Consider the following 72089-nt stretch of genomic DNA (forward strand, 5'->3'; position numbering starts at 1 on the left):
AGATCCTGGGTTTTTTTCGTGATTGAATCACGTAGTAATGTGGTAACACACTGAAGCAGTCAATCAAACCTGGTTTCGATCAATATTTTAGAGGATAACACCGGTTAGGTCTGGGTTAGGTCTGGGATATGCGCGCATCTGGCATGTACTTTCGCCTTTTTCGCAGTCTTGTTGGCTAGATCCTGGGTTTTTTCCGTGTTTGAATCACGTAGTAATGTGGTACCACACTGAGGTAGTCAATTAAACCTGGTATCGATCAATATTTCAGAGGATAACGCCGGTTAGGTCTGGGTTAGGTCCGGGATATGCCCGCATCTGGCTCACGATTTTGCATTCTTCGCATACTTGTTGGCCAGATCCTGGGTTTTTTCCGTGTTTGTATCACGTAGTAATGTGGTAACACACTGAAGCAGTCAATTAAACCTGGTTTTGATCAATATTTTAGAGGATAACACCGGTTAGGTTTGGGTTAGGTCTGGGTTATGCCCGCATCTGGCTCATGATTTTGCCTTCTTCGCATACTTGTTGGCCAGATCCTGGGTTTTTTTCGTGTTTGAATCACGTAGTAATGTGGTAACACTCTGAAGCAGTCACTTAAACCTGGTTTCGATCAATATTTTAGAGGATAACACCGGTTAGGTCTGGGTTAGGTCTGGGTTATGCCCGCATCTGGCTTATACTTTCGCCTTTTTCGCAAACTTGTTGGCTAGATCCTGGGTTTTTTACGGGTTTGAATCACGTGGTAATGTGGTACGACACAGAAACAATCCATTAAACCTGGATTCGGACAGTATTTTAGAGGATAACACCGGTCAGGTCTGGGTTAGGTCTGGGATATGCGCGCATCTGGCTTATACTTTCTCCTTTTTCGCAAACTTGTTGGCTAGATCCTGGGTTTTTTCGGGTTCGAATCACGTAGTAATGTGGTAACACACTGAAGCAGTCAATTAAACCTGGTTTCGATCAATATTTTAGAGGATAACACCGGTTAGGTCTGGGTTAGGTCTGGGATATGCGCGCATCTGGCATATACTTACGCCTTTTTCGCAAACTTGTTGGCTAGATCCTGGGTTTTTTTCGTGATTGAATCACGTAGTAATGTGGTAACACACTGAAGCAGTCAATAAAACCTGGTTTCGATCAATATTTTAGAGGATAACACCGGTTAGGTCTGGGTAAGGTCTGGGATATCCGCGCATCTGGCTTATACTTTCACCTTTTTCGCCAACTTGTTGGCTAGATCCTGGGTTTTTTCCGTGTTTGAATCACGTAGTAATGTGGTAACACACTGAAGCAGTCAATTAAACCTGGTTTCGATCAATATTTTAGAGGATAACACCGGTTAGGTCTGGGTTAGGTCTGGGATATGCGCGCATCTGGCTTATACTTTCGCCTTTTTCGCAAACTTGTTGGCCAGATCCTGGGTTTTTTCCGTGTTTGAATCACGTAGTAATGTGGTAACACACTGAAGCAGTCAATTAAACCTGGTTTCGATCAATATTGTAGAGGATAACGCCGGTTAGGTCTGGGTTAGGTCTGGGAAATGCGCGCATCTGGCTTATACTTCCGCCTTTTTCGCAAACTTGTTGGCTAGATCCTGGGTTTTTTTCGTGTTTGAATCACGTGGTAATGTGGTACGACACAGAAACAATCCATTAAACCTGGATTCGGACAGTATTTTAGAGGATAACGCCGGTTAGGTCTGGGTTAGGTCTGGGAAATGCGCGCATCTGGCTTATACTTTCGCCTTTTTCGCAAACTTGTTGGCCCGATCCTGGGTTTTTTTTCAGGTTTGAATAACGCAGTAATGTGGTACCACACTGAAGCAGTCAATTAAACCTGGTTTCGATCAATATTTTAGAGGATAGCACCGGTTAGGTCTGGGTTTTGTCTGGGTTATGCCCGCATCTGGCTCATGATTTTGCCTTCTTCGCATACTTGTTGGCCAGATCCTGGGTGTTTTTCGTGTTTGAATCACGTAGTAATGTGGTAACACACTGAGACAGTCAATTAAACCTGGTTTCGATCAATATTTCAGAGGATAACACCGGTTAGGTCTGGGTTAGGTCTGGGTTATGCCCGCATCTGGCTCATGATTTTGCCTTCTTCGCATACTTGTTGGCCAGATCCTGGGTTTTTTCGTGTTTGAATCACGTAGTAATGTGGTAACACACTGAAGCAGTCAATTAAACCTGGTTTCGATCAATATTTTAGAGGATAACACCGGTTAGGTCTGCGTTAGGTCTGGGTTATGCCCGCATCTGGCTCATGATTTTGCCTTCTTCGCATACTTGTTGGCCAGATCCTGGGTTTTTTTCGTGTTTGAATCACGTAGTAATGTGGTACGACACAGAAACAAGCCATTAAACTTGGATTCGGACAGTATTTTAGAGGATAACACCGGTTAGGTCTGGGTTAGGTCTAGGATATGCGCGCATCTGGCTCATGATTTTGCCTTCTTCGCATACTTGTTGGCCAGATCCTGGGTTTTTTTCGTGTTTGAATCACGTAGTAATGTGGTAACACACTGAAGCAGTCAATTAAACCTGGTTTCGATCAATATTTTAGAGGATAACACCGGTTAGGTCTGGGTTAGGTCTGGGATATCCGCGCATCTGGCTTATACTATCGCCTTTTTCGCAAACATGTTGGCCAGATCCTGGGTTTTTTCCGTGTTTGAATCACGTAGTAATGTGGTACCACACTGATGCAGTCAATTAATCCTGTTTTCGATCAATATTTCAGAGGATAACACCGGTTAGGTCTGGGTTAGGTCTGGGTTATGCCCGCATCTGGCTCATGATTTTGCCCTCTTCGCATACTTGTTGACCAGATCCTGGGTTTTTTTCGTGTTTGATTCACGTAATAATGCTGTACTACACTGAGGCAGTCAATTAAATCTGGATTCGGACAGTATTTTAGAGGATAACACCGGTTAGGTCTGGGTTAGGTCTGGGTATGCCCGCATCTGGCTCCTGATTTTGCCTTTTTCGCAAACTTGTTGGCCAGATCCTGGGTTTTTTCCGTGGTTGAATCACGTAGTAATGTGGTACCACACTGAGGCAGTCAATTGAACCTGGTTTCGATCAATATTTCACAGGATAACACCGGTTAGGTCTGGGTTAGGTCTGGGTTATGCCCGCATCTGGCTCATGATTTTGCCTTCTTCGCATACTTGTTGGCCAGATCCTGGGTGTTTTTCGTGTTTGAATCACGTAGTAATGTGGTAACACACTGAAGCAGTCAATTAAACCTGGTTTCGATCTATATTTTAGAGGATAACACCGGTTAGGTCTGGGTTACGTCTGAGATATGCGCGCATCTGGCATATACTTTCGCCTTTTTCGCAAACTTGTTGGCTAGATCCTGGATTTTTTTCGTGATTGAATCACGTAGTAATGTGGTAACACACTGAAGCTGTCAATTAAACCTCGTTTCGATCAATATTTTAGAGGATAACGCCGGTTAGGTCTGGGTTAGGTCTAGGATATGCGCGCATCTGGCTTATACTTTCTCCTTTTTCGCTAACTTGTTGGCTAGATCCTGGGTTTTGTCGGGTTCGAATCACGTAGTAATGTGGTAACACACTGAAGCAGTCAATTAAACCTCGTTTCGATCAATATTTTAGAGGATAACGCCGGTTAGGTCTGGGTTAGGTCTAGGATATGCGCGCATCTGGCTTATACTTTCTCCTTTTTCGCTAACTTGTTGGCTAGATCCTGGGTTTTGTCGGGTTCGAACCACGTAGTAATGTGGTAACACACTGAAGCAGTCAATTAAACCTGGTTTCGATCTATATTTTAGAGGATAACACCGGTTAGGTCTGGGTTAGGTCTGAGATATGCGCGCATCTGGCATATACTTTCGCCTATTTCGCTAACTTGTTGGCTAGATCCTGGGTTTTGTCGGGTTCGATTCACGTAGTAATGTGGTAACACACTGAAGCAGTCAATTAAACCTGGTTTCGATCTATATTTTAGAGGATAACACCGGTTAGGTCTGGGTTAGGTCTGAGATATGCGCGCATCTGGCATATACTTTCGCCTTTTTCGCAAACTTGTTGGCTAGATCCTGGATTTTTTTCGTGATTGAATCACGTAGTAATGTGGTAACACACTGAAGCAGTCAATCAAACCTGGTTTCGATCAATATTTTAGAGGATAACACCGGTTAGGTATGGGTTAGGTCTGGGATATGCGCACATCTGGGTTATACTTTCGCCTTTTTCGCAAACTTGTTGGCCAGATCCTGGGTTTTTTCGTGTTTGAATCACGTAGTTACATGGTAACACACTCAAGGAGTCAATTAAACCTCGTTTCGCTCAGTATTTTAGAGGATAACACCGGCTAAGTCTGGGTTAGGTCTGGGTTATGCCCGCATCTGGCTCATGATTTTGCCTTCTTCTCATACTTGTTGGCCAGATCCTGGGTTTTTTTCGTGTTTGAATCACGTAGTAATGTGGCAACACAATGAAGCAGTCAATTAACCCTGGTTTCGATCCATATTTTGGAGGATAACACCGGTTAGGTCTGGGTTATGCCCGCATCTGGCTCTTGATTTTGCCTTTTTCGCATACTTGTTGGCCAGATCCTGGGTTTTTTTCGTGTTTGAATCACGTAGGAATGTGGTAACACACTGAAGCAGTCAATTAAACCTGGTTTCGATCAATATTTTAGAGGATAACACCGGTTAGGTCTCGGTTAGGTCTGGGATATGCGCGCATCTGGCTTATACTATCGCCTTTTACGCAAACATGTTGGCCAGATCCTGGGTTTTTTCCGCGTTTGAATCACGTAGTAATGTGGTACCACCCTGATGCAGTCAATTAAACCTGTTTTCGATCAATATTTCAGAGGATAACACCGGTTAGGTCTGGGTTAGGTCTGGGTTATGCCCGCATCTGGCTCATGATTTTGCCCTCTTCGCATACTTGTTGACCAGATCCTGGGTTTTTTTCGTGTTTGATTCACGTAGTAATGTTGTACCACACTGCGGCAGTCAATTAAACCTGGATTCGGACAGTATTTTAGAGGATAACACCGGTTAGGTCTGGGTTAGGTCTGGGTTATGCCCGCATCTGGCTCATGATTTTGCCTTCTTCGCATACTTGTTGGCCAGATCCTGGGTTTTTTTCGTGTTTGAATCACGTAGTAATGTGGTAACACACTGAAGCAGTTAAATAAACCTGGTTTCGATCAATATTTTAGGGGATAGCACCGGTAGGTCTGGGTTAGGTCTGGGATATGCGCGCATCTGGCTTATACTTTCGCCTTTTTCGCAAACTTGTTGGCCAGATCCTGGGTTTTTTCCGTGTTTGAATCACGTAGTAATGTGGTACCACACTGAGGCAGTCAATTAAACCTGGTTTCGATCAATATTTCACAGGATAACACCGGTTAGGTCTGGGTTAGGTCTGGGTTATGCCCGCATCTGGCTCATGATTTTGCCTTCTTCGCATACTTGTTGGCCAGATCCTGGGTTTTTTTCGTGTTTGAATCACGTAGTAATGTGGTAACACACTGAAGCAGTCAATTAAACCTGGTTTCGATCAATATTTTAGAGGATAACACCGGTTAGGTCTGGGTTAGGTCTGGGTTATGCCCGCATCTGGCTCATGATTTTGCCTTCTTCGCATACTTGTTGGCCAGATCCTGGGTTTTTTTCGTGTTTGAATCACGTAGTAATGTGGTAACACACTGAAGCAGTCAATTAAACCTGGTTTCGATCAGTATTTTAGAGGATAACACCGGTTAGGTCTGGTATATGCGCGCATCTGGCTTATACTTTCGCCTTCTTCGCAAACTTGTTGGCCAGATCATGGGTTTTTTCCGTGTTTGAATCACGTAGTAATGTGGTACCACACTGATGCAGTCAATTAATCCTGTTTTCGATCAATATTTCAGAGGATAACACCGGTTAGGTCTGGGTTAGGTCTGGGTTATGCCCGCATCTGGCTCATGATTTTGCCCTCTTCGCATACTTGTTGACCAGATCCTGGGTTTTTTTCGTGTTTGATTCACGTAATAATGCTGTACTACACTGAGGCAGTCAATTAAATCTGGATTCGGACAGTATTTTAGAGGATAACACCGGTTAGGTCTGGGTTAGGTCTGGGTATGCCCGCATCTGGCTCCTGATTTTGCCTTTTTCGCAAACTTGTTGGCCAGATCCTGGGTTTTTTCCGTGGTTGAATCACGTAGTAATGTGGTACCACACTGAGGCAGTCAATTGAACCTGGTTTCGATCAATATTTCACAGGATAACACCGGTTAGGTCTGGGTTAGGTCTGGGTTATGCCCGCATCTGGCTCATGATTTTGCCTTCTTCGCATACTTGTTGGCCAGATCCTGGATTTTTTTCGTGATTGAATCACGTAGTAATGTGGTAACACACTGAAGCAGTCAATTAAACCTCGTTTCGATCAATATTTTAGAGGATAACGCCGGTTAGGTCTGGGTTAGGTCTAGGATATGCGCGCATCTGGCTTATACTTTCTCCTTTTTCGCTAACTTGTTGGCTAGATCCTGGGTTTTGTCGGGTTCGAATCACGTAGTAATGTGGTAACACACTGAAGCAGTCAATTAAACCTCGTTTCGATCAATATTTTAGAGGATAACGCCGGTTAGGTCTGGGTTAGGTCTAGGATATGCGCGCATCTGGCTTATACTTTCTCCTTTTTCGCTAACTTGTTGGCTAGATCCTGGGTTTTGTCGGGTTCGAACCACGTAGTAATGTGGTAACACACTGAAGCAGTCAATTAAACCTGGTTTCGATCTATATTTTAGAGGATAACACCGGTTAGGTCTGGGTTAGGTCTGAGATATGCGCGCATCTGGCATATACTTTCGCCTTTTTCGCTAACTTGTTGGCTAGATCCTGGGTTTTGTCGGGTTCGATTCACGTAGTAATGTGGTAACACACTGAAGCAGTCAATTAAACCTGGTTTCGATCTATATTTTAGAGGATAACACCGGTTAGGTCTGGGTTAGGTCTGAGATATGCGCGCATCTGGCATATACTTTCTCCTTTTTCGCAAACTTGTTGGCTAGATCCTGGATTTTTTTCGTGATTGAATCACGTAGTAATGTGGTAACACACTGAAGCAGTCAATCAAACCTGGTTTCGATCAATATTTTAGAGGATAACACCGGTTAGGTATGGGATAGGTCTGGGATATGCGCACATCTGGGTTATACTTTCGCCTTTTTCGCAAACTTGTTGGCCAGATCCTGGGTTTTTTCGTGTTTGAATCACGTAGTTACATGGTAACACACTCAAGGAGTCAATTAAACCCCGTTTCGCTCAGTATTTTAGAGGATAACACCGGTTAAGTCTGGGTTAGGTCTGGGTTATGCCCGCATCTGGCTCATGATTTTGCCTTCAACTCATACTTGTTGGCCAGATCCTGGGTTTTTTTCGTGTTTGAATCACGTAGTAATGTGGCAACACAATGAAGCAGTCAATTAACCCTGGTTTCGATCCATATTTTGGAGGATAACACCGGTTAGGTCTGGGTTATGCCCGCATCTGGCTCTTGATTTTGCCTTTTTCGCATACTTGTTGGCCAGATCCTGGGTTTTTTTCGTGTTTGAATCACGTAGGAATGTGGTAACACACTGAAGCAGTCAATTAAACCTGGTTTCGATCAATATTTTAGAGGATAACACCGGTTAGGTCTGGGTTAGGTCTGGGATATGCGCGCATCTGGCTTGTACTATCGCCTTTTACGCAAACATGTTGGCCAGATCCTGGCTTTTTCCGCGTTTGAATCACGTAGTAATGTGGTACCACCCTGATGCAGTCAATTAAACCTGTTTTCGATCAATATTTCAGAGGATAACACCGGTTAGGTCTGGGTTAGGTCTGGGTTATGCCCGCATCTGGCTCATGATTTTGCCCTCTTCGCATACTTGTTGACCAGATCCTGGGTTTTTTTCGTGTTTGATTCACGTAGTAATGTTGTACCACACTGAGGCAGTCAATTAAACCTGGATTCGGACAGTATTTTAGAGGATAACACCGGTTAGGTCTGGGTTAGGTCTGGGTTATGCCCGCATCTGGCTCATGATTTTGCCTTCTTCGCATACTTGTTGGCCAGATCCTGGGTTTTTTTCGTGTTTGAATCACGTAGTAATGTGGTAACACACTGAAGCAGTTAAATAAACCTGGTTTCGATCAATATTTTAGGGGATAGCACCGGTAGGTCTGGGTTAGGTCTGGGATATGCGCGCATCTGGCTTATACTTTCGCCTTTTTCGCAAACTTGTTGGCCAGATCCTGGGTTTTTTCCGTGTTTGAATCACGTAGTAATGTGGTACCACACTGAGGCAGTCAATTAAACCTGGTTTCGATCAATATTTCACAGGATAACACCGGTTAGGTCTGGGTTAGGTCTGGGTTATGCCCGCATCTGGCTCATGATTTTGCCTTCTTCGCATACTTGTTGGCCAGATCCTGGGTTTTTTTCGTGTTTGAATCACGTAATAATGTGGTAACACACTGAAGCAGTCAATTAAACCTGGTTTCGATCAATATTTTAGAGGATAACACCGGTTAGGTCTGGGTTAGGTCTGGGTTATGCCCGCATCTGGCTCATGATTTTGCCTTCTTCGCATACTTGTTGGCCAGATCCTGGGTTTTTTTCGTGTTTGAATCACGTAGTAATGTGGTAACACACTGAAGCAGTCAATTAAACCTGGTTTCGATCAGTATTTTAGAGGATAACACCGGTTAGGTCTGGGTTAGGTCTAGGATATGCGCGCATCTGGCTTATACTTTCTCCTTTTTCGCTAACTTGTTGGCTAGATCCTGGGTTTTGTCGGGTTCGAATCAGGTAGTAATGTGGTAACACACTGAAGCAGTCAATTAAACCTGGTTTCGATCTATATTTTAGAGGATAACACCGGTTAGGTCTGGGTTAGGTCTGAGATATGCGCGCATCTGGCATATACTTTCGCCTTTTTCGCAAACTTGTTGGCTAGATCCTGGATTTTTTTCGTGTTTGAATCACGAAGTAATGTGGTAACACAATGAAGCTGTCAATTAACCCTGGTTTCGATCAATATTTTAGAGGATAACACCGGTTAGGTATGGGTTAGGTCTGGGATATGCGCGCATCTGGCTTATACTTTCGCCTTTTTCGCAAACTTGTTGGCCAGATCCTGGGTGTTTTTCGTGTTTGAATCACGTAGTAATGTGGTAACACACTGAAACAGTCAATTAAACCTGGTTTCGATCAATATTTCAGAGGATAACATCGGTTAGGTCTGGGTTAGGTCTGGGTTATGCCTGCATCTGGCTCATGATTTTGCCTTCTTCGCATACTTGTTGGCCAGATCCTGGGTTTTTTTCGTGTTTGAATCACGTAGTAATATGGTAACACACTGAAGCAGTCAATTAAACCTGGTTTCGATCAATATTTTAGAGGATAGCACCGGTTAGGTCTGGGTTAGGTCTGGGTTATGCCCGCATCTGGCTCATGATTTTGCCATCTTCGCATACTTGTTGGCCAGATCCAGGGTTTTTTTCGTGTTTGAATCACGTAGTAATGTGGTAACACACTGAAGCAGTCAATTAAACCTGGTTTCGATCAATATTTCAGAGGATAACACCGGTTAGGTCTGGGTTAGGTCCGGGATATGCCTGCATCTGGCTCATGATTTTGCCATCTTCGCATACTTGTTGGACAGATCCTGGGTTTTTTTCGTGTTTGAATCACGTAGTAATGTGGTACCACAATGAGGCAGTCAATTAAACCTGGTTTCGATCAATATTTCAGAGGATAACACCGGTTAGGTCTGGGTTAGGTCAGGGTTATGCCCGCATCTGGCTCATGATTTTGCCTTCTTCGCATACTTGTTGGCCAGATCCTGGATTTTTTTCGTGTTTGAATCACGTAGTAATGTGGTAACACACTGAAGCAGTCAATTAAACCAGGTTTCGATCATTATTATAGGGGATAACACCGGTTAGGTCTGGGTTAGGTCTGGGATATGCGCGCATCTGGCTCATGATTTTGCCTTCTTCGCAAACTTTTGGCCAGATCCTGGGTTTTTTCCGTGTTTGAATCACGTAGTAATGTAGTACCACACTGTGGTAGTCAATTAAACCTGGTTTCGATCAATATTTCAGAGGATAACACCGGCTAGGTCTGGGTTAGGTCCGGGAAATGCACGCATCTGGCTCATGATTTCGCCATTTTCGCAAACTTGTTGGCCAGATCCTGGGTTTTTTCCGTGTTTGAATCACGTAGTAATGTTGTACCACACTGAGGCAGTCAGTTAAAACTGGATTCGGACAGTATTTTAGAGGATAACACCGGGTAGGTCTGGGTTATGCCCGCATCTGGCTCATGATTTTGCCTTCTTCGCATACTTGTTGGCCAGATCCTGGGTTTTTTCCGTGTTTGAATCACGTAGTAATGTGGTAACACACTGAAGCAGTCAATTAAGCCTGGTTTCGATCAATATTTTGGAGGATAACACCGGTAAGGTCTAGGTTAGGTCTGGGTTATGCCCGCATCTGGCTCATGATTTTGCCTTCATCGCATACTTGTTGGCCAGATCCTGGGTTTTTTTCGTGTTTGAATCACGTAGTAATGTGGTAACACACTGAAGCAGTCAATTAAACCTGGTTTCGATCAATATTTTAGAGGATAACACCGGTTAGGTATGGGTTAGGTCTGGGATATGCGCACATCTGGCTTATACTTTCGTCTTTTTCGCAAACTTGTTGGCCAGATCCTGGGTTTTTTCCGTGTTTGAATCACGTAGTAATGTGGTAACACAATGAAGCAGTCAATTAACCCTGGTTTCGATCCATATTTTGGAGGATAACACCGGTTAGGTCTGGGTTAGGTCTGGGTTATGCCCGCATCTGGCTCATGATTTTGCCTTTTTCGCATACTTGTTGGCCAGATCCTGGGTTTTTTTCGTGTTTGAAACACGTATGAATGTGGTAACACACTGAAGCAGTCAATTAAACCTGGTTTCGATCAATATTTTAGAGGATAACACCGGTTAGGTCTGGGTTAGGTCTGGGATATGCGCGCATCTGTCTTATACTATCGCCTTTTTCGCAAACATGTTGGCCAGATCCTGGGTTCTTTCCGTGTTTGAATCACGTAGTAATGTGGTACCACACTGATGCAGTCAATTAATCCTGTTTTCGATCAATATTTCAGAGGATAACACCGGTTAGGTCTGGGTTAGGTCTGGGTTATGCCCGCATCTGGCTCATGATTTTGCCCTCTTCGCATACTTGTTGACCAGATCCTGGGTTTTTTTCGTGTTTGATTCACGTAATAATGTTGTACCACACTGATGCAGTCAATTAAACCTGGATTCGGACAGTATTTTAGAGGATAACACCGGTTAGGTCTGGGTTAGGTCTGGGTTATGCCCGCTTCTGGCTCCTGATTTTACCTTCTTCGCATACTTGTTGGCCAGATCCTGGGGTTTTTTCGTGTTTGAATCACGTAGTAATGTGGCAACACAATGAAGCAGTCAATTAACCCTGGTTTCGATGCATATTTTGGAGGATAACACCGGTTAGGTCTGGGTTAGGTCTGGGTTATGCCCGCATCTGGCTCATGATTTTGCCTTTTTCGCATACTTGTTGGCCAGATCCTGGGTTTTTTTCGTGTTTGAATCACGTAGGAATGTGGTAACACACTGAAGCAGTCAATTAAACCTGGTTTCGATCAATATTTTAGAGGATAACACCGGTTAGGTCTGGGTTAGGTCTGGGATATGCGCGCATCTGGCTTATACTATCGCCTTTTTCGCAAACATGTTGGCCAGATCCTGGGTTTTTTCCGCGTTTGAATCACGTAGTAATGTGGTACCACCCTGATGCAGTCAATTAAACCTGTTTTCGATCAATATTTCAGAGGATAACACCGGTTAGGTCTGGGTTAGGTCTGGGTTATGCCCGCATCTGGCTCATGATTTTGCCCTCTTCGCATACTTGTTGACCAGATCCTGGGTTTTTTTCGTGTTTGATTCACGTAGTAATGTTGTACCACACTGAGGCAGTCAATTAAACCTGGATTCGGACAGTATTTTAGAGGATAACACCGGTTAGGTCTGGGTTAAGTCTGGGTTATGCCCGCATCTGGCTCATGATTTTGCCTTCTTCGCATACTTGTTGGCCAGATCCTGGGTTTTTTTCGTGTTTGAATCACGTAGTAATGTGGTAACACACTGAAGCAGTTAATTAAACCTGGTTTCGATCAATATTTTAGGGGATAGCACCGGTAGGTCTGGGTTAGGTCTGGGATATGCGCGCATCTGGCTTATTCTTTCGCCTTTTTCGCAAACTTGTTGGCCAGATCCTGGGTTTTTTCCGTGTTTGAATCACGTAGTAATGTGGTACCACACTGAGGCAGTCAATTAAACCTGGTTTCGATCAATATTTCACAGGATAACACCAGTTAGGTCTGGGTTAGGTCTGGGTTATGCCCGCATCTGGCTCATGATTTTGCCTTCTTCGCATACTTGTTGGCCAGATCCTGGGTGTTTTTCGTGTTTGAATCACGTAGTAATGTGGTAACACACTGAAACAGTCAATTAAACCTGGTTTCGATCAATATTTCAGAGGATAACACCGGTTAGGTCTGGGTTAGGTCTGGGTTATGCCCGCATCTGGCTCATGATTTTGCCTTCTTCGCATACTTGTTGGCCAGATCCTGGGTTTTTTTCGTGTTTGAATCACGTAGTAATGTGGTAACACACTGAAGCAGTCAATTAAACCTGGTTTCGATCAATATTTTAGAGGATAACACCGGTTAGGTCTAGGTTAGGTCTGGGTTATGCCCGCATCTTGCTCATGATTTTGCCATCTTCCCATACTTGTTGGCCAGATCCTGGGTTTTTTTCGTGTTTGAATCACGTAGTAATGTGGTAACACACTGAAGCAGTCAATTAAACCTGGTTTCGATCAATATTTTAGAGGATAACACCGGTTAGGTCTGGGTTAGGTCTGGGTTATGCCCGCATCTGGCTCATGATTTTGCCTTCTTCGCATACTTGTTGGCCAGATCCTGGGTTTTTTTCGTGTTTGAATCACGTAGTAATGTGGTAACACACTGAAGCAGTCAATTAAACCTGGTTTCGATCAATATTTTAGACGATAACACCGGTTAGGTCTGGGTTAGGTCTGGGTTATGCCCGCATCTGGCTTATACATTCGCCTTTTTCGCAAACTTGTTGGCTAGATCCTGGGTTTTTTTCGGGGTAGAATCACGTGGTAATGTGGTACGACACAGAAACAAGCCATTAAACTTGGATTCGGACAGTATTTTAGAGGATAACACCGGTTAGGTCTGGGTTAGGTCTAGGATATGCGCGCATCTGGCTTATACTTTCTCCTTTTTCGCTAACTTGTTGGCTAGATCCTGGGTTTTGTCGGGTTCGAATCGCGTAGTAATGTGGTAACACACTGAAGCAGTCAATTAAACCTGGTTTCGATCTATATTCTAGAGGATAACACCGGTTAGGTCTGGGTTACGTCTGAGATATGCGCGCATCTGGCATATACTTTCGCCTTTTTCGCAAACTTGTTGGCTAGATCCTGGATTTTTTTCGTGATTGAATCACGTAGTAATGCGGTAACACACTGAAGCAGTCAATTAAACCTGGTTTCGATAAATATTTTAGAGGATAACACCGGTTAGGTCTGGGTTAGGTCCAGGATATGCGCGCATCTGGCTTATACTTTCTCCTTTTTCGCTAACTTGTTGGCCAGATCCTGGGTTTTTTTCGTGTTTGAATCACGTCGTAATGTGGTAACACACAGAAGCAGTCAATTAAACCTGGTTTCGATCAATATTTTAGAGGATAACACCGGTTAGGTCTGGGTAAGGTCTGGGATATGCGCACATCTGGCTTATACTTTCGTCTTTTTCGCAAACTTGTTGGCCAGATCCTGGGTTTTTTCCGTGTTTGAATCACGTAGTAATGTGGTAACACAATGAAGCAGTCAATTAACCCTGGTTTCGATCCATATTTTGGAGGATAACACCGGTTAGGTCTGGGTTAGGTCTGGGTTATGCCCGCATCTGGCTCATGATTTTGCCTTTTTCGCATACTTGTTGGCCAGATCCTGGGTTTTTTTCGTGTTTGAAACACGTATGAATGTGGTAACACACTGAAGCAGTCAATTAAACCTGGTTTCGATCAATATTTTAGAGGATAACACCGGTTAGGTCTGGGTTAGGTCTGGGATATGCGCGCATCTGGCTTATACTATCGCCTTTTTCGCAAACATGTTGGCCAGATCCTGGGTTTTTTCCGTGTTTGAATCACGTAGTAATGTGGTACCACACTGATGCAGTCAATTAATCCTGTTTTCGATCAATATTTCAGAGGATAACACCGGTTAGGTCTGGGTTAGGTCTGGGTTATGCCCGCATCTGGCTCATGATTTTGCCCTCTTCGCATACTTGTTGACCAGATCCTGGGTTTTTTTCGTGTTTGATTCACGTAATAATGTTGTACCACACTGATGCAGTCAATTAAACCTGGATTCGGACAGTATTTTAGAGGATAACACCGGTTAGGTCTGGGTTAGGTCTGGGTTATGCCCGCTTCTGGCTCCTGATTTTGCCTTCTTCGCATACTTGTTGGCCAGATCCTGGGGTTTTTTCGTGTTTGAATCACGTAGTAATGTGGTAACACACTGAAGCAGTTAATTAAACCTGGTTTCGATCAATATTTTAGGGGATAACACCGTTAGGTCTGGGTTAGGTCTGGGATATGCGCGCATCTGGCTTATACTTTCGCCTTTTTCGCAAACTTGTTGGCCAGATCCTGGGTTTTTTCCGTGATTGAATCACGTAGTAATGTGGTACCACATTGAGGCAGTCAATTAAACCTGGTTTCGATCAATACTTCACAGGATAACACCGGTTAGGTCTGGGTTAGGTCTGGGTTATGCCCGCATCTGGCTCATGATTTTGCCTTCTTCGCATACTTGTTGGCCAGATCCTGGGTGTTTTTCGTGTTTGAATCACGTAGTAATGTGGTAACACACTGAAACAGTCAATCAAACCTGGTTTCGATCAATATTTCAGAGGATAACACCGGTTAGGTCTGGGTTAGGTCTGGGTTATGCCCGCATCTGGCTCATGATTTTGCCTTCTTCGCATACTTGTTGGCCAGATCCTGGGTTTTTTTCGTGTTTGAATCACGTAGTAATGTGGCAACACAATGAAGCAGTCAATTAACCCTGGTTTCGATCCATATTTTGGAGGATAACACCGGTTAGGTCTGGGTTATGCCCGCATCTGGCTCTTGATTTTGCCTTTTTCGCATACTTGTTGGCCAGATCCTGGGTTTTTTTCGTGTTTGAATCACGTAGGAATGTGGTAACACACTGAAGCAGTCAATTAAACCTGGTTTCGATCAATATTTTAGAGGATAACACCGGTTAGGTCTGGGTTAGGTCTGGGATATGCGCGCATCTGGCTTGTACTATCGCCTTTTACGCAAACATGTTGGCCAGATCCTGGGTTTTTTCCGCGTTTGAATCACGTAGTAATGTGGTACCACCCTGATGCAGTCAATTAAACCTGTTTTCGATCAATATTTCAGAGGATAACACCGGTTAGGTCTGGGTTAGGTCTGGGTTATGCCCGCATCTGGCTCATGATTTTGCCTTCTTCGCATACTTGTTGGCCAGATCCTGGGTTTTTTTCGTGTTTGAATCACGTAGTAATGTGGTAATACACTGAAGCAGTCAATTAAACCTGGTTTCGATCAATATTTTAGAGGATAACACCGGTTAGGTCTGGGTTAGGTCTGGGTGATGCCCGCATCTGGCTCATGATTTTGCCTTCTTCGCATACTTGTTGGCCAGATCCTGGGTTTTTTTCGTGTTTGAATCACGTAGTAATGTGGTAACACTCTGAAGCAGTCAATTAAACCAGGTTTCGATGAATATTTTAGTGGATAACACCGGTTAGGTCTGGGTTAGGTCTGGGATATGCGCGCATCTGGCTCATGATTTTGCCTTCTTCGCAAACTTGTTGGCCAGATCATGGGTTTTTTCCGTGTTTGAATCACGTAGTAATGTTGTACCACACTGAGGCAGTCAATTAAACCTGGATTCGGACAGTATTTTAGAGAATAACACCGGTTAGGACTGGGTTTGGTCTGGGTTATGCCCGCATCTGGCTCATGATTTTGCCTTCTTCGCATACTTGTTGGCCAGATCCTGGGTTTTTTTCGTGTTTGAATCACGTAGTAATGTGGTAACACACTGAAGCAGTCAATTAAACCTGGTTTCGATCAATATTTTAGAGGATAACACCGGTTAGGTCTGGGTTAGGTCCGGGGTATGCCCGCAGCTGGCTCATGATTTTGCCTTCTTCGCATACTTGTTGGCCAGAACCTGGGCTTTTTTCGTGTTTGAATCACGTAGTAATGTGGTAACACACTGAAGCAGTCAACTAAACCTGGTTTCGATCAATATTTTAGAGGATAACACCGGTTAGGTCTGGGTTAGGTCTGGTATATGCGCGCATCTGGCTTATACTTTCGCCTTTTTCGCAAACTTGTTGGCCAGATCATGGGTTTTTTCCGTGATTGAATCACGTAGTAATGTGGTACGACACAGAAACAAGCCAATAAACCTGGATTCGGACAGTATTTTAGAGGATAACACCGGTTAGGTCTGGGTTAGGTCTAGGATATGCGCGCATCTGGCTTATACTTTCTCCTTTTTCGCTAACTTGTTGGCTAGATCCTGGGTTTTGTCGCGTTCGAATCACGTAGTAATGTGGTAACACACTGAAGCAGTCAATTGAACCTGGTTTCGATCTATATTTTAGAGGATAACACCGGTTAGGTCTGGGTTAGGTCTGAGATATGCGCGTATCTGGCATTTACTATCGCCTTTTTCGCAAACTTGTTGGCTAGATCCTGGATTTTTTTCGTGATTGAATCACGTAGTAATGTGGTAACACACTGAAGCAGTCAATCAAACCTGGTTTCGATCAATATTTTAGAGGATAACACCGGTTAGGTATGGGTTAGGTCTGGGATATGCGCGCATCTGGCTTATACTTTCGCCTTCTTCGCATACTTGTTGGCCAGATCCTGGGTTTTTTTCGTGTTTGAATCACGTAGTAATGTGGTAACACAATGAAGCAGTCAATTAACCCTGGTTTCGATCCATATTTTGGAGGATAACACCGGTTAGGTCTGGGTTAGGTCTGGGTTATGCCCGCATCTGGCTCATGATTTTGCCTTTTTCGCATACTTGTTGGCCAGATCCTGGGTTTTTTTCGTGTTTGAAACACGTAGGAATGTGGTAACACACTGAAGCAGCCAATCAAACCTGGTTTCGATCAATATTTTAGAGGATAACACCGGTTAGGTCTGGCTTAGGTCTGGGTTATACCCGCATCTGGCTCATGATTTTGCCTTCTTCGCATACTTGTTGGCCAGATCCTGGGTTTTTTTCGTGTTTGAATCACGTAGTAATGTGGTAATACACTGAAGCAGTCAATTAAACCTGGTTTCGATCAATATTTTAGAGGATAACACCGGTTAGGACTGGGTTGTGTCTGGGTTATGCCCGCATCTGGCTCATGATTTTGCCTTCTTCGCATACTTGTTGGCCAGATCCTGGGGTTTTTTCGTGTTTGAATCACGTAGTAATGTGGTAACACACTGAATCAGTCAATTAAACCTGGTTTCGATCAATATTTTAGAGGATACACTGGTTAGGGCTGGGTTAGGTCCGGGATATGCCCGCATCTGGCTCATGATTTTGCCTTCTTCGCACACTTGTTGGCCAGATCCTGGGTTTTTTTCGTGTTTGAATCATGTAGTAATGTTGTACCACACTGAGGCAGTCAATTAAACCTGGATTCGGACAGTATTTTAGAGGATAACACCGGTTAGGTCTGGGTTAGGTCTGGGTTACGCCCGCATCTGGCTCATGATTTTGCCTTCTTCGCATACTTGTTGGCCAGATCCTGGATTTTTTTCGTGATTGAATCACGTAGTAATGTGGTAACACACTGAAGCAGTCAATCAAACCTGGTTTCGATCAATATTTTAGAGGATAACACCGGTTAGGTATGGGTTAGGTCTGGGATATGCGCGCATCTGGCTTATACTTTCGCCTTTTTCGCAAACTTGTTGGCCAGATCCTGGGTTTTTTCCGTGTTTGAATCACGTAGTAATGTGGTAATACACTGAAGCAGTCAATTAAACCTCGTTTCGATCAATATTTTAGAGGATAACACCGGTTAGGACTGGGTTGTGTCTGGGTTATGCCCGCATCTGGCTCATGATTTTGCCTTCTTCGCATACTTGTTGGCCAGATCCTGGGTTTTTTTCGTGTTTGAATCACGTAGTAATGTGGTAACACAATGAAGCAGTCAATTAACCCTGGTTTCGATCCATATTTTGGAGGATAACACCGGTTAGGTCTGGGTTAGGTCTGGGTTATGCCCGCATCTGGCTCATGATTTTGCCATTTTCGCATACTTGTTGGCCAGATCCTGGGTTTTTTTCGTGTCTGAAACACGTAGGAATGTGGTAACACACTGAAGCAGCCAATCAAACCTGGTTTCGATCAATATTTTAGAGGATAACACCGGTTAGGTCTGGCTTAGGTCTGGGTTATACCCGCATCTGGCTCATGATTTTGCCTTCTTCGCATACTTGTTGGCCAGATCCTGGGTTTTTTTCGTGTTTGAATCACGTAGTAATGTGGTAATACACTGAAGCAGTCAATTAAACCTGGTTTCGATCAATATTTTAGAGGATAACACCGGTTAGGACTGGGTTGTGTCTGGGTTATGCCCGCATCTGGCTCATGATTTTGCCTTCTTCGCATACTTGTTGGCCAGATCCAGGGGTTTTTTCGTGTTTGAATCACGTAGTAATGTGGTAACACACTGAATCAGTCAATTAAACCTGGTTTCGATCAATATTTTAGAGGATACACCGGTTAGGGCTGGGTTAGGTCCGGGATATGCCCGCATCTGGCTCATGATTTTGCCTTCTTCGCACACTTGTTGGCCAGATCCCGGGGTTTTTTTCGTGTTTGAATCATGTAGTAATGTTGTACCACACTGAGGCAGTCAATTAAACCTGGATTCGGACAGTATTTTAGAGGATAACACCGGTTAGGTCTGGGTTAGGTCTGGGTTACGCCCGCATCTGGCTCATGATTTTGCCTTCTTCGCATACTTGTTGGCCAGATCCTGGGTTTTTTCCGTGTTTGAATCACGTAGTAATGTGGTACCACACTGAGGCAGTCAATTAAACCTGGTTTCGATCAATATTTCACAGGATAACACCGGTTAGGTCTGGGTTAGGTCTGGGTTAGGTCTGGGTTATGCCCGCATCAGGCTCATGATTTTGCCTTCTTCGCATACTTGTTGGCCAGATCCTGGGTTTTTTTCGTGTTTGAATCACGTAGTAATGAGGTAACACACTGAAGGAGTCAATTAAACCTGGTTTCGAACAATATTTTAGAGGATAACACCGGATAGGTCTGGGTTAGGTCTGGGTTATGCCCGCATCTGGCTCATGATTTTGCCTTCTTCGCATAATTGTTGGCCAGATCCTGGGTTTTTTTCGTGTTTGAATCACGTAGTAATGTGGTAACACACTGAAGCAGTCAATTAAACCAGGTTTCGATCAATATTTTAGAGGATAACACCGGTTAGGTCTGGGTTAGGTCTGGGATATGCCCGCATCTGGCTCATGATTTTGCCTTCTTCGCATACTTGTTGGCCAGATCCTCGGTTTTTTTCGTGTTTGAATCACGTAGTAATGTGGTAACACACTGAAGCAGTCAATTAAACCTGGTTCCGATCAATATTTTAGAGGATGACACCGGTTAGGTCTGGGTTAGTTCTGGGATATGCGCGCATCTGGCTTATACTTTCTCCTTTTTCGCAAACTTGTTGGCTAGATCCTGGGTTTTCTCGGGTTCGAATCACGTAGTAATGTGGTAATACACTGAAGCAGTCAATTAAACCTGGTTTCGATCAATATTTTAGAGGATAACACCGGTTAGGTCTGGGTTAGGTCTGGGATATGCGCGCATCTGGCATATATTTTCGCCTTTTTCGCAAACTTGTTGGCCAGATCCTGGGTTTTTTCCGTGTTTGAATCACGTAGTAATGTGGTAACACACTGAATCAGTCAATTAAACCTGGTTTCGATCCATATTTCAGAGGATAACACCGGTTAGGGCTGGGTTAGGTCCGGGATATGGCCGCATCTGGCTCATGATTTCGCCTTCTTCGCATACTTGTTGGCCAGATCCAGAGTTTTTTACGTGTTTGAATCACGTAGTAATGTGGTAACACACTGAAACTGTCAATTAAACCTGGTTTCGATCAATATTTTAGAGGATGACACCGGTTAGGGCTGGGTTAGGTCCGGGATATGCCCGCATCTGGCTCATGATTTTGCCTTCTTCGCATACTTGTTGGCCAGATCCTGGATTTTTTTCGTGTTTGAATCACGTAGTAATGTGGTAACACACTGAAGCAGTCAATTAAACCAGGTTTCGATCATTATTATAGAGGATAACACCGGTTAGGTCTGGATTAGGTCTGGGATATGCGCGCATCTGGCTTATACTTTCGCCTTTTTCGCAAACTTTTGGCCAGATCCTGGGTTTTTTCCGTGTTTGAATCACGTAGTAATGTGGTACCACACTGTGGTAGTCAATTAAACCTGGTTTCGATCAGTATTTCAGAGGATAACACCGGTTAGGTCTGGGTTAGGTCCGGGAAATGCACGCATCTGGCTCATGATTTCGCCATTTTCGCAAACTTGTTGGCCAGATCCTGGGTTTTTTCCGTGTTTGAATCACGTAGTAATGTTGTACCACACTGAGGCAGTCAATTAAACCTGGATTCGGACAGTATTTTAGAGGATAACACCGGTTAGGTCTGGGTTAGGTCTGGGTTATGCCCGCATCTGGCTCATGATTTTGCCTTCTTCGCATACTTGTTGGCCATATCCTGGGTTCTTTTCGTGTTTGAATCACGTAGTAATGTGGTAACACACTGAAGCAGTCAATTAAACCTGGTTTCGATCAATATTTTAGAGGATAACACCGGTTAGGGCTGGGTTAGGTCCGGGATATGCCCGCATCTGGCTCATGATTTTGCCTTCTTCGCATACTTGTTGGCCAGATCCTGGATTTTTTACGTGTTTGAATCACGTAGTAATGTGGTAACACACTGAAACTGTCAATTAAACCTGGTTTCGATCAATATTTTAGAGGATAACACCGGATAGGTCTGGGTTAGGTCTGGGTTATGCCCGCATCTGGCTCATGATTTTGCCTTCTTCGCATAATTGTTGGCCAGATCCTGGGTTTTTTTCGTGTTTGAATCACGTAGTAATGTGGTAACACACTGAAGCAGTCAATTAAACCAGGTTTCGATCAATATTTTAGAGGATAACACCGGTTAGGTCTGGGTTAGGTCTGGGATATGCCCGCATCTGGCTCATGATTTCGCCATTTTCGCAAACTTGTTGGCCAGATCCTGGGTTTTTTCCGTGTTTGAATCACGTAGTAATGTTGTACCACACTGAGGCAGTCAATTAAACCTGGATTCGGACAGTATTTTAGAGGATAACACCGGTTAGGTCTGGGTTAGGTCTGGGTTATGCCCGCATCTGGCTCATGATTTTGCCTTCTTCGCATACTTGTTGGCCATATCCTGGGTTCTTTTCGTGTTTGAATCACGTAGTAATGTGGTAACACACTGAGGCAGTCAATTAAACCTGGTTTCGATCAATATTTCACAGGATAACACCGGTTAGGTCTGGGTTAGGTCTGGGTTAGGTCTGGGTTATGCCCGCATCAGGCTCATGATTTTGCCTTCTTCGCATACTTGTTGGCCAGATCCTGGGTTTTTTTCGTGTTTGAATCACGTAGTAATGAGGTAACACACTGAAGGAGTCAATTAAACCTGGTTTCGAACAATATTTTAGAGGATAACACCGGATAGGTCTGGGTTAGGTCTGGGTTATGCCCGCATCTGGCTCATGATTTTGCCTTCTTCGCATAATTGTTGGCCAGATCCTGGGTTTTTTTCGTGTTTGAATCACGTAGTAATGTGGTAACACACTGAAGCAGTCAATTAAACCAGGTTTCGATCAATATTTTAGAGGATAACACCGGTTAGGTCTGGGTTAGGTCTGGGATATGCCCGCATCTGGCTCATGATTTTGCCTTCTTCGCATACTTGTTGGCCAGATCCTCGGTTTTTTTCGTGTTTGAATCACGTAGTAATGTGGTAACACACTGAAGCAGTCAATTAAACCTGGTTCCGATCAATATTTTAGAGGATGACACCGGTTAGGTCTGGGTTAGTTCTGGGATATGCGCGCATCTGGCTTATACTTTCTCCTTTTTCGCAAACTTGTTGGCTAGATCCTGGGTTTTCTCGGGTTCGAATCACGTAGTAATGTGGTAATACACTGAAGCAGTCAATTAAACCTGGTTTCGATCAATATTTTAGAGGATAACACCGGTTAGGTCTGGGTTAGGTCTGGGATATGCGCGCATCTGGCATATATTTTCGCCTTTTTCGCAAACTTGTTGGCCAGATCCTGGGTTTTTTCCGTGTTTGAATCACGTAGTAATGTGGTAACACACTGAAGCAGTCAATTAAACCTGGTTTCGATCAATATTTTAGAGGATAACACCGGTTAGGTCTGGGTTTCGTCTGGGTTATGCCCGCATCTGGCTCATGATTTTGCCTTCTTCGCATACTTGTTGGCCCGATCCTGGGTTTTTTTCGTGTTTGAATCACGTAGTAATGTGGTAACACACTGAAGGAGCCAATTTAACCTGGTTTCGATCAATATTTTAGAGGATAACACCGGTTAGGTCTGGGTTAGGTCTGGGTTATGCCCGCATCTGGCTCATGATTTTGCCTTCTTCGCATACTTGTTGGCCAGATCCCGGCTTTTTTTCGTGTTTGAATCACGTAGTAATGTGGTAACACACTGAATCAGTCAATTAAACCTGGTTTCGATCCATATTTCAGAGGATAACACCGGTTAGGGCTGGGTTAGGTCCGGGATATGCCCGCATCTGGCTCATGATTTCGCCTTCTTCGCATACTTGTTGGCCAGATCCAGAGTTTTTTACGTGTTTGAATCACGTAGTAATGTGGTAACACACTGAAACTGTCAATTAAACCTGGTTTCGATCAATATTTTAGAGGATGACACCGGTTAGGGCTGGGTTAGGTCCGGGATATGCCCGCATCTGGCTCATGATTTTGCCTTCTTCGCATACTTGTTGGCCAGATCCTGGATTTTTTTCGTGTTTGAATCACGTAGTAATGTGGTAACACACTGAAGCAGTCAATTAAACCAGGTTTCGATCATTATTATAGAGGATAACACCGGTTAGGTCTGGATTAGGTCTGGGATATGCGCGCATCTGGCTTATACTTTCGCCTTTTTCGCAAACTTTTGGCCAGATCCTGGGTTTTTTCCGTGTTTGAATCACGTAGTAATGTGGTACCACACTGTGGTAGTCAATTAAACCTGGTTTCGATCAGTATTTCAGAGGATAACACCGGTTAGGTCTGGGTTAGGTCCGGGAAATGCACGCATCTGGCTCATGATTTCGCCATTTTCGCAAACTTGTTGGCCAGATCCTGGGTTTTTTCCGTGTTTGAATCACGTAGTAATGTTGTACCACACTGAGGCAGTCAATTAAACCTGGATTCGGACAGTATTTTAGAGGATAACACCGGTTAGGTCTGGGTTAGGTCTGGGTTATGCCCGCATCTGGCTCATGATTTTGCCTTCTTCGCATACTTGTTGGCCATATCCTGGGTTCTTTTCGTGTTTGAATCACGTAGTAATGTGGTAACACACTGAAGCAGTCAATTAAACCTGGTTTCGATCAATATTTTAGAGGATAACACCGGTTAGGGCTGGGTTAGGTCCGGGATATGCCCGCATCTGGCTCATGATTTTGCCTTCTTCGCATACTTGTTGGCCAGATCCTGGATTTTTTACGTGTTTGAATCACGTAGTAATGTGGTAACACACTGAAACTGTCAATTAAACCTGGTTTCGATCAATATTTTAGAGGATAACACCGGTTAGGTCTGGGTTATGCCCGCATCTGGCTCATGATTTTGCCTTCTTCGCATACTTGTTGGCCAGATCCTGGGTTTTTTTCGTGTTTGAATCACGTAGTAATGTGGTAACACACTGAAACAGTCAATTAAACCTGGTTTCGATCAGTATTTTAGAGGATAACACCGGTTAGGTCTGGGTTAGGTCTGGGTTATGCCCGCATCTGGCTCATGATTTTGCCTTCTTCGCATACTTGTTGGCCAAATCCCGGGTTTTTTCGTGTTTGAATCACGTAGTAATGTGGTAACACACTGAATCATTCAATTAAACCTGGTTTCGATCAATATTTTGGAGGATGACACCGGTTAGGGCTGGGTTAGGTCCGGGATATGCCCGCATCTGGCTCATGATTTTGCCTTCTTCGCATACTTGTTGGCCAGATCCTGGGTTTTTTTCGTGTTTGAATCACGTAGTAATGTTGTACCACACTGAGGCAGTCAATTAAACCTGGATTCGGACAGTATTTTAGAGGATAACACCGGTTAGGTCTGGGTTAGGTCTGGATTATGCCCGCATCTGGCTCATGATTTTGCCTTCTTCGCATACTTGTTGGCCAGATCCTGGGTTTTTTTCGTGTTTGAATCACGTAGTAATGTGGTAACACACTGAAACTGTCAATTAAACCTGGTTTCGATCAATATTTTAGAGGATAACACCGGTTAGGTCTGGGTTAGGTCTGGGTTATGCCCGCATCTGGCTCATGATTTTGCCTTCTTCGCATACTTGTTGGCCAAATCCCGGGTTTTTTCGTGTTTGAATCACGTAGTAATGTGGTAACACACTGAATCAGTCAATTAAACCTGGTTTCGATCAATATTTTAGAGGATGACACCGGTTAGGGCTGGGTTAGGTCCGGGATATGCCCGCATCTGGCTCATGATTTTGCCTTCTTCGCATACTTGTTGGCCAGATCCTGGGTTTTTTTCGTGTTTGAATCACGTAGTAATGTTGTACCACACTGAGGCAGTCAATTAAACCTGGATTCGGACAGTATTTTAGAGGATAACACCGGTTAGGTCTGGGTTAGGTCTGGATTATGCCCGCATCTGGCTCATGATTTTGCCTTCTTCGCATACTTGTTGGCCAGATCCTGGGTTTTTTTCGTGTTTGAATCACGTAGTAATGTGGTAACACACTGAAACTGTCAATTAAACCTGGTTTCGATCAATATTTTAGAGGATAACACCGGTTAGGTCTTGGTTAGGTCTGGGTTATGCCCGCATCTGGCTCATGATTTTGCCTTCTTCGCATACTTGTTGGCCAGATCCCGGGTTTTTTTCGTGTTTGAATCACGTAGTAATGTGGTAACACACTGAATCAGTCAATTAAACCTGGTTTCGATCAATATTTTAGAGGATGACACCGGTTAGGTCTGGGTTAGGTCTGGGTTATGCCCGCATCTGGCTCATGATTTTGCCTTCTTCGCATACTTGTTGGCCAGATCCTGGGTTTTTTTCGTGTTTGAATCACGTAGCAATGTGGTAACACACTGAAGCAGTCAATTAAACCTGGTTTCGATCAATATTATAGGGGATAACACCGGTTAGGTCTGGGTTAGGTCTGGGATATGCGCGCATCTGGCTCATGATTTTGCCTTCTTCGCAAACTTTTGGCCAGATCCTGGGTTTTTTCCGTGTTTGAATCACGTAGTAATGTAGTACCACACTGTGGTAGTCAATTAAACCTGGTTTCGATCAATATTTCAGAGGATAACACCGGCTAGGTCTGGGTTAAGTCCGGGAAATGCACGCATCTGGCTCATGATTTCGCCATTTTCGCAAACTTGTTGGCCAGATCCTGGGTTTTTTTCGTGTTCGAATCACGTAGTAATGTGGTAACACACTGAAGCAGTCAATTAAACCTGGTTTCGATCAATATTTTAGAGGATAACACCGGTTAGGTATGGGTTAGGTCTGGGATATACGCGCATCTGGCTTATACTTTCGCCTTTTTTGCAAACTTGTTGGCCAGATCCTGGGTTTTTTCCGTGTTTGAATCACGTAGTAATGTGGTAATACACTGAAGCAGTCAATTAAACCTGGTTTCGATCAATATTTTAGAGGATAACACCGGTTAGGTCTAGGTTAGGTCTGGGTTATGCCCGCATCTGGCTCATGATTTTGCCTTCTTCGCATACTTGTTGGCCAGATCCTGGGTATTTTTCGTGTTTGAATCACGTAGGAATGTGGTAACACACTGAAGCAGTCAATTAAACCTGGTTTCGATCAATATTTCAGAGGATAACACCGGTTAGGTCTGGGTTAGGTCTGGGTTATGCCCGCATCTGGCTCATGATTTTGCCTTCTTCGCATACTTGTTGGCCAGATCCTGGGTTTTTTTCGGGTTTGAATCACGTAGTAATGTGGTAACACACTGAAGCAGTCAATTAAACCAGGTTTCGATCAATATTTTAGAGGATAACACCGGTTAGGTCTGGGTTAGGTCTGGGATATGCGCGAATCTGGCTTATACTTTCGCCTTTTTCGCAAACTTGTTGGCCAGATCCTGGGTTTTTTCCGTGTTTGAATCACGTAGTAATGTGGTACCACACTGAGGCAGTCAATTAAACCTTGTTTCGATCAATATTTTAGAGGATAACACCAGTTAGGTCTGGGTTTCGTCTGGGTTATGCCCGCATCTGGCTCATGATTTTGCATTCTTCGCATCCTTGTTGGCCAGATCCTGGGTTTTTTTCGTGTTTGAATCACGTAGTAATGTGGTAACACACTGAAGGAGCCAATTAATCCTGGTTTCGATCAATATTTTAGAGGATAACACCGTTTAGGTCTGGGTTAGGTCTGGGTTATGCCCGCATCTGGCTCATGATTTTGCCTTCTTCGCATACTTGTTGGCCAGATCCCGGGTTTTTTTCGTGTTTGAATCACGTAGTAATGTGGTAGCACACTGAATCAGTCAATTAAACCTGGTTTCGATCAATATTTTAGAGGATGACACCGGTTAGGTCTGGGTTAGGTCTGGGTTATGCCCACATCCGGCTCATGATTTTGCCTTCTTCGCATACTTGTTGGCCAGATCCTGGATTTTTTTCGTGTTTGAATCACGTAGTAATGTGGTAACACACTGAGGCAGTCAATTAAACCTGGATTCGGACAGTATTTTAGAGGATAACACCGGTTAGGTCTGGGTTAGGTCTGGATTATGCCCGCATCTGGCTCATGATTTTGCCTTCTTCGCATACTTGTTGGCCAGATCCTTGGTTTTTTTCATGTTTGAATCACGTAGTAATGTGGTAACACACTGAAACTGTCAATTAAACCTGGTTTCGATCAATATTTTAGAGGATAACACCGGTTAGGTCTAGGTTAGGTCTGGGTTATGCCCGCATCTGGCTCATGATTTTGCCTTCTTCGCATACTTGTTGGCCAGATCCTGGGTTTTTTTCGTGTTTCAATCACGTAGTAATGTGGTAATACACTGAAGCAGTCAATTAAACCTGGTTTCGATCAATATTTTAGAGGATAACACCGGTTAGGTCTGGGTTAGGTCTGGGATATGCGCGCATCTGGCATATACTTTCGCCTTTTTCGCAAACTTGTTGGCCAGACCCTGGGTTTTTTCCGTGCTTGAATCACGTAGTAATGTGTTAACACACTGAAGCAGTCAATTAAACCTGGTTTCGATCAATATTTTAGAGGATGACACCGGTTAGGTCTGGGTTAGGTCTGGGTTATGCCCGCATCTGGCTCATGATTTTGCCTTCTTCGCATACTTGTTGGCCAGATCCTGGGTTTTTTTCGTGTTTGAATCACGTAGCAATGTGGTAACACACTGAAGCAGTCAATTAAACCTGGTTTCGATCAATATTATAGGGGATAACACCGGTTAGGTCTGGGTTAGGTCTGGGATATGCGCGCATCTGGCTCATGATTTTGCCTTCTTCGCAAACTTTTGGCCAGATCCTGGGTTCTTTCCGTGTTTGAATCACGTAGTAATGTAGTACCACACTGTGGTAGTCAATTAAACCTGGTTTCGATCAATATTTCAGAGGATAACACCGGCTAGGTCTGGGTTAAGTCCGGGAAATGCACGCATCTGGCTCATGATTTCGCCATTTTCGCAAACTTGTTGGCCAGATCCTGGGTTTTTTTCGTGTTCGAATCACGTAGTAATGTGGTAACACACTGAAGCAGTCAATTAAACCTGGTTTCGATCAATATTTTAGAGGATAACACCGGTTAGGTATGGGTTAGGTCTGGGATATACGCGCATCTGGCTTATACTTTCGCCTTTTTTGCAAACTTGTTGGCCAGATCCTGGGTTTTTTCCGTGTTTGAATCACGTAGTAATGTGGTAATACACTGAAGCAGTCAATTAAACCTGGTTTCGATCAATATTTTAGAGGATAACACCGGTTAGGTCTAGGTTAGGTCTGGGTTATGCCCGCATCTGGCTCATGATTTTGCCTTCTTCGCATACTTGTTGGCCAGATCCTGGGTATTTTTCGTGTTTGAATCACGTAGGAATGTGGTAACACACTGAAGCAGTCAATTAAACCTGGTTTCGATCAATATTTCAGAGGATAACACCGGTTAGGTCTGGGTTAGGTCTGGGTTATGCCCGCATCTGGCTCATGATTTTGCCTTCTTCGCATACTTGTTGGCCAGATCCTGGGTTTTTTTCGGGTTTGAATCACGTAGTAATGTGGTAACACACTGAAGCAGTCAATTAAACCAGGTTTCGATCAATATTTTAGAGGATAACACCGGTTAGGTCTGGGTTAGGTCTGGGATATGCGCGAATCTGGCTTATACTTTCGCCTTTTTCGCAAACTTGTTGGCCAGATCCTGGGTTTTTTCCGTGTTTGAATCACGTAGTAATGTGGTACCACACTGAGGCAGTCAATTAAACCTTGTTTCGATCAATATTTTAGAGGATAACACCAGTTAGGTCTGGGTTTCGTCTGGGTTATGCCCGCATCTGGCTCATGATTTTGCATTCTTCGCATCCTTGTTGGCCAGATCCTGGGTTTTTTTCGTGTTTGAATCACGTAGTAATGTGGTAACACACTGAAGGAGCCAATTAATCCTGGTTTCGATCAATATTTTAGAGGATAACACCGTTTAGGTCTGGGTTAGGTCTGGGTTATGCCCGCATCTGGCTCATGATTTTGCCTTCTTCGCATACTTGTTGGCCAGATCCCGGGTTTTTTTCGTGTTTGAATCACGTAGTAATGTGGTAGCACACTGAATCAGTCAATTAAACCTGGTTTCGATCAATATTTTAGAGGATGACACCGGTTAGGTCTGGGTTAGGTCTGGGTTATGCCCACATCCGGCTCATGATTTTGCCTTCTTCGCATACTTGTTGGCCAGATCCTGGATTTTTTTCGTGTTTGAATCACGTAGTAATGTGGTAACACACTGAGGCAGTCAATTAAACCTGGATTCGGACAGTATTTTAGAGGATAACACCGGTTAGGTCTGGGTTAGGTCTGGATTATGCCCGCATCTGGCTCATGATTTTGCCTTCTTCGCATACTTGTTGGCCAGATCCTTGGTTTTTTTCATGTTTGAATCACGTAGTAATGTGGTAACACACTGAAACTGTCAATTAAACCTGGTTTCGATCAATATTTTAGAGGATAACACCGGTTAGGTCTAGGTTAGGTCTGGGTTATGCCCGCATCTGGCTCATGATTTTGCCTTCTTCGCATACTTGTTGGCCAGATCCTGGGTTTTTTTCGTGTTTCAATCACGTAGTAATGTGGTAATACACTGAAGCAGTCAATTAAACCTGGTTTCGATCAATATTTTAGAGGATAACACCGGTTAGGTCTGGGTTAGGTCTGGGATATGCGCGCATCTGGCATATACTTTCGCCTTTTTCGCAAACTTGTTGGCCAGACCCTGGGTTTTTTCCGTGCTTGAATCACGTAGTAATGTGTTAACACACTGAAGCAGTCAATTAAACCTGGTTTCGATCAATATTTTAGAGGATAACACCGGTTAGGTCTGGTTTAGGTCTGGGTTATGCCCGCATCTGGCTCATGATTTTGCCTTCTTCGCATACTTGTTGGCCAGATCCTGGGTTTTTTTCGTGTTTGAATCACGTAGCAATGTGGTAACACACTGAAGCAGTCAATTAAACCTGGTTTCGATCAATATTTTAGAGGATAACACCGGTTAGGGCTGGGTTATGTCCGGGATATGCCCGCATCTGGCTCATGATTTTGCGTTCTTCGCATACTTGTTGGCCAGATCCTGGGTTTTTTTCGTGTTTGAATCACGTACAAATGTGATAACACACTGAAACTGTCAATTAAACCTGGTTTCGATCAATATTTTAGAGGATATCACCGGTTAGGTCTGGGTTAGGTCTGGGTTATGCCCGCATCTGGCTCATGATTTTGCCTTCTTCGCATAATTGTTGGCCAGATCCTGGGTTTTTTTCGTGTTTGAATCACGTAGTAATGTGGTAACACAGTGAAACTGTCAACTAAACCTGGTTTCGATCAATATTTTAGAGGATAACACCGGTTAGGTCTGGGTTAGGTCTGGGTTATGCCCGCATCTGGCTCATGATTTTGCCTTCTTCGCATACTTGTTGGCCAGATCCCGGGTTTTTTTCGTGTTTGAATCACGTAGTAATGTGGTAACACACTGAATCAGTCAATTAAACCTGGTTTCGATCAATATTTTAGAGGATGACACCGGTTAGGGCTGGGTTAGGTCTGGGTTATGCCCGCATCTGGCTCATGATTTTGCCTTCTTCGCATACTTGTTGGCCAGATCCTGGGTTTTTTTCGTGTTTGAATCACGTAGCAATGTGGTAACACACTGAAGCAGTCAATTAAACCTGGTTTCGATCAATATTATAGGGGATAACACCGGTTAGGTCTGGGTTAGGTCTGGGATATGCGCGCATCTGGCTCATGATTTTGCCTTCTTCGCAAACTTTTGGCCAGATCCTGGGTTTTTTCCGTGTTTGAATCACGTAGTAATGTAGTACCACACTGTGGTAGTCAATTAAACCTGGTTTCGATCAATATTTCAGAGGATAACACCGGCTAGGTCTGGGTTAAGTCCGGGAAATGCACGCATCTGGCTCATGATTTCGCCATTTTCGCAAACTTGTTGGCCAGATCCTGGGTTTTTTTCGTGTTCGAATCACGTAGTAATGTGGTAACACACTGAAGCAGTCAATTAAACCTGGTTTCGATCAATATTTTAGAGGATAACACCGGTTAGGTATGGGTTAGGTCTGGGATATACGCGCATCTGGCTTATACTTTCGCCTTTTTTGCAAACTTGTTGGCCAGATCCTGGGTTTTTTCCGTGTTTGAATCACGTAGTAATGTGGTAATACACTGAAGCAGTCAATTAAACCTGGTTTCGATCAATATTTTAGAGGATAACACCGGTTAGGTCTAGGTTAGGTCTGGGTTATGCCCGCATCTGGCTCATGATTTTGCCTTCTTCGCATACTTGTTGGCCAGATCCTGGGTATTTTTCGTGTTTGAATCACGTAGGAATGTGGTAACACACTGAAGCAGTCAATTAAACCTGGTTTCGATCAATATTTCAGAGGATAACACCGGTTAGGTCTGGGTTAGGTCTGGGTTATGCCCGCATCTGGCTCATGATTTTGCCTTCTTCGCATACTTGTTGGCCAGATCCTGGGTTTTTTTCGGGTTTGAATCACGTAGTAATGTGGTAACACACTGAAGCAGTCAATTAAACCAGGTTTCGATCAATATTTTAGAGGATAACACCGGTTAGGTCTGGGTTAGGTCTGGGATATGCGCGAATCTGGCTTATACTTTCGCCTTTTTCGCAAACTTGTTGGCCAGATCCTGGGTTTTTTCCGTGTTTGAATCACGTAGTAATGTGGTACCACACTGAGGCAGTCAATTAAACCTTGTTTCGATCAATATTTTAGAGGATAACACCAGTTAGGTCTGGGTTTCGTCTGGGTTATGCCCGCATCTGGCTCATGATTTTGCATTCTTCGCATCCTTGTTGGCCAGATCCTGGGTTTTTTTCGTGTTTGAATCACGTAGTAATGTGGTAACACACTGAAGGAGCCAATTAATCCTGGTTTCGATCAATATTTTAGAGGATAACACCGTTTAGGTCTGGGTTAGGTCTGGGTTATGCCCGCATCTGGCTCATGATTTTGCCTTCTTCGCATACTTGTTGGCCAGATCCCGGGTTTTTTTCGTGTTTGAATCACGTAGTAATGTGGTAGCACACTGAATCAGTCAATTAAACCTGGTTTCGATCAATATTTTAGAGGATGACACCGGTTAGGTCTGGGTTAGGTCTGGGTTATGCCCACATCCGGCTCATGATTTTGCCTTCTTCGCATACTTGTTGGCCAGATCCTGGATTTTTTTCGTGTTTGAATCACGTAGTAATGTGGTAACACACTGAGGCAGTCAATTAAACCTGGATTCGGACAGTATTTTAGAGGATAACACCGGTTAGGTCTGGGTTAGGTCTGGATTATGCCCGCATCTGGCTCATGATTTTGCCTTCTTCGCATACTTGTTGGCCAGATCCTTGGTTTTTTTCATGTTTGAATCACGTAGTAATGTGGTAACACACTGAAACTGTCAATTAAACCTGGTTTCGATCAATATTTTAGAGGATAACACCGGTTAGGTCTAGGTTAGGTCTGGGTTATGCCCGCATCTGGCTCATGATTTTGCCTTCTTCGCATACTTGTTGGCCAGATCCTGGGTTTTTTTCGTGTTTCAATCACGTAGTAATGTGGTAATACACTGAAGCAGTCAATTAAACCTGGTTTCGATCAATATTTTAGAGGATAACACCGGTTAGGTCTGGGTTAGGTCTGGGATATGCGCGCATCTGGCATATACTTTCGCCTTTTTCGCAAACTTGTTGGCCAGACCCTGGGTTTTTTCCGTGCTTGAATCACGTAGTAATGTGTTAACACACTGAAGCAGTCAATTAAACCTGGTTTCGATCAATATTTTAGAGGATAACACCGGTTAGGTCTGGTTTAGGTCTGGGTTATGCCCGCATCTGGCTCATGATTTTGCCTTCTTCGCATACTTGTTGGCCAGATCCTGGGTTTTTTTCGTGTTTGAATCACGTAGCAATGTGGTAACACACTGAAGCAGTCAATTAAACCTGGTTTCGATCAATATTTTAGAGGATAACACCGGTTAGGGCTGGGTTATGTCCGGGATATGCCCGCATCTGGCTCATGATTTTGCGTTCTTCGCATACTTGTTGGCCAGATCCTGGGTTTTTTTCGTGTTTGAATCACGTACAAATGTGATAACACACTGAAACTGTCAATTAAACCTGGTTTCGATCAATATTTTAGAGGATATCACCGGTTAGGTCTGGGTTAGGTCTGGGTTATGCCCGCATCTGGCTCATGATTTTGCCTTCTTCGCATAATTGTTGGCCAGATCCTGGGTTTTTTTCGTGTTTGAATCACGTAGTAATGTGGTAACACAGTGAAACTGTCAACTAAACCTGGTTTCGATCAATATTTTAGAGGATAACACCGGTTAGGTCTGGGTTAGGTCTGGGTTATGCCCGCATCTGGCTCATGATTTTGCCTTCTTCGCATACTTGTTGGCCAGATCCCGGGTTTTTTTCGTGTTTGAATCACGTAGTAATGTGGTAACACACTGAATCAGTCAATTAAACCTGGTTTCGATCAATATTTTAGAGGATGACACCGGTTAGGGCTGGGTTAGGTCCGGGATATGCCCGCATCTGGCTCATGATTTTGCCTTCTTCGCATACTTGTTGGCCAGATCCTGGGTTTTTTTCGTGTTTGAATCATGTAGTAATGTTGTACCACACTGAGGCAGTCAATTAAACCTGGATTCGGACAGTATTTTAGAGGATAACACCGGTTAGGTCTGGGTTAGGTCTGGATTATGCCCGCATCTGGCTCATGATTTTGCCTTCTTCGCATACTTGTTGGCCAGATCCTGGGTATTTTTCGTGTTTGAATCACGTAGGAATGTGGTAACACACTGAAGCAGTCAATTAAACCTGGTTTCGATCAATATTTCAGAGGATAACACCGGTTAGGTCTGGGTTAGGTCTGGGTTATGCCCGCATCTGGCTCATGATTTTGCCTTCTTCGCATACTTGTTGGCCAGATCCTGGGTTTTTTTCGGGTTTGAATCACGTAGTAATGTGGTAACACACTGAAGCAGTCAATTAAACCAGGTTTCGATCAATATTTTAGAGGATAACACCGGTTAGGTCTGGGTTAGGTCTGGGATATGCGCGAATCTGGCTTATACTTTCGCCTTTTTCGCAAACTTGTTGGCCAGATCCTGGGTTTTTTCCGTGTTTGAATCACGTAGTAATGTGGTACCACACTGAGGCAGTCAATTAAACCTTGTTTCGATCAATATTTTAGAGGATAACACCAGTTAGGTCTGGGTTTCGTCTGGGTTATGCCCGCATCTGGCTCATGATTTTGCATTCTTCGCATCCTTGTTGGCCAGATCCTGGGTTTTTTTCGTGTTTGAATCACGTAGTAATGTGGTAACACACTGAAGGAGCCAATTAATCCTGGTTTCGATCAATATTTTAGAGGATAACACCGTTTAGGACTGGGTTAGGTCTGGGTTATGCCCGCATCTGGCTCATGATTTTGCCTTCTTCGCATACTTGTTGGCCAGATCCCGGGTTTTTTTCGTGTTTGAATCACGTAGTAATGTGGTAGCACACTGAATCAGTCAATTAAACCTGGTTTCGATCAATATTTTAGAGGATGACACCGGTTAGGTCTGGGTTAGGTCTGGGTTATGCCCACATCCGGCTCATGATTTTGCCTTCTTCGCATACTTGTTGGCCAGATCCTGGATTTTTTTCGTGTTTGAATCACGTAGTAATGTGGTAACACACTGAGGCAGTCAATTAAACCTGGATTCGGACAGTATTTTAGAGGATAACACCGGTTAGGTCTGGGTTAGGTCTGGATTATGCCCGCATCTGGCTCATGATTTTGCCTTCTTCGCATACTTGTTGGCCAGATCCTTGGTTTTTTTCATGTTTGAATCACGTAGTAATGTGGTAACACACTGAAACTGTCAATTAAACCTGGTTTCGATCAATATTTTAGAGGATAACACCGGTTAGGTCTAGGTTAGGTCTGGGTTATGCCCGCATCTGGCTCATGATTTTGCCTTCTTCGCATACTTGTTGGCCAGATCCTGGGTTTTTTTCGTGTTTCAATCACGTAGTAATGTGGTAATACACTGAAGCAGTCAATTAAACCTGGTTTCGATCAATATTTTAGAGGATAACACCGGTTAGGTCTGGGTTAGGTCTGGGATATGCGCGCATCTGGCATATACTTTCGCCTTTTTCGCAAACTTGTTGGCCAGACCCTGGGTTTTTTCCGTGCTTGAATCACGTAGTAATGTGTTAACACACTGAAGCAGTCAATTAAACCTGGTTTCGATCAATATTTTAGAGGATAACACCGGTTAGGTCTGGTTTAGGTCTGGGTTATGCCCGCATCTGGCTCATGATTTTGCCTTCTTCGCATACTTGTTGGCCAGATCCTGGGTTTTTTTCGTGTTTGAATCACGTAGCAATGTGGTAACACACTGAAGCAGTCAATTAAACCTGGTTTCGATCAATATTTTAGAGGATAACACCGGTTAGGGCTGGGTTATGTCCGGGATATGCCCGCATCTGGCTCATGATTTTGCGTTCTTCGCATACTTGTTGGCCAGATCCTGGGTTTTTTTCGTGTTTGAATCACGTACAAATGTGATAACACACTGAAACTGTCAATTAAACCTGGTTTCGATCAATATTTTAGAGGATATCACCGGTTAGGTCTGGGTTAGGTCTGGGTTATGCCCGCATCTGGCTCATGATTTTGCCTTCTTCGCATAATTGTTGGCCAGATCCTGGGTTTTTTTCGTGTTTGAATCACGTAGTAATGTGGTAACACAGTGAAACTGTCAACTAAACCTGGTTTCGATCAATATTTTAGAGGATAACACCGGTTAGGTCTGGGTTAGGTCTGGGTTATGCCCGCATCTGGCTCATGATTTTGCCTTCTTCGCATACTTGTTGGCCAGATCCCGGGTTTTTTTCGTGTTTGAATCACGTAGTAATGTGGTAACACACTGAATCAGTCAATTAAACCTGGTTTCGATCAATATTTTAGAGGATGACACCGGTTAGGGCTGGGTTAGGTCCGGGATATGCCCGCATCTGGCTCATGATTTTGCCTTCTTCGCATACTTGTTGGCCAGATCCTGGGTTTTTTTCGTGTTTGAATCATGTAGTAATGTTGTACCACACTGAGGCAGTCAATTAAACCTGGATTCGGACAGTATTTTAGAGGATAACACCGGTTAGGTCTGGGTTAGGTCTGGATTATGCCCGCATCTGGCTCATGATTTTGCCTTCTTCGCATACTTGTTGGCCAGATCCTGGGTTTTTTTCGTGTTTGAATCACGTAGTAATGTGGTAACACACTGAAACTGTCAATTAAACCTGGTTTCGATCAATATTTTAGAGGATAACACCGGTTAGGTCTGGGTTAGGTCTGGGTTATGCCCGCATCTGGCTCATGATTTTGCCTTCTTCGCATACTTGTTGGCCAGATCCCGGGTTTTTTTCGTGTTTGAATCACGTAGTAATGTGGTAACACACTGAATCTGTCAATTAAACCTGGTTTCGATCAATATTTTAGAGGATGACACCGGTTAGGTCTGGGTTAGGTCTGGGTTATGCCCACATCTGGCTCATGATTTTGCCTTCTTCGCATACTTGTTGGCCAGATCCTGGATTTTTTTCGTGTTTGAATCACGTAGTAATGTGGTAACACACTGAAGCAGTCAATTAAACCAGGTTTCGATCATTATTATAGGGGATAGCACCGGTTAGGTTGGGTTAGGTCTGGGTTATGCCCGCATCTGGCTCATGATTTTGCCTTCTTCGCATACTTGTTGGCCAGATCCTGGGTTTTTTTCGTGTTTGAATCACGTAGTAATGTGGTAACACACTGATGCAGTCATTAAACCAGGTTTCGATCAATATTTTAGAGGATAACACCGGTTAGGTCTGGGTTAGGTCTGGGATATGCCCGCATCTGGCTCATGATTTTGCCTTCTTCGCATACTTGTTGGCCAGATCCTCGGTTTTTTTCGTGTTTGAATCACGTAGTAATGTGGTAACACACTGAAGCAGTCAATTAAACCTGGTTTCGATCAATATTTTAGAGGATGACACCGGTTAGGTCTGGGTTAGGTCTGGGATATGCGCGCATCTGGCTTATACTTTCTCCTTTTTCGCAAACTTGTTGGCTAGATCCTGGGTTTTTTCGTGTTTCAATCACGTAGTAATGTGGTAATACACTGAAGCAGTCAATTAAACCTGGTTTCGATCAATATTTTAGAGGATAACACCGGTTAGGTCTGGGTTAGGTCTGGGATATGCGCGCATCTGGCATATACTTTCGCCTTTTTCGCAAACTTGTTGGCCAGATCCAGGGTTTTTTCCGTGTTTGAATCACGTAGTAATGTGTTAACACACTGAAGCAGTCAATTAAACCTGGTTTCGATCAATATTTTAGAGGATAACACCGGTTAGGTCTGGTTTAGGTCTGGGTTATGCCCGCATCTGGCTCATGATTTTGCCTTCTTCGCATACTTGTTGGCCAGATCCTGGGTTTTTTTCGTGTTTGAATCACGTAGCAATGTGGTAACACACTGAAGCAGTCAATTAAACCTGGTTTCGATCAATATTTTAGAGGATAACACCGGTTAGGGCTGGGTTAAGTCCGGGATATGCCCGCATCTGGCTCTTGATTTTGCGTTCTTCGCATACTTGTTGGCCAGATCCTGGGTTTTTTTCGTGTTTGAATCACGTAGTAATGTGGTAACACACTGAAACTGTCAGCTAAACCTGGTTTCGATCAATATTTTAGAGGATAACACCGGTTAGGTCTGGGTTAGGTCTGGGTTATGCCCGCATCTGGCTCATGATTTTGCCTTCTTCGCATACTTGTTGGCCAGATCCCGGGTTTTTTTCGTGTTTGAATCACGTAGTAATGTGGTAGCACACTGAATCAGTCAATTAAACCTGGTTTCGATCAATATTTTAGAGGATGACACCGGTTAGGTCTGGGTTAGGTCTGGGTTATGCCCACATCCGGCTCATGATTTTGCCTTCTTCGCATACTTGTTGGCCAGATCCTGGATTTTTTTCGTGTTTGAATCACGTAGTAATGTGGTAACACACTGAGGCAGTCAATTAAACCTGGATTCGGACAGTATTTTAGAGGATAACACCGGTTAGGTCTGGGTTAGGTCTGGATTATGCCCGCATCTGGCTCATGATTTTGCCTTCTTCGCATACTTGTTGGCCAGATCCTTGGTTTTTTTCATGTTTGAATCACGTAGTAATGTGGTAACACACTGAAACTGTCAATTAAACCTGGTTTCGATCAATATTTTAGAGGATAACACCGGTTAGGTCTAGGTTAGGTCTGGGTTATGCCCGCATCGGGCTCATGATTTTGCCTTCTTCGCATACTTGTTGGCCAGATCCTGGGTTTTTTTCGTGTTTCAATCACGTAGTAATGTGGTAATACACTGAAGCAGTCAATTAAACCTGGTTTCGATCAATATTTTAGAGGATAACACCGGTTAGGTCTGGGTTAGGTCTGGGATATGCGCGCATCTGGCATATACTTTCGCCTTTTTCGCAAACTTGTTGGCCAGACCCTGGGTTTTTTCCGTGCTTGAATCACGTAGTAATGTGTTAACACACTGAAGCAGTCAATTAAACCTGGTTTCGATCAATATTTTAGAGGATAACACCGGTTAGGTCTGGTTTAGGTCTGGGTTATGCCCGCATCTGGCTCATGATTTTGCCTTCTTCGCATACTTGTTGGCCAGATCCTGGGTTTTTTTCGTGTTTGAATCACGTAGCAATGTGGTAACACACTGAAGCAGTCAATTAAACCTGGTTTCGATCAATATTTTAGAGGATAACACCGGTTAGGGCTGGGTTATGTCCGGGATATGCCCGCATCTGGCTCATGATTTTGCGTTCTTCGCATACTTGTTGGCCAGATCCTGGGTTTTTTTCGTGTTTGAATCACGTACAAATGTGATAACACACTGAAACTGTCAATTAAACCTGGTTTCGATCAATATTTTAGAGGATATCACCGGTTAGGTCTGGGTTAGGTCTGGGTTATGCCCGCATCTGGCTCATGATTTTGCCTTCTTCGCATAATTGTTGGCCAGATCCTGGGTTTTTTTCGTGTTTGAATCACGTAGTAATGTGGTAACACAGTGAAACTGTCAACTAAACCTGGTTTCGATCAATATTTTAGAGGATAACACCGGTTAGGTCTGGGTTAGGTCTGGGTTATGCCCGCATCTGGCTCATGATTTTGCCTTCTTCGCATACTTGTTGGCCAGATCCCGGGTTTTTTTCGTGTTTGAATCACGTAGTAATGTGGTAACACACTGAATCAGTCAATTAAACCTGGTTTCGATCAATATTTTAGAGGATGACACCGGTTAGGGCTGGGTTAGGTCCGGGATATGCCCGCATCTGGCTCATGATTTTGCCTTCTTCGCATACTTGTTGGCCAGATCCTGGGTTTTTTTCGTGTTTGAATCATGTAGTAATGTTGTACCACACTGAGGCAGTCAATTAAACCTGGATTCGGACAGTATTTTAGAGGATAACACCGGTTAGGTCTGGGTTAGGTCTGGATTATGCCCGCATCTGGCTCATGATTTTGCCTTCTTCGCATACTTGTTGGCCAGATCCTGGGTTTTTTTCGTGTTTGAATCACGTAGTAATGTGGTAACACACTGAAACTGTCAATTAAACCTGGTTTCGATCAATATTTTAGAGGATAACACCGGTTAGGTCTGGGTTAGGTCTGGGTTATGCCCGCATCTGGCTCATGATTTTGCCTTCTTCGCATACTTGTTGGCCAGATCCCGGGTTTTTTTCGTGTTTGAATCACGTAGTAATGTGGTAACACACTGAATCTGTCAATTAAACCTGGTTTCGATCAATATTTTAGAGGATGACACCGGTTAGGTCTGGGTTAGGTCTGGGTTATGTCCACATCTGGCTCATGATTTTGCCTTCTTCGCATACTTGTTGGCCAGATCCTGGATTTTTTTCGTGTTTGAATCACGTAGTAATGTGGTAACACACTGAAGCAGTCAATTAAACCAGGTTTCGATCATTATTATAGGGGATAACACCGGTTAGGTCTGGGTTAGGTCTGGGATATGCGCGCATCTGGCTTATACTTTCGCCTTTTTCGCAAACTTTTGGCCAGATCCTGGGTTTTTTCCGTGTTTGAATCACGTAGTAATGTTGTACCACACTGAGGCAGTCAATTAAACCTGGATTCGGACAGTATTTTAGAGGATAACACCGGATAGGTCTGGGTTATGCCCGCATCTGGCTCATGATTTTGCCTTCTTCGCATACTTGTTGGCCAGATCCTGGGTTTTTTTCGTGTTTGAATCACGTAGTAATGTGGTAACACACTGAAACTGTCAATTAAACCTGGTTTCGATCAATATTTTAGAGGATAACACCGGTTAGGTCTGGGTTAGGTCTGGGTTATGCCCGCATCTGGCTCATGATTTTGCCTTCTTCGCATACTTGTTGGCCAGATCCCGGGTTTTTTTCGTGTTTGAATCACGTAGTAATGTGGTAACACACTGAATCTGTCAATTAAACCTGGTTTCGATCAATATTTTAGAGGATGACACCGGTTAGGTCTGGGTTAGGTCTGGGTTATGCCCACATCTGGCTCATGATTTTGCCTTCTTCGCATACTTGTTGGCCAGATCCTGGATTTTTTTCGTGTTTGAATCACGTAGTAATGTGGTAACACACTGAAGCAGTCAATTAAACCAGGTTTCGATCATTATTATAGGGGATAACACCGGTTAGGTTGGGTTAGGTCTGGGTTATGCCCGCATCTGGCTCATGATTTTGCCTTCTTCGCATACTTGTTGGCCAGATCCTGGGTTTTTTTCGTGTTTGAATCACGTAGTAATGTGGTAACACACTGATGCAGTCATTAAACCAGGTTTCGATCAATATTTTAGAGGATAACACCGGTTAGGTCTGGGTTAGGTCTGGGATATGCCCGCATCTGGCTCATGATTTTGCCTTCTTCGCATACTTGTTGGCCAGATCCTCGGTTTTTTTCGTGTTTGAATCACGTAGTAATGTGGTAACACACTGAAGCAGTCAATTAAACCTGGTTTCGATCAATATTTTAGAGGATGACACCGGTTAGGTCTGGGTTAGGTCTGGGATATGCGCGCATCTGGCTTATACTTTCTCCTTTTTCGCAAACTTGTTGGCTAGATCCTGGGTTTTTTCGTGTTTCAATCACGTAGTAATGTGGTAATACACTGAAGCAGTCAATTAAACCTGGTTTCGATCAATATTTTAGAGGATAACACCGGTTAGGTCTGGGTTAGGTCTGGGATATGCGCGCATCTGGCATATACTTTCGCCTTTTTCGCAAACTTGTTGGCCAGATCCAGGGTTTTTTCCGTGTTTGAATCACGTAGTAATGTGTTAACACACTGAAGCAGTCAATTAAACCTGGTTTCGATCAATATTTTAGAGGATAACACCGGTTAGGTCTGGTTTAGGTCTGGGTTATGCCCGCATCTGGCTCATGATTTTGCCTTCTTCGCATACTTGTTGGCCAGATCCTGGGTTTTTTTCGTGTTTGAATCACGTAGCAATGTGGTAACACACTGATGCAGTCAATTAAACCTGGTTTCGATCAATATTTTAGAGGATAACACCGGTTAGGGCTGGGTTAAGTCCGGGATATGCCCGCATCTGGCTCTTGATTTTGCGTTCTTCGCATACTTGTTGGCCAGATCCTGGGTTTTTTTCGTGTTTGAATCACGTAGTAATGTGGTAACACACTGAAACTGTCAGCTAAACCTGGTTTCGATCAATATTTTAGAGGATAACACCGGTTAGGTCTGGGTTAGGTCTGGGTTATGCCCGCATCTGGCTCATGATTTTGCCTTCTTCGCATACTTGTTGGCCAGATCCCGGGTTTTTTTCGTGTTTGAATCACGTAGTAATGTGGTAGCACACTGAATCAGTCAATTAAACCTGGTTTCGATCAATATTTTAGAGGATGACACCGGTTAGGTCTGGGTTAGGTCTGGGTTATGCCCACATCCGGCTCATGATTTTGCCTTCTTCGCATACTTGTTGGCCAGATCCTGGATTTTTTTCGTGTTTGAATCACGTAGTAATGTGGTAACACACTGAGGCAGTCAATTAAACCTGGATTCGGACAGTATTTTAGAGGATAACACCGGTTAGGTCTGGGTTAGGTCTGGATTATGCCCGCATCTGGCTCATGATTTTGCCTTCTTCGCATACTTGTTGGCCAGATCCTTGGTTTTTTTCATGTTTGAATCACGTAGTAATGTGGTAACACACTGAAACTGTCAATTAAACCTGGTTTCGATCAATATTTTAGAGGATAACACCGGTTAGGTCTAGGTTAGGTCTGGGTTATGCCCGCATCTGGCTCATGATTTTGCCTTCTTCGCATACTTGTTGGCCAGATCCTGGGTTTTTTTCGTGTTTCAATCACGTAGTAATGTGGTAATACACTGAAGCAGTCAATTAAACCTGGTTTCGATCAATATTTTAGAGGATAACACCGGTTAGGTCTGGGTTAGGTCTGGGATATGCGCGCATCTGGCATATACTTTCGCCTTTTTCGCAAACTTGTTGGCCAGACCCTGGGTTTTTTCCGTGCTTGAATCACGTAGTAATGTGTTAACACACTGAAGCAGTCAATTAAACCTGGTTTCGATCAATATTTTAGAGGATAACACCGGTTAGGTCTGGTTTAGGTCTGGGTTATGCCCGCATCTGGCTCATGATTTTGCCTTCTTCGCATACTTGTTGGCCAGATCCTGGGTTTTTTTCGTGTTTGAATCACGTAGCAATGTGGTAACACACTGAAGCAGTCAATTAAACCTGGTTTCGATCAATATTTTAGAGGATAACACCGGTTAGGGCTGGGTTATGTCCGGGATATGCCCGCATCTGGCTCATGATTTTGCGTTCTTCGCATACTTGTTGGCCAGATCCTGGGTTTTTTTCGTGTTTGAATCACGTACAAATGTGATAACACACTGAAACTGTCAATTAAACCTGGTTTCGATCAATATTTTAGAGGATATCACCGGTTAGGTCTGGGTTAGGTCTGGGTTATGCCCGCATCTGGCTCATGATTTTGCCTTCTTCGCATAATTGTTGGCCAGATCCTGGGTTTTTTTCGTGTTTGAATCACGTAGTAATGTGGTAACACAGTGAAACTGTCAACTAAACCTGGTTTCGATCAATATTTTAGAGGATAACACCGGTTAGGTCTGGGTTAGGTCTGGGTTATGCCCGCATCTGGCTCATGATTTTGCCTTCTTCGCATACTTGTTGGCCAGATCCCGGGTTTTTTTCGTGTTTGAATCACGTAGTAATGTGGTAACACACTGAATCAGTCAATTAAACCTGGTTTCGATCAATATTTTAGAGGATGACACCGGTTAGGGCTGGGTTAGGTCCGGGATATGCCCGCATCTGGCTCATGATTTTGCCTTCTTCGCATACTTGTTGGCCAGATCCTGGGTTTTTTTCGTGTTTGAACATGTAGTAATGTTGTACCACACTGAGGCAGTCAATTAAACCTGAATTCGGACAGTATTTTAGAGGATAACACCGGTTAGGTCTGGATTATGCCCGCATCTGGCTCATGATTTTGCCTTCTTCGCATACTTGTTGGCCAGATCCTGGGTTTTTTTCGTGTTTGAATCACGTAGTAATGTGGTAACACACTGAAACTGTCAATTAAACCTGGTTTCGATCAATATTTTAGAGGATAACACCGGTTAGGTCTGGGTTAGGTCTGGGTTATGCCCGCATCTGGCTCATGATTTTGCCTTCTTCGCATACTTGTTGGCCAGATCCCGGGTTTTTTTCGTGTTTGAATCACGTAGTAATGTGGTAACACACTGAATCTGTCAATTAAACCTGGTTTCGATCAATATTTTAGAGGATGACACCGGTTAGGTCTGGGTTAGGTCTGGGTTATGCCCACATCTGGCTCATGATTTTGCCTTCTTCGCATACTTGTTGGCCAGATCCTGGATTTTTTTCGTGTTTGAATCACGTAGTAATGTGGTAACACACTGAAGCAGTCAATTAAACCAGGTTTCGATCATTATTATAGGGGATAACACCGGTTAGGTCTGGGTTAGGTCTGGGATATGCGCGCATCTGGCTTATACTTTCGCCTTTTTCGCAAACTTTTGGCCAGATCCTGGGTTTTTTCCGTGTTTGAATCACGTAGTAATGTTGTACCACACTGAGGCAGTCAATTAAACCTGGATTCGGACAGTATTTTAGAGGATAACACCGGATAGGTCTGGGTTATGCCCGCATCTGGCTCATGATTTTGCCTTCTTCGCATACTTGTTGGCCAGATCCTGGGTTTTTTTCGTGTTTGAATCACGTAGTAATGTGGTATCACAATGAAGCAGTCAATTAAACCAGGTTTCGATGAATATTTTAGAGGATAACACCGGTTAGGTTGGGTTAGGTCTGGGTTATGCCCGCATCTGGCTCATGATTTTGCCTTCTTCGCATACTTGTTGGCCAGATCCTGGGTTTTTTTCGTGTTTGAATCACGTAGTAATGTGGTAACACACTGATGCAGTCATTAAACCAGGTTTCGATCAATATTTTAGAGGATAACACCGGTTAGGTCTGGGTTAGGTCTGGGATATGCCCGCATCTGGCTCATGATTTTGCCTTCTTCGCATACTTGTTGGCCAGATCCTCGGTTTTTTTCGTGTTTGAATCACGTAGTAATGTGGTAACACACTGAAGCAGTCAATTAAACCTGGTTTCGATCAATATTTTAGAGGATGACACCGGTTAGGTCTGGGTTAGGTCTGGGATATGCGCGCATCTGGCTTATACTTTCTCCTTTTTCGCAAACTTGTTGGCTAGATCCTGGGTTTTTTCGTGTTTCAATCACGTAGTAATGTGGTAATACACTGAAGCAGTCAATTAAACCTGGTTTCGATCAATATTTTAGAGGATAACACCGGTTAGGTCTGGGTTAGGTCTGGGATATGCGCGCATCTGGCATATACTTTCGCCTTTTTCGCAAACTTGTTGGCCAGATCCAGGGTTTTTTCCGTGTTTGAATCACGTAGTAATGTGTTAACACACTGAAGCAGTCAATTAAACCTGGTTTCGATCAATATTTTAGAGGATAACACCGGTTAGGTCTGGTTTAGGTCTGGGTTATGCCCGCATCTGGCTCATGATTTTGCCTTCTTCGCATACTTGTTGGCCAGATCCTGGGTTTTTTTCGTGTTTGAATCACGTAGCAATGTGGTAACACACTGAAGCAGTCAATTAAACCTGGTTTCGATCAATATTTTAGAGGATAACACCGGTTAGGGCTGGGTTAAGTCCGGGATATGCCCGCATCTGGCTCTTGATTTTGCGTTCTTCGCATACTTGTTGGCCAGATCCTGGGTTTTTTTCGTGTTTGAATCACGTAGTAATGTGGTAACACACTGAAACTGTCAGCTAAACCTGGTTTCGATCAATATTTTAGAGGATAACACCGGTTAGGTCTGGGTTAGGTCTGGGTTATGCCCGCATCTGGCTCATGATTTTGCCTTCTTCGCATACTTGTTGGCCAGATCCCGGGTTTTTTTCGTGTTTGAATCACGTAGTAATGTGGTAACACACTGAATCAGTCAATTAAACCTGGTTTCGATCAATATTTTAGAGGATGACACCGGTTAGGGCTGGGTTAGGTCCGGGATATGCCCGCATCTGGCTCATGATTTTGCCTTCTTCGCATACTTGTTGGCCAGATCCTGGGTTTTTTTCGTGTTTGAATCATGTAGTAATGTTGTACCACACTGAGGCAGTCAATTAAACCTGGATTCGGACAGTATTTTAGAGGATAACACCGGTTAGGTCTGGGTTAGGTCTGGATTATGCCCGCATCTGGCTCATGATTTTGCCTTCTTCGCATACTTGTTGGCCAGATCCTGGGTTGTTTTCGTGTTTGAATCACGTAGTAATGTGGTAACACACTGAAACTGTCAATTAAACCTGGTTTCGATCAATATTTTAGAGGATAACACCGGTTAGGTCTGGGTTAGGTCTGGGTTATGCCCACATCTGGCTCATGATTTTGCCTTCTTCGCATACTTGTTGGCCAGATCCTGGATTTTTTTCGTGTTTGAATCACGTAGTAATGTGGTAACACACTGAAGCAGTCAATTAAACCAGGTTTCGATCATTATTATAGGGGATAACACCGGTTAGGTCTGGGTTAGGTCTGGGATATGCGCGCATCTGGCTTATACTTTCGCCTTTTTCGCAAACTTTTGGCCAGATCCTGGGTTTTTTCCGTGTTTGAATCACGTAGTAATGTTGTACCACACTGAGGCAGTCAATTAAACCTGGATTCGGACAGCATTTTAGAGGATAACACCGGATAGGTCTGGGTTATGCCCGCATCTGGCTCATGATTTTGCCTTCTTCGCATACTTGTTGGCCAGATCCTGGGTTTTTTTCGTGTTTGAATCACGTAGTAATGTGGTAACACAATGAAGCAGTCAATTAAACCAGGTTTCGATGAATATTTTAGAGGATAACACCGGTTAGGTCTGGGTTAGGTCTGGGTTATGCCCGCATCTGGCTCATGATTTTGCCTTCTTCGCATACTTGTTGGCCAGATCCTGGGTTTTCTTCGTGTTTGAATCACGTAGTAATGTGGTAACACACTGAAGCAGTCAATTAAACCTGGTTTCGATCAATATTTTAGAGGATGACACCGGTTAGGTCTGGGTTAGGTCTGGGATATGCGCGCATCTGGCTTATACTTTCTCCTTTTTCGCAAACTTGTTGGCTAGATCCTGGGTTTTTTCGTGTTTCAATCACGTAGTAATGTGGTAATACACTGAAGCAGTCAATTAAACCTGGTTTCGATCAATATTTTAGAGGATAACACCGGTTAGGTCTGGGTTAGGTCTGGGATATGCGCGCATCTGGCATATACTTTCGCCTTTTTCGCAAACTTGTTGGCCAGATCCTGGGTTTTCTCCGTGTTTGAATCACGTAGTAATGTGTTAACACACTGAAGCAGTCAATTAAACCTGGTTTTGATCAATATTTTAGAGGATAACACCGGTTAGGTCTGGTTTAGGTCTGGGTTATGCCCGCATCTGGCTCATGATTTTGCCTTCTTCGCATACTTGTTGGCCAGATCCTGGGTTTTTTTCGTGTTTGAATCACGTAGCAATGTGGTAACACACTGAAGCAGTCAATTAAACCTGGTTTCGATCAATATTTTAGAGGATAACACCGGTTAGGGCTGGGTTAAGTCCGGGATATGCCCGCATCTGGCTCATGATTTTGCGTTCTTCGCATACTTGTTGGCCAGATCCTGGGTTTTTTTCGTGTTTGAATCACGTAGTAATGTGGTAACACACTGAAACTGTCAATTAAACCTGGTTTCGATCAATATTTTAGAGGATATCACCGGTTAGGTCTGGGTTAGGTCTGGGTTATGCCCGCATCTGGCTCATGATTTTGCCTTCTTCGCATAATTGTTGGCCAGATCCTGGGTTTTTTTCGTGTTTGAATCACGTAGTAATGTGGTAACACACTGAAACTGTCAACTAAACCTGGTTTCGATCAATATTTTAGAGGATAACACCGGTTAGGTCTGGGTTAGGTCTGGGTTATGCCCGCATCTGGCTCATGATTTTGCCTTCTTCGCATACTTGTTGGCCAGATCCCGGGTTTTTTTCGTGTTTGAATCACGTAGTAATGTGGTAACACACTGAATCAGTCAATTAAACCTGGTTTCGATCAATATTTTAGAGGATGACACCGGTTAGGGCTCGGTTAGGTCCGGGATATGCCCGCATCTGGCTCATGATTTTGCCTTCTTCGCATACTTGTTGGCCAGATCCTGGGTTTTTTTCGTGTTTGAATCATGTAGTAATGTTGTACCACACTGAGGCAGTCAATTAAACCTGGATTCGGACAGTATTTTAGAGGATAACACCGGTTAGGTCTGTGTTAGGTCTGGATTATGCCCGCATCTGGCTCATGATTTTGCCTTCTTCGCATACTTGTTGGCCAGATCCTGGGTTTTTTTCGTGTTTGAATCACGTAGTAATGTGGTAACACACTGAAACTGTCAATTAAACCTGGTTTCGATCAATATTTTAGAGGATAACACCGGTTAGGTCTGGGATAGGTCTGGGTTATGCCCGCATCTGGCTCATGATTTTGCCTTCTTCGCATACTTGTTGGCCAGATCCCGGGTTTTTTTCGTGTTTGAATCACGTAGTAATGTGGTAACACACTGAATCTGTCAATTAAACCTGGTTTCGATCAATATTTTAGAGGATGACACCGGTTAGGTCTGGGTTAGGTCTGGGTTATGCCCACATCTGGCTCATGATTTTGCCTTCTTCGCATACTTGTTGGCCAGATCCTGGATTTTTTTCGTGTTTGAATCACGTAGTAATGTGGTAACACACTGAAGCAGTCAATTAAACCAGGTTTCGATCATTATTATAGGGGATAACACCGGTTAGGTCAGGGTTAGGTCTGGGATATGCGCGCATCTGGCTTATACTTTCGCCTTTTTCGCAAACTTTTGGCCAGATCCTGGGTTTTTTCCGTGTTTGAATCACGTAGTAATGTTGTACCACAGTGAGGCAGTGAATTAAACCTGGATTCGGACAGTATTTTAGAGGATAACACCGGTTAGGTCTGGGTTAGGTCTGGGTTATGCCCGCATCTGGCTCATGATTTTGCCTTCTTCGCATACTTGTTGGCCAGATCCTGGGTTTTTTTCGTGTTTGAATCACGTAGTAATGTGGTAACACACTGAAGCAGTCAATTAAACCGGGTTTCGATCAATATTTTAGAGGATAACACCGGTTAGGGGTGGGTTAGGTCCGGGATATGCCCGCATCTGGCTCATGATGTTGCCTTCTTCGCATACTTGTTGGCCAGATCCTGGGTTTTTTACGTGTTTGAATCACGTAGTAATTTGGTAACACACTGAAACTGTCAATTAAACCTGGTTTCGATCAATATTTTAGAGGATAACACCGGTTAGGTCTGGGTTAGGTCTGGGATATGCGCGCATCTGGCTTATACTTTCTCCTTTTTCGCAAACTTGTTGGCTAGATCCTGGGTTTTTTCGTGTTTCAATCATGTAGTAATGTGGTAATACACTGAAGCAGTCAATTAAACCTGGTTTCGATCAATATTTTAGAGGATAACACCGGTTAGGTCTGGGTTAGGTCTGGGATATGCGCGCATCTGGCATATACTTTCGCCTTTTTCGCAAACTTGTTGGCCAGATCCTGGGTTTTTTCCGTGTTTGAATCACGTAGTAATGTGTAAACACACTGAAGCAGTCAATTAAACCTGGTTTCGATCAATATTTTAGAGGATAACACCGGTTAGGTCTGGTTTAGGTCTGGGTTATGCCCGCATCTGGCTCATGATTTTGCCTTCTTCGCATACTTGTTGGCCAGATCCTGGGTTTTTTTCGTGTTTGAATCACGTAGCAATGTGGTAACACACTGAAGCAGTCAATTAAACCTGGTTTCGATCAATATTTTAGAGGATAACACCGGTTAGGGCTGGGTTAAGTCCGGGATATGCCCGCATCTGGCTCATGATTTTGCGTTCTTCGCATACTTGTTGGCCAGATCCTGGGTTTTTTTCGTGTTTGAATCACGTAGTAATGTGGTAACACACTGAAACTGTCAATTAAACCTGGTTTCGGTCAATATTTTAGAGGATATCACCGGTTAGGTCTGGGTTAGGTCTGGGTTATGCCCGCATCTGGCTCATGATTTTGCCTTCTTCGCATAATTGTTGGCCAGATCCTGGGTTTTTTTCGTGTTTGAATCACGTAGTAATGTGGTAACACAGTGAAACTGTCAACTAAACCTGGTTTCGATCAATATTTTAGAGGATAACACCGGTTAGGTCTGGGTTAGGTCTGGGTTATGCCCGCATCTGGCTCATGATTTTGCCTTCTTCGCATACTTGTTGGCCAGATCCCGGGTTTTTTTCGTGTTTGAATCACGTAGTAATGTGGTAACACACTGAATCAGTCAATTAAACCTGGTTTCGATCAATATTTTAGAGGATGACACCGGTTAGGGCTGGGTTAGGTCCGGGATATGCCCGCATCTGGCTCATGATTTTGCCTTCTTCGCATACTTGTTGGCCAGATCCTGGGGTTTTTTCGTGTTTGAACATGTAGTAATGTTGTACCACACTGAGGCAGTCAATTAAACCTGGATTCGGACAGTATTTTAGAGGATAACACCGGTTAGGTCTGGGTTAGGTCTGGATTATGCCCGCATCTGGCTCATGATTTTGCCTTCTTCGCATACTTGTTGGCCAGATCCTGGGTTTTTTTCGTGTTTGAATCACGTAGTAATGTGGTAACACACTGAAACTGTCAATTAAACCTGGTTTCGATCAATATTTTAGAGGATAACACCGGTTAGGTCTGGGTTAGGTCTGGGTTATGCCCGCATCTGGCTCATGATTTTGCCTTCTTCGCATACTTGTTGGCCAGATCCCGGGTTTTTTTCGTGTTTGAATCACGTAGTAATGTGGTAACACACTGAATCTGTCAATTAAACCTGGTTTCGATCAATATTTTAGAGGATGACACCGGTTAGGTCTGGGTTAGGTCTGGGTTATGCCCACATCTGGCTCATGATTTTGCCTTCTTCGCATACTTGTTGGCCAGATCCTGGATTTTTTTCGTGTTTGAATCACGTAGTAATGTGGTAACACACTGAAGCAGTCAATTAAACCAGGTTTCGATCATTATTATAGGGGATAACACCGGTTAGGTCTGGGTTAGGTCTGGGATATGCGCGCATCTGGCTTATACTTTCGCCTTTTTCGCAAACTTTTGGCCAGATCCTGGGTTTTTTCCGTGTTTGAATCACGTAGTAATGTTGTACCACACTGAGGCAGTCAATTAAACCTGGATTCGGACAGTATTTTAGAGGATAACACCGGATAGGTCTGGGTTATGCCCGCATCTGGCTCATGATTTTGCCTTCTTCGCATACTTGTTGGCCAGATCCTGGGTTTTTTTCGTGTTTGAATCACGTAGTAATGTGGTATCACAATGAAGCAGTCAATTAAACCAGGTTTCGATGAATATTTTAGAGGATAACACCGGTTAGGTTGGGTTAGGTCTGGGTTATGCCCGCATCTGGCTCATGATTTTGCCTTCTTCGCATACTTGTTGGCCAGATCCTGGGTTTTTTTCGTGTTTGAATCACGTAGTAATGTGGTAACACACTGATGCAGTCATTAAACCAGGTTTCGATCAATATTTTAGAGGATAACACCGGTTAGGTCTGGGTTAGGTCTGGGATATGCCCGCATCTGGCTCATGATTTTGCCTTCTTCGCATACTTGTTGGCCAGATCCTCGGTTTTTTTCGTGTTTGAATCACGTAGTAATGTGGTAACACACTGAAGCAGTCAATTAAACCTGGTTTCGATCAATATTTTAGAGGATGACACCGGTTAGGTCTGGGTTAGGTCTGGGATATGCGCGCATCTGGCTTATACTTTCTCCTTTTTCGCAAACTTGTTGGCTAGATCCTGGGTTTTTTCGTGTTTCAATCACGTAGTAATGTGGTAATACACTGAAGCAGTCAATTAAACCTGGTTTCGATCAATATTTTAGAGGATAACACCGGTTAGGTCTGGGTTAGGTCTGGGATATGCGCGCATCTGGCATATACTTTCGCCTTTTTCGCAAACTTGTTGGCCAGATCCAGGGTTTTTTCCGTGTTTGAATCACGTAGTAATGTGTTAACACACTGAAGCAGTCAATTAAACCTGGTTTCGATCAATATTTTAGAGGATAACACCGGTTAGGTCTGGTTTAGGTCTGGGTTATGCCCGCATCTGGCTCATGATTTTGCCTTCTTCGCATACTTGTTGGCCAGATCCTGGGTTTTTTTCGTGTTTGAATCACGTAGCAATGTGGTAACACACTGAAGCAGTCAATTAAACCTGGTTTCGATCAATATTTTAGAGGATAACACCGGTTAGGGCTGGGTTAAGTCCGGGATATGCCCGCATCTGGCTCTTGATTTTGCGTTCTTCGCATACTTGTTGGCCAGATCCTGGGTTTTTTTCGTGTTTGAATCACGTAGTAATGTGGTAACACACTGAAACTGTCAGCTAAACCTGGTTTCGATCAATATTTTAGAGGATAACACCGGTTAGGTCTGGGTTAGGTCTGGGTTATGCCCGCATCTGGCTCATGATTTTGCCTTCTTCGCATACTTGTTGGCCAGATCCCGGGTTTTTTTCGTGTTTGAATCACGTAGTAATGTGGTAACACACTGAATCAGTCAATTAAACCTGGTTTCGATCAATATTTTAGAGGATGACACCGGTTAGGGCTGGGTTAGGTCCGGGATATGCCCGCATCTGGCTCATGATTTTGCCTTCTTCGCATACTTGTTGGCCAGATCCTGGGTTTTTTTCGTGTTTGAATCATGTAGTAATGTTGTACCACACTGAGGCAGTCAATTAAACCTGGATTCGGACAGTATTTTAGAGGATAACACCGGTTAGGTCTGGGTTAGGTCTGGATTATGCCCGCATCTGGCTCATGATTTTGCCTTCTTCGCATACTTGTTGGCCAGATCCTGGGTTGTTTTCGTGTTTGAATCACGTAGTAATGTGGTAACACACTGAAACTGTCAATTAAACCTGGTTTCGATCAATATTTTAGAGGATAACACCGGTTAGGTCTGGGTTAGGTCTGGGTTATGCCCACATCTGGCTCATGATTTTGCCTTCTTCGCATACTTGTTGGCCAGATCCTGGATTTTTTTCGTGTTTGAATCACGTAGTAATGTGGTAACACACTGAAGCAGTCAATTAAACCAGGTTTCGATCATTATTATAGGGGATAACACCGGTTAGGTCTGGGTTAGGTCTGGGATATGCGCGCATCTGGCTTATACTTTCGCCTTTTTCGCAAACTTTTGGCCAGATCCTGGGTTTTTTCCGTGTTTGAATCACGTAGTAATGTTGTACCACACTGAGGCAGTCAATTAAACCTGGATTCGGACAGCATTTTAGAGGATAACACCGGATAGGTCTGGGTTATGCCCGCATCTGGCTCATGATTTTGCCTTCTTCGCATACTTGTTGGCCAGATCCTGGGTTTTTTTCGTGTTTGAATCACGTAGTAATGTGGTAACACAATGAAGCAGTCAATTAAACCAGGTTTCGATGAATATTTTAGAGGATAACACCGGTTAGGTCTGGGTTAGGTCTGGGTTATGCCCGCATCTGGCTCATGATTTTGCCTTCTTCGCATACTTGTTGGCCAGATCCTGGGTTTTCTTCGTGTTTGAATCACGTAGTAATGTGGTAACACACTGAAGCAGTCAATTAAACCTGGTTTCGATCAATATTTTAGAGGATGACACCGGTTAGGTCTGGGTTAGGTCTGGGATATGCGCGCATCTGGCTTATACTTTCTCCTTTTTCGCAAACTTGTTGGCTAGATCCTGGGTTTTTTCGTGTTTCAATCACGTAGTAATGTGGTAATACACTGAAGCAGTCAATTAAACCTGGTTTCGATCAATATTTTAGAGGATAACACCGGTTAGGTCTGGGTTAGGTCTGGGATATGCGCGCATCTGGCATATACTTTCGCCTTTTTCGCAAACTTGTTGGCCAGATCCTGGGTTTTCTCCGTGTTTGAATCACGTAGTAATGTGTTAACACACTGAAGCAGTCAATTAAACCTGGTTTTGATCAATATTTTAGAGGATAACACCGGTTAGGTCTGGTTTAGGTCTGGGTTATGCCCGCATCTGGCTCATGATTTTGCCTTCTTCGCATACTTGTTGGCCAGATCCTGGGTTTTTTTCGTGTTTGAATCACGTAGCAATGTGGTAACACACTGAAGCAGTCAATTAAACCTGGTTTCGATCAATATTTTAGAGGATAACACCGGTTAGGGCTGGGTTAAGTCCGGGATATGCCCGCATCTGGCTCATGATTTTGCGTTCTTCGCATACTTGTTGGCCAGATCCTGGGTTTTTTTCGTGTTTGAATCACGTAGTAATGTGGTAACACACTGAAACTGTCAATTAAACCTGGTTTCGATCAATATTTTAGAGGATATCACCGGTTAGGTCTGGGTTAGGTCTGGGTTATGCCCGCATCTGGCTCATGATTTTGCCTTCTTCGCATAATTGTTGGCCAGATCCTGGGTTTTTTTCGTGTTTGAATCACGTAGTAATGTGGTAACACACTGAAACTGTCAACTAAACCTGGTTTCGATCAATATTTTAGAGGATAACACCGGTTAGGTCTGGGTTAGGTCTGGGTTATGCCCGCATCTGGCTCATGATTTTGCCTTCTTCGCATACTTGTTGGCCAGATCCCGGGTTTTTTTCGTGTTTGAATCACGTAGTAATGTGGTAACACACTGAATCAGTCAATTAAACCTGGTTTCGATCAATATTTTAGAGGATGACACCGGTTAGGGCTCGGTTAGGTCCGGGATATGCCCGCATCTGGCTCATGATTTTGCCTTCTTCGCATACTTGTTGGCCAGATCCTGGGTTTTTTTCGTGTTTGAATCATGTAGTAATGTTGTACCACACTGAGGCAGTCAATTAAACCTGGATTCGGACAGTATTTTAGAGGATAACACCGGTTAGGTCTGTGTTAGGTCTGGATTATGCCCGCATCTGGCTCATGATTTTGCCTTCTTCGCATACTTGTTGGCCAGATCCTGGGTTTTTTTCGTGTTTGAATCACGTAGTAATGTGGTAACACACTGAAACTGTCAATTAAACCTGGTTTCGATCAATATTTTAGAGGATAACACCGGTTAGGTCTGGGTTAGGTCTGGGTTATGCCCGCATCTGGCTCATGATTTTGCCTTCTTCGCATACTTGTTGGCCAGATCCCGGGTTTTTTTCGTGTTTGAATCACGTAGTAATGTGGTAACACACTGAATCTGTCAATTAAACCTGGTTTCGATCAATATTTTAGAGGATGACACCGGTTAGGTCTGGGTTAGGTCTGGGTTATGCCCACATCTGGCTCATGATTTTGCCTTCTTCGCATACTTGTTGGCCAGATCCTGGATTTTTTTCGTGTTTGAATCACGTAGTAATGTGGTAACACACTGAAGCAGTCAATTAAACCAGGTTTCGATCATTATTATAGGGGATAACACCGGTTAGGTCAGGGTTAGGTCTGGGATATGCGCGCATCTGGCTTATACTTTCGCCTTTTTCGCAAACTTTTGGCCAGATCCTGGGTTTTTTCCGTGTTTGAATCACGTAGTAATGTTGTACCACAGTGAGGCAGTGAATTAAACCTGGATTCGGACAGTATTTTAGAGGATAACACCGGTTAGGTCTGGGTTAGGTCTGGGTTATGCCCGCATCTGGCTCATGATTTTGCCTTCTTCGCATACTTGTTGGCCAGATCCTGGGTTTTTTTCGTGTTTGAATCACGTAGTAATGTGGTAACACACTGAAGCAGTCAATTAAACCGGGTTTCGATCAATATTTTAGAGGATAACACCGGTTAGGGGTGGGTTAGGTCCGGGATATGCCCGCATCTGGCTCATGATGTTGCCTTCTTCGCATACTTGTTGGCCAGATCCTGGGTTTTTTACGTGTTTGAATCACGTAGTAATTTGGTAACACACTGAAACTGTCAATTAAACCTGGTTTCGATCAATATTTTAGAGGATAACACCGGTTAGGTCTGGGTTAGGTCTGGGATATGCGCGCATCTGGCTTATACTTTCTCCTTTTTCGCAAACTTGTTGGCTAGATCCTGGGTTTTTTCGTGTTTCAATCATGTAGTAATGTGGTAATACACTGAAGCAGTCAATTAAACCTGGTTTCGATCAATATTTTAGAGGATAACACCGGTTAGGTCTGGGTTAGGTCTGGGATATGCGCGCATCTGGCATATACTTTCGCCTTTTTCGCAAACTTGTTGGCCAGATCCTGGGTTTTTTCCGTGTTTGAATCACGTAGTAATGTGTAAACACACTGAAGCAGTCAATTAAACCTGGTTTCGATCAATATTTTAGAGGATAACACCGGTTAGGTCTGGTTTAGGTCTGGGTTATGCCCGCATCTGGCTCATGATTTTGCCTTCTTCGCATACTTGTTGGCCAGATCCTGGGTTTTTTTCGTGTTTGAATCACGTAGCAATGTGGTAACACACTGAAGCAGTCAATTAAACCTGGTTTCGATCAATATTTTAGAGGATAACACCGGTTAGGGCTGGGTTAAGTCCGGGATATGCCCGCATCTGGCTCATGATTTTGCGTTCTTCGCATACTTGTTGGCCAGATCCTGGGTTTTTTTCGTGTTTGAATCACGTAGTAATGTGGTAACACACTGAAACTGTCAATTAAACCTGGTTTCGGTCAATATTTTAGAGGATATCACCGGTTAGGTCTGGGTTAGGTCTGGGTTATGCCCGCATCTGGCTCATGATTTTGCCTTCTTCGCATAATTGTTGGCCAGATCCTGGGTTTTTTTCGTGTTTGAATCACGTAGTAATGTGGTAACGCACTGAAACTGTCAACTAAACCTGGTTTCGATCAATATTTTAGAGGATAACACCGGTTAGGTCTGGGTTAGGTCTGGGTTATGCCCGCATCTGGCTCATGATTTTGCCTTCTTCGCATACTTGTTGGCCAGATCCCGGGTTTTTTTCGTGTTTGAATCACGTAGTAATGTGGTAACACACTGAATCAGTCAATTAAACCTGGTTTCGATCAATATTTTAGAGGATGACACCGGTTAGGGCTGGGTTAGGTCCGGGATATGCCCGCATCTGGCTCATGATTTTGCCTTCTTCGCATACTTGTTGGCCAGATCCTGGGTTTTTTTCGTGTTTGAATCATGTAGTAATGTTGTACCACACTGAGGCAGTCAATTAAACCTGGATTCGGACAGTATTTTAGAGGATAACACCGGTTAGGTCTGGGTTAGGTCTGGATTATGCCCGCATCTGGCTCATGATTTTGCCTTCTTCGCATACTTGTTGGCCAGATCCTGGGTTTTTTTCGTGTTTGAATCACGTAGTAATGTGGTAACACACTGAAACTGTCAATTAAACCTGGTTTCGATCAATATTTTAGAGGATAACACCGGTTAGGTCTGGGTTAGGTCTGGGATATGCGCGCATCTGGCATATACTTTCGCCTTTTTCGCAAACTTTTGGCCAGATCCTGGGTTTTTTCCGTGTTTGAATCACGTAGTAATGTTGTACCACAGTGAGGCAGTGAATTAAACCTGGATTCGGACAGTATTTTAGAGGATAACACCGGTTAGGTCTGGGTTAGGTCTGGGTTATGCCCGCATCTGGCTCATGATTTTGCCTTCTTCGCATACTTGTTGGCCAGATCCTGGGTTTTTTTCGTGTTTGAATCACGTAGTAATGTGGTAACACACTGAAGCAGTCAATTAAACCGGGTTTCGATCAATATTTTAGAGGATAACACCGGTTAGGGCTGGGTTAGGTCCGGGATATGCCCGCATCTGGCTCATGATGTTGCCTTCTTCGCATACTTGTTGGCCAGATCCTGGGTTTTTTACGTGTTTGAATCACGTAGTAATTTGGTAACACACTGAAACTGTCAATTAAACCTGGTTTCGATCAATATTTTAGAGGATAACACCGGTTAGGTCTGGGTTAGGTCTGGGATATGCGCGCATCTGGCTTATACTTTCTCCTTTTTCGCAAACTTGTTGGCTAGATCCTGGGTTTTTTCGTGTTTCAATCACGTAGTAATGTGGTAATACACTGAAGCAGTCAATTAAACCTGGTTTCGATCAATATTTTAGAGGATAACACCGGTTAGGTCTGGGTTAGGTCTGGGATATGCGCGCATCTGGCATATACTTTCGCCTTTTTCGCAAACTTGTTGGCCAGATCCTGGGTTTTTTCCGTGTTTGAATCACGTAGTAATGTGTAAACACACTGAAGCAGTCAATTAAACCTGGTTTCGATCAATATTTTAGAGGATAACACCGGTTAGGTCTGGTTTAGGTCTGGGTTATGCCCGCATCTGGCTCATGATTTTGCCTTCTTCGCATACTTGTTGGCCAGATCCTGGGTTTTTTTCGTGTTTGAATCACGTAGCAATGTGGTAACACACTGAAGCAGTCAATTAAACCTGGTTTCGATCAATATTTTAGAGGATAACACCGGTTAGGGCTGGGTTAAGTCCGGGATATGCCCGCATCTGGCTCATGATTTTGCGTTCTTCGCATACTTGTTGGCCAGATCCTGGGTTTTTTTCGTGTTTGAATCACGTAGTAATGTGGTAACACACTGAAACTGTCAATTAAACCTGGTTTCGGTCAATATTTTAGAGGATATCACCGGTTAGGTCTGGGTTAGGTCTGGGTTATGCCCGCATCTGGCTCATGATTTTGCCTTCTTCGCATAATTGTTGGCCAGATCCTGGGTTTTTTTCGTGTTTGAATCACGTAGTAATGTGGTAACACACTGAAGCAGTCAATTAAACCGGGTTTCGATCAATATTTTAGAGGATAACACCGGTTAGGGCTGGGTTAGGTCCGGGATATGCCCGCATCTGGCTCATGATGTTGCCTTCTTCGCATACTTGTTGGCCAGATCCTGGGTTTTTTACGTGTTTGAATCACGTAGTAATTTGGTAACACACTGAAACTGTCAATTAAACCTGGTTTCGATCAATATTTTAGAGGATAACACCGGTTAGGTCTGGGTTAGGTCTGGGATATGCGCGCATCTGGCTTATACTTTCTCCTTTTTCGCAAACTTGTTGGCTAGATCCTGGGTTTTTTCGTGTTTCAATCACGTAGTAATGTGGTAATACACTGAAGCAGTCAATTAAACCTGGTTTCGATCAATATTTTAGAGGATAACACCGGTTAGGTCTGGGTTAGGTCTGGGATATGCGCGCATCTGGCATATACTTTCGCCTTTTTCGCAAACTTGTTGGCCAGATCCTGGGTTTTTTCCGTGTTTGAATCACGTAGTAATGTGTAAACACACTGAAGCAGTCAATTAAACCTGGTTTCGATCAATATTTTAGAGGATAACACCGGTTAGAGCTGGGTTAGGTCCGGGATATGCCCGCATCTGGCTCATGATGTTGCCTTCTTCGCATACTTGTTGGCCAGATCCTGGGTTTTTTACGTGTTTGAATCACGTAGTAATTTGGTAACACACTGAAACTGTCAATTAAACCTGGTTTCGATCAATATTTTAGAGGATAACACCGGTTAGGTCTGGGTTAGGTCTGGGATATGCGCGCATCTGGCATATACTTTCGCCTTTTTCGCAAACTTGTTGGCCAGATCCTGGGTTTTTTCCGTGTTTGAATCACGTAGTAATGTGTAAACACACTGAAGCAGTCAATTAAACCTGGTTTCGATCAATATTTTAGAGGATAACACCGGTTAGGTCTGGTTTAGGTCTGGGTTATGCCCGCATCTGGCTCATGATTTTGCCTTCTTCGCATACTTGTTGGCCAGATCCTGGGTTTTTTTCGTGTTTGAATCACGTAGCAATGTGGTAACACACTGAAGCAGTCAATTAAACCTGGTTTCGATCAATATTTTAGAGGATAACACCGGTTAGGGCTGGGTTAGGTCCGGGATATGCCCGCATCTGGCTCATGATTTTGCCTTCTTCGCATACTTGTTGGCCAGATCCTGGGTTTTTTTCGTGTTTGAATCATGTAGTAATGTTGTACCACACTGAGGCAGTCAATTAAACCTGGATTCGGACAGTATTTTAGAGGATAACACCGGTTAGGTCTGGGTTAGGTCTGGATTATGCCCGCATCTGGCTCATGATTTTGCCTTCTTCGCATACTTGTTGGCCAGATCCTGGGTTTTTTTCGTGTTTGAATCACGTAGTAATGTGGTAACACACTGAAACTGTCAATTAAACCTGGTTTCGATCAATATTTTAGAGGATAACACCGGTTAGGTTTGGGTTAGGTCTGGGTTATGCCCGCATCTGGCTCATGATTTTGCCTTCTTCGCATACTTGTTGGCCAGATCCCGGGTTTTTTTCGTGTTTGAATCACGTAGTAATGTGGTAACACACTGAATCTGTCAATTAAACCTGGTTTCGATCAATATTTTAGAGGATGACACCGGTTAGGTCTGGGTTAGGTCTAGGTTATGCCCACATCTGGCTCATGATTTTGCCTTCTTCGCATACTTGTTGGCCAGATCCTGGATTTTTTTCGTGTTTGAATCACGTAGTAATGTGGTAACACACTGAAGCAGTCAATTAAACCAGGTTTCGATCATTATTATAGGGGATGACACCGGTTAGGTCTGGGTTAGGTCTGGGATATGCGCGCATCTGGCTTATACTTTCTCCTTTTTCGCAAACTTGTTGGCTAGATCCTGGGTTTTTTCGTGTTTCAATCACGTAGTAATGTGGTAATACACTAAAGCAGTCAATTAAACCTGGTTTCGATCAATATTTTAGAGGATAACACCGGTTAGGTCTGGGTTAGGTCTGGGATATGCGCGCATCTGGCTTATACTTTCTCCTTTTTCGCAAACTTGTTGGCTAGATCCTGGGTTTTTTCGTGTTTCAATCACGTAGTAATGTGGTAATACACTGAAGCAGTCAATTAAACCTGGTTTCGATCAATATTTTAGAGGATAACACCGGTTAGGTCTGGGTTAGGTCTGGGATATGCGCGCATCTGGCATATACTTTCGCCTTTTTCGCAAACTTGTTGGCCAGATCCTGGGTTTTTTCCGTGTTTGAATCACGTAGTAATGTGTTAACACACTGAAGCAGTCAATTAAACCTGGTTTTGATCAATATTTTAGAGGATAACACCGGTTAGGTCTGGTTTAGGTCTGGGTTATGCCCGCATCTGGCTCATGATTTTGCCTTCTTCGCATACTTGTTGGCCAGATCCTGGGTTTTTTTCGTGTTTGAATCACGTAGCAATGTGGTAACACACTGAAGCAGTCAATTAAACCTGGTTTCGATCAATATTTTAGAGGATAACACCGGTTAGGGCTGGGTTAAGTCCGGGATATGCCCGCATCTGGCTCATGATTTTGCGTTCTTCGCATACTTGTTGGCCAGATCCTGGGTTTTTTTCGTGTTTGAATCACGTAGTAATGTGGTAACACACTGAAACTGTCAATTAAACCTGGTTTCGATCAATATTTTAGAGGATATCACCGGTTAGGTCTGGGTTAGGTCTGGGTTATGCCCGCATCTGGCTCATGATTTTGCCTTCTTCGCATAATTGTTGGCCAGATCCTGGGTTTTTTTCGTGTTTGAATCACGTAGTAATGTGGTAACACACTGAAACTGTCAACTAAACCTGGTTTCGATCAATATTTTAGAGGATAACACCGGTTAGGTCTGGGTTAGGTCTGGGTTATGCCCGCATCTGGCTCATGATTTTGCCTTCTTCGCATACTTGTTGGCCAGATCCCGGGTTTTTTTCGTGTTTGAATAACGTAGTAATGTGGTAACACACTGAATCAGTCAATTAAACCTGGTTTCGATCAATATTTTAGAGGATGACACCGGTTAGGGCTGGGTTAGGTCCGGGATATGCCCGCATCTGGCTCATGATTTTGCCTTCTTCGCATACTTGTTGGCCAGATCCTGGGTTTTTTTCGTGTTTGAATCATGTAGTAATGTTGTACCACACTGAGGCAGTCAATTAAACCTGGATTCGGACAGTATTTTAGAGGATAACACCGGTTAGGTCTGGGTTAGGTCTGGATTATGCCCGCATCTGGCTCATGATTTTGCCTTCTTCGCATACTTGTTGGCCAGATCCTGGGTTTTTTTCGTGTTTGAATCACGTAGTAATGTGGTAACACACTGAAACTGTCAATTAAACCTGGTTTCGATCAATATTTTAGAGGATAACACCGGTTAGGTCTGGGTTAGGTCTGGGTTATGCCCGCATCTGGCTCATGATTTTGCCTTCTTCGCATACTTGTTGGCCAGATCCCGGGTTTTTTTCGTGTTTGAATCACGTAGTAATGTGGTAACACACTGAATCTGTCAATTAAACCTGGTTTCGATCAATATTTTAGAGGATGACACCGGGTAGGTCTGGGTTAGGTCTGGGTTATGCCCACATCTGGCTCATGATTTTGCCTTCTTCGCATACTTGTTGGCCAGATCCTGGATTTTTTTCGTGTTTGAATCACGTAGTAATGTGGTAACACACTGAAGCAGTCAATTAAACCAGGTTTCGGTCATTATTATAGGGGATAACACCGGTTAGGTCTGGGTTAGGTCTGGGATATGCGGTCATCTGGCTTATACTTTCGCCTTTTTCGCAAACTTTTGGCCAGATCCTGGGTTTTTTCCGTGTTTGAATCACGTAGTAATGTTGTACCACAGTGAGGCAGTGAATTAAACCTGGATTCGGACAGTATTTTAGAGGATAACACCGGTTAGGTCTGGGTTAGGTCTGGGTTATGCCCGCATCTGGCTCATGATTTTGCCTTCTTCGCATACTTGTTGGCCAGATCCTGGGTTTTTTTCGTGTTTGAATCACGTAGTAATGTGGTAACACACTGAAGCAGGCAATTAAACCTGGTTTCGATCAATATTTTAGAGGATAACACCGGTTAGGTCTGGGTTATGCCCGCATCTGGCTCATGATTTTGCCTTCTTCGCTTACTTGTTGGCCAGATCCTGGGTTTTTTTCGTGTTTGAATCACGTAGTAATGTGGTAACACACTGAAACTGTCAATTAAACCTGGTTTCGATCAATATTTTAGAGGATAACACCGGTTAGGTCTGGGCTAGGTCTGGGTTATGCCCGCATCTGGCTCATGATTTTGCCTTCTTCGCACACTTGTTGGCCAGATCCCGGGTTTTTTTCGTGTTTGAATCACGTAGTAATGTTGTACCACACTGAGGCAGTCAATTAAACCTGGATTCGGACAGTATTTTAGAGGATAACACCGGTTAGGTCTGGGTTAGGTCTGGATTATGCCCGCATCTGGCTCATGATTTTGCCTTCTTCGCATACTTGTTGGCCAGATCCTGGGTTTTTTTCGTGTTTGAATCACGTAGTAATGTGGTAACACACTGAAACTGTCAATTAAACCTGGTTTCGATCAATATTTTAGAGGATAACAACGGTTAGGTCTGGGTTAGGTCTGGGTTATGCCCGCATCTGGCTCATGATTTTGCCTTCTTCGCATACTTGTTGGCCAGATCCCGGGTTTTTTTCGTGTTTGAATCACGTAGTAATGTGGTAACACACTGAATCAGTCAATTAAACCTGGTTTCGATCAATATTTTAGAGGATGACACCGGTTAGGTCTGGGTTAGGTCTGGGTTATGCCCGTGTCGCGGTGGCGAGTAGCTGTAGAGGTGGCCACACTCAGTGACCACCTCTACATCACCATGTCGGTGAGAGCCACCCCGGCGCGTAGGGAGCCCCTGGGCCGGAGGCGTGCGGCAGATGCCATGGCCCGCCCGCGATGGTCCCTCAAGAGGGTGAGTTGGGGGATGGTAGAGGCAGCCGCAACAGTGGCAGCCTGGTCCCAGCCAGCAGATGGACCCGTTGACGACGTCGAGAGGGAGGCCGAGTGGTTCCGAGGCAAGTGCATAGAGGTGTGTGATGCCTCCATGCCCCGGGCCAGGCCTCCCAGACGCCAGGGCGCGGCGTATTGGTGGTCGCCGCACATCGAGCTGTGCAACGCTCGTTGTGCGCGCGCCCGCCGTAGATACACCCGCGCCCGACGGTCACGTCGTCGACGCCCGGCCGCGGAGCAGATGGCGCTCATATACGAGGAGTTCGCCAGGGAGCGGCGAACCCTCCAGCGCGCCATCCGAGATGCCAAGGCACAGGCATGGAAGGACCTCCTCGGGGAGCTGAACAGAGATCCATGGGGGCGCCCGTATAAGCTTGTAATGGACAAGCTTCGTCCATGGGCGCCCCCGCTGACAGAGACTCTCGATCTCCAGTTTTTAGAGGAGGTGGTATCAACCCTATTCCCGGGGTCTAACCGGGACGGGGTACCACCTTCTCGAGAACCCTGGGACCCTACCATCTGGTCCCAGGAACTGGAGGTCACCCCCGAGGAGATAGGCCGGGCAGTTCGTCGGATGAGGTCTCGGAGAGTTGCTCCGGGTCCCGACGGCGTGCCCGGCCAGGTGTTGGCCTGTGCCCTTGGCGTCTTGAGCGCGCGGTTCGGGAGGCTGCTGAACGGTTGCCTCCGCCGAGGGGTATTCCCCTCCCCCTGGAAGGCGGCGCGGCTGGTCCTTCTCCAGAAGGCGGGAAGGCCCGCAGGTACGCCCTCCGCGTACCGGCCGGTGTGTTTGTTGGATGAGGCGGGCAAGCTCTTTGAACGCATAGTGGCTGCCCGCCTCTCCAACCACCTGTCCACAGTAGGACCCGACTTGGCCCCCTGCCAATTCGGCTTTAGAGAGGGACGGTCCACGCTCGATGCCATAGAGCTGGTCCGCTCCCTCTCTCAGGGGGCCACCTCCCAGGGTAGGGTGGTTCTGGCGATATCAATAGATATCGTCAATGCATTTAACACCCTGCCCTGGGAGGCGATTATGGGGGCGCTAGATTTTCATCGTGTGCCCCCATATCTGAGGAGGATAGTCGGGTCCTACCTAAGCGACAGGTGGATCAGTTGCACCGGCCGGGATGGAGTATGCATGCGGAGGGGAGTCGTACGCGGTGTTCCGCAGGGGTCGGTTCTAGGACCCCTGCTATGGAACATCGGCTATGACTCGGTACTGCGGGTTCCGCTGCCCGCTGACGTAGCACTGGCGTGTTATGCCGATGACACGCTGGTGCTCGTCAGCGGGTCAGACTGGAGAGGGACTGCGCGCGCCGCGGAGGTGGCGGTGGCCACCGTCGTCGCCGAAATTCGCATGCTGGGTCTAGAGGTGGCGCCCCAGAAATCGGAGGTCATGTTCTTTCAAAGACTTGGCCCCCGAGGGGTGCCACCGACTGGCCTGCGGATCCGAGTTGGGACAGCATACGTCGAGGTGAAGGCCCATATGAAATACCTAGGCCTAATCCTCGACAGCCGGTGGCGCTTCGTCGAGCATTTCGACCGCTTGGCCCCCCGCGTGGAGAAGGCGGCTGCCGCGTTAGGCCGCCTTCTTCCGAATATCGGGGGGCCTGATGTTGGAGTCCGCTGCCTCTATGTGGAGGTGGTGCGTTCAATTGCCCTCTACGGGGCCCCTATTTGGGCCCCGCAACTGAATGCCAGCTGGCGCAGCACGGAGATGCTGCGCCGCGTCAACCGTCGGCTGGCAATCCGGGTGGTAAGAGGGTATCGCACCATCTCCCACGAGGCGGCGACTACCCTGGCGTGTCTCCCGCCCCTGGAGCTCCTAGCCTGGAGAAACCAATTGGTTTTCCGGCATTCCAGGGAGCTTCAGGAGGCTGGGAGGCCGCCAGAGGAGAGGAGGCAAGCGGTCGAAGGGACGAGGCGCCATGCCCAACGGACCGTGTTGTTTATGTGGTTCCACCAACTAATTCAGGCTGGTGGAGCCACACAACGGTCCGATGGTGCAGTCCTGCCACATTGGCAAGAGTGGCAGGACAAACCGGGTAGGCTGTCCTACAGGATGACACAGGTGCTCACCGGGCATGGTTGCTTTGGTGAGTACCTGTGTCGAATCGGGAAGGAGGCGACGGCGGTGTGCCACCACTGTGGAAATCCTCAGGACACGGCGCAGCACACGCTGGCAGCCTGCCCAGCGTGGGCAGATGAGCGCCGTGTCCTGCTGCAGGAAGTTGGGAGGAACCTCTCGCTGGCCACAGTAGTTGGCAAAATGGTGGCCAGCGAGAGGACATGGCAAGTGGTGGCCTCCTTCTGCGAGGTAGTTATGTCACAGAAGGAGGCCGCCGAGCGGGCGCGCGAGCAGGCCGCGCATCCCGCTCGAAGAGGGAGGGCTCGGAGAGGAGCTAGGGCGAGGCGACCTTCGCCTCCTGGCCCACTCCAATAGCTCCTGAAGGGGTAGGTGGCCCGTCAAATTTCAACTCCGGCCACCACGTCGATGGCCGGGGGATGGACGGGCCGCCGGTGTGGGCTGCAGGTGCTCGGCGATAGGGGCCCGAGCACCGAAGGCAGCCCCAGGGCCGCGGGCGTCGGGTGACCTGGCGTCTGCGGCGGAGAAATCAGGGGGGGAGGGACACGTTGTCAATCCCCCCGGGATGAGCCTCGATAGGCAAGGCGCGGCGGGGGACTCTGTGATGTCTCACTAGAGTTCCCGGTTCCCCGCCGCAGCGCCCGAGGACGGTCACCGTGGGGTTTTAGCCGGTAGGAGTCCGGCACTACCCTGAGGCCCTCCCCTACATATGGGCCTCGGGGTGTCCATGAGGATTTCCCCACGTACAAAAAAAAAAAAAAAAAAAAAAAAAGGTCTGGGTTATGTCCACATCTGGCTCATGATTTTGCCATCTTCGCATACTTGTTGGCCAGATCCTGGATTTTTTTCGTGTTTGAATCACGTAGTAATGTGGTAACACACTGAAGCAGTCAATTAAACCAGGTTTCGATCATTATTATAGGGGATAACACCGGTTAGGTCTGGGTTAGGTCTGGGATATGCGCGCATCTGGCTCATGATTTTGCCTTCTTCGCAAACTTTTGGCCAGATCCTGGGTTTTTTCCGTGTTTGAATCACGTAGTAATGTAGTACCACACTGTGGTAGTCAATTAAACCTGGTTTCGATCAATATTTCAGAGGATAACACCGGCTAGGTCTGGGTTAGGTCCGGGAAATGCACGCATCTGGCTCATGATTTCGCCATTTTCGCAAACTTGTTGGCCAGATCCTGGGTTTTTTCCGTGTTTGAATCACGTAGTAATGTTGTACCACACTGAGGCAGTCAGTTAAAACTGGATTCGGACAGTATTTTAGAGGATAACACCGGTTAGGTCTGGGTTATGCCCGCATCTGGCTCATGATTTTACCTTCTTCGCATACTTGTTGGCCAGATCCTGGGTTTTTTCCGTGTTTGAATCACGTAGTAATGTGGTAACACACTGAAGCAGTCAATTAAGCCTGGTTTCGATCAATATTTTAGAGGATAACACCGGTTAGGTCTGGGTTTCGTCTGGGTTATGCCCGCATCGGGCTCATGATTTTGCCTTCTTCGCATACTTGTTGGCCAGATCCTGGGTTTTTTTCGTGTTCGAATCACGTAGTAATGTGGTAACACACTGAAGCAGTCAATTAAACCTGGTTTCGATCAATATTTTAGAGGATAACACCGGTTAGGTATGGGTTAGGTCTGGGATATACGCGCATCTGGCTTATACTTTCACCTTTTTTGCAAACTTGTTGGCCAGATCCTGGGTTTTTTCCGTGTTTGAATCACGTAGTAATGTGGTAATACACTGAAGCAGTCAATTAAATCTGGTTTCGATCAATATTTTAGAGGATAACACCGGTTAGGTCTAGGTTAGGTCTGGGTTATGCCCGCATCTGGCTCATGATTTTGCCTTCTTCGCATACTTGTTGGCCAGATCCTGGGTATTTTTCGTGTTTGAATCACGTAGTAATGTGGTAACACACTGAAGCAGTCAATTAAACCTGGTTTCGATCAATATTTTAGAGGATAACACCAGTTAGGTCTGGGTTTCGTCTGGGTTATGCCCGCATCTGGCTCATGATTTTGCCTTCTTCGCATCCTTGTTGGCCAGATCCTGGGTTTTTTTCGTGTTTGAATCACGTAGTAATGTGGTAACACACTGAAGGAGCCAATTAATCCTGGTTTCGATCAATATTTTAGAGGATAACACCGGTTAGGTCTGGGTTACGTCTGGGATATGCGCGCATATGGCTCATGATTTTGCCTTCTTCGCATACTTGTTGGCCAGGTCCTGGGTATTTTTCGTGTTTGAATCACGTAGGAATGTGGTAACACACTGAAGCAGTCAATTAAACCTGGTTTCGATCAATATTTCAGAGGATAACACCGGTTAGGTCTGGGTTAGGTCTGGGTTATGCCCACATCTGGCTCATGATTTTGCCTTCTTCGCATACTTGTTGGCCAGATCCTGGATTTTTTTCGTGTTTGAATCACGTAGTAATGTGGTAACACACTGAGGCAGTCAATTAAACCAGGTTTCGATCATTATTATAGGGGATAACACCGGTTAGGTCTGGGTTAGGTCTGGGATATGCGCGCATCTGGCTTATACTTTCGCCTTTTTCGCAAACTTTTGGCCAGATCCTGGGTTTTTTCCGTGTTTGAATCACGTAGTAATGTTGTACCACACTGAGGCAGTCAATTAAACCTGGATTCGGACAGTATTTTAGAGGATAACACCGGATAGGTCTGGGTTATGCCCGCATCTGGCTCATGATTTTGCCTTCTTCGCATACTTGTTGGCCAGAACCTGGGTTTTTTTCGTGTTTGAATCACGTAGTAATGTGGTAACACAATGAAGCAGTCATTTAAACCAGGTTTCGATGAATATTTTAGAGGATAACACCGGTTAGGTCTGGGTTAGGTCTGGGTTATGCCCGCATCTGGCTCATGATTTTGCCTTCTTCGCATACTTGTTGGCCAGATCCTGGGTTTTTTTCGTGTTTGAATCATGTAGTAATGTGGTAACACACTGAAGCAGTCAATTAAACCAGGTTTCGATCATTATTATAGGGGATAACACCGGTTAGGTCTGGGTTAGGTCTGGGATATGCGCGCATCTGGCTTATACTTTCGCCTTTTTCGCAAACTTTTGGCCAGATCCTGGGTTTTTTCCGTGTTTGAATCACGTAGTAATGTTGTACCACACTGAGGCAGTCAATTAAACCTGGATTCGGACAGTATTTTAGAGGATAACACCGGATAGGTCTGGGTTATGCCCGCATCTGGCTCATGATTTTGCCTTCTTCGCATACTTGTTGGCCAGAACCTGGGTTTTTTTCGTGTTTGAATCACGTAGTAATGTGGTAACACAATGAAGCAGTCAATTAAACCAGGTTTCGATGAATATTTTAGAGGATAACACCGGTTAGGTCTGGGTTAGGTCTGGGTTATGCCCGCATCTGGCTCATGATTTTGCCTTCTTCGCATACTTGTTGGCCAGATCCTGGGTTTTTTTCGTGTTTGAATCACGTAGTAATGTGGTAACACACTGAAGCAGTCAATTAAACCTGGTTTCGATCAATATTTTAGAGGATGACACCGGTTAGGTCTGGGTTAGGTCTGGGATATGCGCGCATCTGGCTTATACTTTCTCCTTTTTCGCAAACTTGTTGGCTAGATCCTGGGTTTTTTCGTGTTTCAATCACGTAGTAATGTGGTAATACACTGAAGCAGTCAATTAAACCTGGTTTCGATCAATATTTTAGAGGATAACACCGGTTAGGGCTGGGTTAAGTCCGGGATATGCCCGCATCTGGCTCATGATTTTGCGTTCTTCGCATACTTGTTGGCCAGGTCCTGGGTATTTTTCGTGTTTGAATCACGTAGGAATGTGGTAACACACTGAAGCAGTCAATTAAACCTGGTTTCGATCAATATTTTAGAGGATAACACCGGTTAGGTCTGGGTTAGGTCTGGGTTATGCCCGCATCTGGCTCATGATTTTGCCTTCTTCGCATACTTGTTGGCCAGATCCTGGGTTTTTTTCGTGTTTGAATCACGTAGCAATGTGGTAACACACTGAAGCAGTCAATTAAACCTGGTTTCGATCAATATTTTAGAGGATAACACCGGTTAGGGCTGGGTTAGGTCTGGGTTATGCCCGCATCTGGCTCATGATTTTGCCTTCTTCGCATACTTGTTGGCCAGATCCTGGGTTTTTTTCGTGTTTGAATCACGTAGTAATGTGGTAACACACTGAAACTGTCAATTAAACCTGGTTTCGATCAATATTTTAGAGGATGACACCGGTTAGGTCTGGGTTAGGTCTGGGATATGCGCGCATCTGGCTTATACTTTCTCCTTTTCGCAAACTTGTTGGCTAGATCCTGGGTTTTTTCGTGTTTCAATCACGTAGTAATGTGGTAATACACTGAAGCAGTCAATTAAACCTGGTTTCGATCAATATTTTAGAGGATAACACCGGTTAGGTCTGGGTTAGGTCTGGGATATGCGCGCATCTGGCATATACTTTCGCCTTTTTCGCAAACTTGTTGGCCAGATCCTGGGTTTTCTCCGTGTTTGAATCACGTAGTAATGTGTTAACACACTGAAGCAGTCAATTAAACCTGGTTTCGATCAATATTTTAGAGGATAACACCGGTTAGGTCTGGGTTAGGTCTGGGTTATGCCCGCATCTGGCTCATGATTTCGCCATTTTCGCAAACTTGTTGGCCAGATCCTGGGTTTTTTCCGTGTTTGAATCACGTAGTAATGTTGTACCACACTGAGGCAGTCAATTAAACCTGGATTCGGACAGTATTTTAGAGGATAACACCGGTTAGGTCTGGGTTAGGTCTGGGTTATGCCCGCATCTGGCTCATGATTTTGCCTTCTTCGCATACTTGTTGGCCAGATCCCGGGTTTTTTTCGTGTTTGAATCACGAGTAATGTGGTAACACACTGAAGCAGTCAATTAAACCTGGTTTCGATCAATATTTTAGAGGATGACACCGGTTAGGTCTGGGTTAGGTCTGGGTTATGCCCGCATCTGGCTCATGATTTTGCCTTCTTCGCATACTTGTTGGCCAGATCCTGGGTTTTTTTCGTGTTTGAATCACGTAGTAATGTGGTAACACACTGAAGCAGTCAATTAAACCTGGTTTCGATCAATATTTTAGAGGATGACACCGGTTAGGTCTGGGTTAGGTCTGGGATATGCGCGCATCTGGCTTATACTTTCTCCTTTTTCGCAAACTTGTTGGCTAGATCCTGGGTTTTTTCGTGTTTCAATCACGTAGTAATGTGGTAATACACTGAAGCAGTCAATTAAACCTGGTTTCGATCAATATTTTAGAGGATAACACCGGTTAGGGCTGGGTTAAGTCCGGGATATGCCCGCATCTGGCTCATGATTTTGCGTTCTTCGCATACTTGTTGGCCAGGTCCTGGGTATTTTTCGTGTTTGAATCACGTAGGAATGTGGTAACACACTGAAGCAGTCAATTAAACCTGGTTTCGATCAATATTTTAGAGGATAACACCGGTTAGGTCTGGGTTAGGTCTGGGTTATGCCCGCATCTGGCTCATGATTTTGCCTTCTTCGCATACTTGTTGGCCAGATCCTGGGTTTTTTTCGTGTTTGAATCACGTAGCAATGTGGTAACACACTGAAGCAGTCAATTAAACCTGGTTTCGATCAATATTTTAGAGGATAACACCGGTTAGGGCTGGGTTAGGTCTGGGTTATGCCCGCATCTGGCTCATGATTTTGCCTTCTTCGCATACTTGTTGGCCAGATCCTGGGTTTTTTTCGTGTTTGAATCACGTAGTAATGTGGTAACACACTGAAACTGTCAATTAAACCTGGTTTCGATCAATATTTTAGAGGATGACACCGGTTAGGTCTGGGTTAGGTCTGGGATATGCGCGCATCTGGCTTATACTTTCTCCTTTTCGCAAACTTGTTGGCTAGATCCTGGGTTTTTTCGTGTTTCAATCACGTAGTAATGTGGTAATACACTGAAGCAGTCAATTAAACCTGGTTTCGATCAATATTTTAGAGGATAACACCGGTTAGGTCTGGGTTAGGTCTGGGATATGCGCGCATCTGGCATATACTTTCGCCTTTTTCGCAAACTTGTTGGCCAGATCCTGGGTTTTCTCCGTGTTTGAATCACGTAGTAATGTGTTG

Source organism: Colletes latitarsis, chromosome 5 (assembly GCF_051014445.1).
Source record: "Colletes latitarsis isolate SP2378_abdomen chromosome 5, iyColLati1, whole genome shotgun sequence".
In the NCBI taxonomy this organism is placed as follows: domain Eukaryota; kingdom Metazoa; phylum Arthropoda; class Insecta; order Hymenoptera; family Colletidae; genus Colletes; species Colletes latitarsis.